Genomic DNA, 72,089 nt, shown 5'->3' with positions numbered 1-72,089 from the left:
AAAGAATCCACAAACCCAGGATAGACTCTACACTGGGACTGGCTGGACCATGGCCTTTGGGTGGCAAGAGAGGAATGTACTGCTGGGACACATAGGACATTTCTCACAGAGGGCCACCTCTCCAAGGTCAAGAAACATAACTAACCTACCTAAAAATGCAAATAGAAAGATAGAAAATATGAGGCAGCAGAGGAATATCTCCCAGGCCAAGGCACAAGATAAAATCCCAGAAGAAGAAATAAATGATGAAGAGATAGGCAATTTAACTGAGAAAGTGTTTAAAGTAATTATGGTGAAGATGTTCAGAGAACTCAAGAGGAGTATAGATGCACAGAGCAAAGTTGTTAGTAAAGAGTTGGAAAATATAAAGAATACCCAAACAGAGATGAAGAATAAAATCACTGAAATGAATAACACACTAGAAGAAACTAAGAATAGACTAAATGATGCAGAAGAATGGATCAATGAGCTAGAAGACAGATTAGTGGAAATCACTACTGGAGAACAGAAAAAACAGAAATGAATGAAAAGAAACGAGGACAGTTTAAGAGAATTATGGGACAACATGAAGTACACTAATGTTCACATTACAGGGTTCCCAGAAGAGAAGAGAGAGAGAGAACGAACCTGAGAAAATTTTTGGAGTGATAATAACCAAAAACTTCCCCAACTTGGAAAAGTAAATAGTCACCCAAGTCCAGGAAGCTCACAGAATTCCACATAGGATCAACCCAAAGAGGAACACACCAAGGCACATACTAATCAAACTGACAAAAATTAAGGATAAGGAAAAAATATTAAAATTAGCAAGAGAAAAGCAACAAATAAGATGCAACGGAACTCCCATAAGGCTCTCAGCTGATCTTTCAGCAGAAACTCTACAGGTCAGAAGGGAGTGGCATGATATGTTTAAAGTGATGAAAGAGAAAATTTTACAACAAAGAATATTCTATCCAGCAAGGCTCTTGTTCAGACTTGATGGAGAAATCAAAAGCTTCACGGATAAACAAAAGCTAAAAGAATTCAGAACCACCAAACCAGCTTTACAACACATGTTAAAGGAACTTTTCTAGTCATCAAACCATAAGAAAAAAGAACAAAAAGCAGAAAGAGAAAAAAAAAAGACCTACAAAAGATTGCTTTGGCAGTTTGGAGTTTTTATGGTTCCATATAAATTTTGAAATTGTTTGCTCTAGTTCTGTGAAAAATGTCATGAGTATTTTTACAGGGGGTGGATTGGATCTGTAGATTGCTTTAGGTAGTATGGCTATTTTGATAATGTTGATTCTGCCAATCTAAGAGCACAAGATATCTTTCCATTTCTTTGTATCATCTTCAATTTCTTTTATCAATGTTTTACAGTTTTCAGAGTATAGGTAACCACCTTAGTTAAGTTTATTTCTAGGTATTTTGTTGTTTCTGATGCAATGGAAATGTTTATGCCAGTTGTAAAATTCTGGTTTTTTAAGTGAAAAAAAAAGTGAATAAAGGGCTACAAGTGGCAAAATATCCTTCTTTCTTATGGGTGAGTTTTATTCCATTACATACATATGCTGCATCTTCTTTGTCCATTCATCTATTGATGTGCACTTAGGATGCTTCCATATCTTGGCAATTATAAATAATGTTGCTGTTAATAGTGAGGTGTATGTATCTTTTTGAATTAATTCTTATGTTGTTGTTGGCTTTATTCCTTTGATAACTATGTAAGTTTAAAAGCTAAAGCTCTAAACGTCCTTAGAAACAATGAACAGTCCATATACGTAAATTTTAAAAATAGTTCAGTATATTGTGTGTATGTATTTACATGCAATATATTGTATATGTGTAGTCAAATTATAATAATTGTACCTTATAAAACTGAAATATGAAAAAAATCAAATGGGACCTAATTAAACTTAAAAGCTTTTGCACAGCAAGGGTAACCCACTAAATGGGAGACAATACTTGCAAATGATATGACAAATAAGGGATTAATATCCAACACATATAAAGAGCTCATGTAACATAACATCAAAAAACCAAATAACCCAATTTTTAAAATGGGAAAAAGAACTGAATGGACATTTTTCAAAAGAGGAAATACAGATGGCCAACAGGGACAAGAAAAGATACTCATATCGCTAATCATCAAGGAAATGCAAATCAAAACTACAAGGAGATATCACCTCACACCTGTCAGAATGGCTTTCATCAAAAAGAACACAAATAACAAATGTTCACAAAGATATAGAGAAAAGAAAACCCTTGTACACTGTTGGTTGGAATGTAAATTGCTGCAGCCACTGTGGAAAATAGTATGGAGGTTTCCAAAAAAACTAAAAATAGAATTACCATATGACCCAGCAGTTCCACTCCTGGGTTTATATCCAAAAAAAAAAACCCAAAAACACTAATTTGAAAAGATACATACACCCAGTGTTCATAGCAGCATTATTTACAATTGCCAAGATATATAAGAAACCTACGTGTACATCAACAGGTAAATGGATAAAGAAGATTTATATATATATATATATATATATACATACATACACACACACACACACACACACACACACTACTCAGCTATGAAAAAGAATAAAATTGTGCCATTTGCACCAACATGGATGGACTTGGAGGGCATTACGCTAAGTGAAATAAGTGAGATAGAGAAAGACAAATACTGTATGATATCATTTATATGTGGAATCTGAAAAAAATAGCAAACTAGTGAATATAACAAAAAAAAGAAGCCAACTCAGATACTGAGAACAAACTAGTGGTTACCAGTGGGGGGCAATATGGCGATGGAGGATTGGGAGGTACGAAGTTTTGGGTGTAAGATAGGCTCACAGATGTATTGTACAACACAGGGAATATAGCCAAAACTTTGTAATCACAGCAAATGGAAAGTAACCTTTAAAATTGTATTAATTTTTTTTCTCATTTAAAAAATGCTCATCTACAATCATAATGAAAGAAATTTAAATTAAAGTAATATGTTTTTCACCTATCAGACTGACAAAGATTAAGAAGTTTGATAATATTCAGTGTGAGTCACAGTATGAAGATACAGTCTTATGCAGGGCTAGTAGGAGTATATATTGTGCAATCTCTTTGGGGGGCAATTCGTCAATATATATTAAAAATTTTTTGATTCAGTTAGGAATATATGTAATATATATATTTATAATACTCCTAGAAATTTCACCCACAGATGTATCACATCTTTGTATGGACATGTGTACAAGGATAGTCACTATAGTGTTGTTTATACTAGCAAAATATTAAGAGGGGAAATCCCTAAATATACATCGTTTGGGAACTGGTCAATTAAATTAACATATAAACTCTACCTCTAACTATACTTCATTAGAAAAATGAAGTAAATACCTGTGTACAGATATGGAAAGCTTTCCAAATACAGCTAAGTGAACAACACAAGGCAGAGAACAGTTCTAGTATGAGTCCATTTGTGTAATAAATGTGTTCTGTAGAAACCATTAACATTTTCTGGAATAAACACACGAGAAACTGTTACCAGTGGGTACCCCCTGGTGAGTGAATTTGGCAGGCTGTTTGCACTGTTTAAATGCTTTACTATTTGCACATACTGCTTTTAAATTAAAAAAAACTAGTTAATTTAAAAATAACTTCTACTTCCTGCAAAAATTTTTTACAAGGGGGGAGGATATAGCTCAGTGGTAGAGTACATGTTTAGTATGCATGAGATCCTGGGTTCAATCCCCAGTACCTCCATTTAAAAAAAGTTAAATAAATAACCTAATTACCACCCCCTCAAAAAAAAAACTAAATAAATAATGTTTAAAAAATTTTACAGTGAGTATAGTCATACCAAAGTGTTTCAGTGATTGTTTTTGCCACTTCCACTGGAAGATGGGTAGGACTAAAGTCTAAGTATGAATGTACCTCAGTTAAACCCAAACAAGAGATTTTCTTGCCTGGGTCAACCAGTATAATTTAGCAGGGACTGGAGGCAGAGCACTGCATCTATTATCCTTTATGGATACATTCTAAAAGGCAAAGAAGTCCTGTTTTTCTGGATTCTTACCCATAGTGGCAGAAATGCACAGAGCCGCTGGTGCCCTATGTGACTCCACAATGAAGGGGTCTCTGAAGACAATATCTCACCTCATCCAAGTGGCCCCCAAATACTTCAAAGATGCTGCCTATCATCTCAGTGGCTGTGTGAGTACAGATCAAGCTGTCCAGATTATCAAGCAAGGTTTTTTCATGAAGCCCCTAAGTTAGAACTGGATAAAGTGTCCCCCAAAAGCCTGGGACAGACAGGAACATTGATTGTGGGAAAGGAAGCAGGAGTAGCTAAGGTCTAGGGAGCATGGAGTCAGGGACGGGTCAGTGAGCCATCCCTTGGTAGGAAGAGGTGAAGGGAGTAATGACCTCTCTCAGGCTTACTGACACCAACCCTGAGAAGCAAGGCTGCAGGGTGAAAGCTGGAAGGCAGAGGCTCATCTGTTTCCCTACCCACCTCATTCACACTGACACAGAGACTCAGTATCAGAGTGGCAAGGCTGGGAAGAGAGAAGATGGTGGAGTAGAATGACGCTCGTAGCTCACCCTCTCCCACAAATGCACTAAGACTCATATCCACAGACTCGCTCAGCCAACCAGAGCACCTGTGTAACTCCAAAAGAACATCGCCCTCTTCAAAAGATAGAGACAACAAAAATCTGGTAGGAAAAAAGGAAAAAAGAAAGAAGAAAAGGCAAAGCAGAGTGGGACTGGTTCCATGGGAATGGAGCAGCAAAGGAGGATTGGCGCTCATTCGCTAGATCTCCCCTCTCCAACTGAGAGGCCAGCGGGTCCAAGGGGGAGCCTCTGAGGTGCGGATCTGTACAGAGTAGCCCTTGACTGACAGAACTAAGTTAAACAGGCACAGAGGGTTCCCGTGACAGCTGGGGGGCAGGGTGAGGCTGCCTGAACCGGGCGGAGGACAGGGGCTGCTGCACTGAGGCAGCCCTGGGGGACAGCAATGGGCTGCACGCCATGGCTGTGGGTGCACAGGGCAGAACAAACTGGGCCCTCAATAAAACAACACAGTTGATGTGCCCTGAGGGGAAGGGTGCATACCCCCATTTCTGAAAACCCGCAGAAAGTTTTCGGGGGAAGAGAGTCAGGGCTCAGGCACAGCCGCCATATCCTCTGGCAATGCTTAGCATCCAGGCAGGGGCGGGGGCAAAACCTACATCCGCGCACCTAAGGGCTTAGCAGCCTCAAAGGCCAGATTGAGACTTGTCTATAGCCTGAGGCACATAGGATCCTTCCATCCTGATCCCTCAGAGAACTTGTTCCGCCAAGACAAACAAGGAGCTGGGTTTTGGCCCAGACCAGGGACAGGGGTGCTTCTCGGTCTTCCATGAGCCCGCCTATGGAGTGCCCAGCAGCACAGAGCTGTGGAGCAACTGGCGCCGGGAGAGGGCGGGCGGCCCCCCTCTTTCAGGCAGGAACACAGCCACTGACCGCGGTGCTGGGAGGGGACTCAATCCGCCTTCCTACCTGGCGAGTCTGCAACATCTGGCTGTGGCATCGGGAGGGACAGTAACCCGCCCGCCCACAGCAAAGGAGAGCTGCACCTGACCCAGTGTTGGGAGGAGGCGCGATCCGCTTGCCAACAGGTACTCGGAGCCACACAGAAGAGGGCGCCAATGGAGGGCCTCTGGAAATAGCAAGCTGAGCTTCCAAAACAGGATGAAGACAGAAAGACTTCACATTAAAAGCACACAGACTCCAGGAGAACACCGACCCCCCCCTTTTTTAAATCTGTTTTAACATGTTCTATTTTCTATTACCATCTTAATTTTCACTTCTTAATTCATTTTTATTTCTCTTGGGTTTTGATGTCCTATATTGATTATACACAGGTATCAAATACATCTTTTCATCTTTTCTAATTTTTTAAAGGTTCTAAAAGGACGTCTCAACCTGATTACTATACTGCTTCAACTTGCTCTTCTATTATTCATTATACACTGTTTTCAACCCTTTTTTTCCTCCTTTCTTTTAAAATTCTTTCTCTCCCTCTCTCGTATTTTTTCCTAAGTCTTATTCCTAGATAGGCATTAGATACATAAACTCCTTAAGGACCAAAATAGATAACTGATACTCCATAAACCACAGTGCCAGAGAGGTATGAGCAAGATGAAGAAGCAGAGAAACCATTCCCAATTACAAGAACAAGAGAAATCCCCTGAAAATATGATCAATGAAATAGACATTGATGGCCTACTAGATCAAGATTTCAAAAAAGGAGTAATCAAAGTGCTGAATGAACTAAAAGAGATAGTGCTTAGAGATACACAATATGTCAAAAACAAAATTGAAGCTATAAAGAGGAGTGAAGTAGAGTGGGTAAACTCGTTGACTGAGATGAGGAATGATCTAAAAGCTGTGCAAAGCCGACTAGTTAATGCAGAGGAACGAATTAGTGACCTAGAAGACAGGACAATAGAAAGCACCCAATCAGAAGATCTACAAGAGAAACAAATAAAAAATAATGAAAATAGCATAAGGGACTTATGGGATAATATAAAGCATACCAATCTTTGCATCATAGGGATCCCAGAAGGGAAAGAAAGATCAAAGGGGATTGAAAAGGTTTTTGAAGAAATCATGACTGAAAAATTCCCAAACCTAAAGAAGGAATCAGATATCCAAGTACAGGAAGCTCAGAGGGTCCCAAACAGGAAGAACCCAAAGAGACCCACACCAAGACATATCATAATCAAGATGGCCAGAGTCAAGGATAAAGAAATGATTCTAAAGGCAGCAAGAGATAAGCAAACAGTGAGTTATAAGGAAACCCCCATAAGGCTCTCAGCTGATTTCTCTACACAAACACTATAGGCCAGAAGGGAGTGACAAGATATATTCAAAGTCCAGAATGAAAAAAAGATGCAGCCTAGGATACTTTATCCAGCAAGGCTATCCTTTAAGATAGAAGGAGAGATAAAGTATTCCACAGACAAGAAAAGAGCTGCAGGAGTTTAGCAACACTAAATCCATGCTAAAAGAAATATTGAAAGATCTACTGTAATAGAAAAGCAGCAGGATGCTACAGAAATGAGAAACTCATAATTGGAAAGGTGATAACTCATGAATTACAAATAAAATAAACAGGAAATTGTAAAAGAAGACATACAAATCATTGAGAGTGGGTGACAGAGGCAGGGAAATATAGAATATGTATTTTCTTTCTTAAATTTTTTTTCTCAATAGGATGGGTTTGAGATCATGTTACTGTCAGTTTAATAAAAACAGTTATAGTAATGGGCTAACAGATTTACAGAAAAGGGTAACCACAAGCCAAAAACTTACAAGGGAGTCACAAAAATTAAATAAAATCCATGATAATACAAAGGAAAATAACTAAACCACAAAAGGAAGAAGAAAGGAACAAAGAGGAAAGACCAAATGAACTGCAAATATAAGTTCAAAATGGCAATAAACACACATCTATCATTAATTACTGTAAATGTTAATGGACTAAATGCTCCACTCAAATTCATATAGTGGCAGACTGCATAATAAAGCAACAACCTTCAATATGCTGCATACAAGACACCCACTTTAGGGAGAAGGACACACATAGATTGAGAGTGAAAGGATGGAAAAGGATATTCCATGCAAATGGAAAAGCCAAAAAAGCAGGTGTTGCAGTACTGATTTCAGACAAAATAAACTTTAAAACAAAGGCCATAAAGATAAAGAAGGACATTTTATAATGATTAAAGGAGTGATAGAAGATGAGGATATTACACACATTAATATATATGCACCCAATATAGAAGCACCTAAGTACATAGAAAAATTACTAACAGAGATAAAGGGGGTATTGCTGGGAATACAATCATAGTTGGAGATTTTAACACCACATTAACATCACTAGACAGATCTTCCAGACAGAAAATAAATAAGGCAACAGAGAAATTAAAAAAAATACTCTAGAAAAATTAGGTATGGTGGATATTTTCAGAGCATTACACCCCCCCAAAATAGGATACGCATTCTTTTCAAGTGCACATAGAACATTTGCCAGGATGATTATGTACTTGTGCACAAAAGAAACCTCAACAATTTTAAGAAGATAGAAATTATCTCAAGCATCTTTACAGACCACAGTGCCGTGAAACTAGAAATCAACAACAGAGAAACAAAGGAGAAAAAAAGGAAAGCATCGAGATTAAATAATATGTTATTAAAAAAACAATGGGTCAATGAGGAAATCAAAGCTGAAATTAAAAAATACTTTGAGACATATGGCAATGAAAGCACAACCACTCAAAATCTATGGTACACAGCAAAGGCAGTGCTAAGAGGGACGTTTATAGCGATACAGGCCTTCCTCAAAAAAGAAGAACAATCTCAAATAAACAATTTAACCCACCAGCTGAATGAATTAGAAAAATAAGAACAAAAATGCCCAAAAGGCAGCAGAAGGAAGGAAATTATAATGATCAGGGAAGAAATAAATACAATAGAGATTACAAGACCATAGGAAAAAATCAACCAAACCAAAAGCTGGTTTTTTGAAAAAGCAAATAAAATCGACAAACCTCTGGCCAAACTCACAAAGAAGAAAAAAGAGAGAGCACAAATTAGCAAAATAAGGAAGGAAAATGGAGAAATTACAACAAATAAAATAGAAATACAGAATATCATATGAGAATATTATGAAAAACTATATGGAACCAAACTGGATAACCTACAGGAGATGGACAAGTTTCTGGAAACATACTGTCCACCAAGAATGAATCAAGAAGAAACTGACCACTTGTACAATCCGATCATTAGAAATGAAATAGAAATAGCAATTAAAAACCTCCCTACAAATAAAAGTCCAGAACCAGACGGCTTCACCAGGGAGTTCTACCAAACATACAAAGAAGAACTCATACCAGTCATTCTCAAACTCTTCCAGACGATTGAAAAGGAGGGAATACTCCCAAACTCATTCTATGAAGCCACCATCACCCTGATACCAAAACCAGGCAAAGACACGACCAAAAAAGAGAATTATAGGCCAATATCACTGATGAACATAGACGCCAATATCCTCACCATAATATTAGCTAATAGAATCAAACAGCACATAAAAAAGATTCTACATCATGACCAAGTGGGGTTCATCCCAGGGACACAAGAGTGCTTCAACATATGCAAATCAATCAATGTAATACATCACATCAACAAGAGAAATGACAAAAACCACATGATCATCTCAATCGATGCAGAAAAAGCATTTGATAAAATTCAACACCCATTTATGAGACTGACGCGCTGCCTACTGCACTAAGGAGGCAACTAACACCCATTTATGATAAGAACTCTCACCGAAGTGGGAATAGAGGGAACATATCTCAACATCATAAAAGCTATATATGACAAACCTACAGCCAGCATAGTACTCAATGATGAAAAACTCAAAAGCTTCCCACTAAAATCTGGGACAAGACAAGGATGCCCACTATCACCACTCCTATTCAACATAGTCCTGGAAGTCCTAGCCACAGCAATCAGGCAAGAGAGAAAAATAAAAGGGATCCAAATTGGAAAAGAAGAGGTAAAAGTGTCACTATATGCTGATGACATGTTACTATATAAAGAAAACCCTAAAAGGTCCACAAAAAAGCTACTAGAGCTGATTGAAGAATTCAGCAAGGTAGCAGGTTACAAGATTACCATTCAAAAGTCTGTTGCATTTCTTTACACTAATGATGAATCTACAGAAAAAGAAAGTAAGGAAACAATCTCCTTTAAAATAGCACCCAAAGTAATAAAATACCTGTGAATAAATCTAACGAAGGAGGTGAAAGAATTATACACAGAAAATTATAAACCATTGATGAAGAAATTAAAGAAGACTTTAAAAATTGGAAAGATATCCCATGCTCTTGGATTGGAAGAATCAATATTGTTTAAATGGTCACACTGCCCAAGGTAATCTACAGATTGAATGCAATCCCTATCAAATGACCCAGGACATATTTCACAGAAGTAGAACAAATCATAATAAAATTTATTTGGAACCATCAAAGACCTAGAATTGCTAAAGCATTACTGAAGTGAAAGAAAGAGGCTGGAGGAATAACTCTCCCAGACGTCAGACAATATTATAAAGCTACAGTCATCAAGACAGCATGGTATTGGTACAAAAACAGACATATAGACCAATGGAACAGAATACAGATCCCAGAAATGAACCCACAGACATTTGGTCAACTAATCTTCTACAAAGGAGGCGAGAATATACAGTGGAATAAAGACAATCTCTTCAGCAAATGGTGTTGGGAAAACTGGACAGCAGCATGTAAAACAATGAAGCTAGAACACACCCTTACACCATATACAAAAATCAACTTATGATGGATCAACGACTTAAACATAAGACAAGATACAATAAACCTCCTAGAGGAAAACATAGGCAAAACATTATCTGACATACATCTCAAAAATTTTCTCCTAGAAGAAATAAAAGCAAGAATAAACAAATGGGACCTAATGAAACTTACAAGCTTCTGCACAGCAAAGGAAACCAGAAGTAAAACAAAAAGACAACCTACGGAATGGGAGAAAATTTTTGCGAAGGAAACTGACAAAGGCTTGATCTCCACAATATATAAGCAGATCATACAACTCAATAAGAAAAAAAAAACCCAATCCAAAAATGGGCAGAAGATCTAAACAAGCAATTCTCCAAGGAAGACATACAAATGATCAAAAGGCACATGAAAAAATGCTCAATATCACTAATTATAAGGGAAATGCAAATCAAAACTATGAGTTATCACCTCACGCCAATTTGAATGGCCGTCATTCAAAAATCCACAAATGACAAATGCTGCAGAGGCTGTGGAGAAAAGGGAACCCTCCTACACTGCTGGTGGCAATGCAGTTTGGTGCAGCCACTATGGAAAACAGTATGGAGATTCCTCAAAAGATTAGGAATAGACTTACCGTATGACCCAGGAATCCCACTCCTGGGCTTGTATCCAGAAGGAACCCTACTTCAAAAAGACACCTGCACCCCAATGTTCATAGCAGCACTATTTACAATAGTCAAAACATGGGAACAGCCTAAATGTCCATCAACAGGTGACTGGATAAAGAAGAAGTGGTATATTTATACAATGGAATACTACTCAGCCATAAAAACCGACAACATAATGCCATTTGCATCAACATGGATGCTCCTGGAGAATGTCATTCTAAGTGAAGTAAGCCAGAAAGAGAAAGAAAAATACCATATGAGATCACTCATTTTTGGAATCTAAGAAACAAAAACAAAAACAAAACAAAAAAAAGCGTAAATACAAAACAGAAATAGACTCATAGACATAGAATACAAACTTGTGGTTGCCAAGGGGGCGGAAGGTGGGAAGGGATAGATGGGATTTCAAAACTGTAGAATAGATAAACAAGATTATACTGCATAGCACAGGGAAATAAACACAAAGTATTATGGTAGCTCACAGAGATAAAATGTGACAATGAATATATATATGTTCATGTATAAATGAAAAATTGTGCTCTACACTGGAATTTGACACAACATTGTAAAATGATTATAAATCAATAAAAAATGTTTAATAAAAAACAGAGTGGCAAGGACCATGGACGCCACTTCCTTATGTTAGAGATCAGAAAGGGAAGAAACTTGCCTTAGTGGCTGAGTTTGAGCTAGAGCCCAGAACTTCTGGCTGCAAATCCAGTGCTCTTTCCATAATATAAGGCTGCCCTAGCAACTCAAGGGAAGACAGAGAGACTGTCCCACTAGCTTTCAAGGGAGTCAGGCTGATATTACATGGTTCCACCAAAGAGGTGAGATGAGACTGCATCACTCTGGCCTCCCCAAACCCTCATCCTAGCAAGTTTTGCTCATAACCACTATCTTCATAATCTGTTTTTCAATAAATTCCTGGAATGTTCTGAGATCTCCTGCTCGACTTCTAAAACCACCTCTGATTGGCTACCACTGTGATAAGGCTTTTTCTTCTGTCTCTGTCTCCATCTCTGTCTCTCTCTCTTTGGCCTCAGCTTTCCAGAAGAGCCCCGCTAAATAGCCTCAGGAGTGCTGAGGTTGTGAAGCTGACTTTACCATCGACCCAGGCCCTGCTAAACCCTGAGGCTTGGGATCAAGATCTTGCCCTGAAATCTCACATTATCCTCTCTTAGCCTGTGTTCACATTAAGGAGCCCCCACCCCAAGGAAAGGCTCTACCCATACGTCCTCCCGAACACACCACGCAGTCAGAGATGAAATAAGACAGGACAGAAGATAAAGAGTTGTGGACAGGGCTGTGGCCCTCCGCCAAGTAAAAAGATGGAGGGAGCCTGCTTTGGTTTCCTTGTCCAAAGATGACTCATGTCTAGACTCTGAGAAATAAAGGGAAGTGGGATAGAACAGATCCTAGGGTCAAGAGAGAGTCTCCTATTAGGGAGATGGATGAGTCCTCTAACTTAAAAACTACTATTCAAGGTCCTTTCTGCTTCCCAGCAAAGGTTTTCACAGAACATTGGAAAGTCTGACTCCTTGTATGACAGAGGGAAGAGAGAGACCCACCAAGGAGAGGAATGGATGAATGGGCAGCTAAGCCCAGATTGGTATTTTTTTGTCACTAATATTTCTTGTTTTAAGACATTTTTTTAGAGCAGTTTAAGGTTCTCAGCAAAATTAAGGAGAAGGTACAGAGACTTCTCACATACCCTCTTAACCCACACATGTATAGCCCCTCCCTTTACCAACATTTCCTACCAGAGGAGTATACTTGTTATAAAGGATGAACCTGTATTGGCACATCACAATCACCCAAAGCCCATAGTTTACACTGTAGTTCATTGTTGGTTTTGTACATTTCATGGGACTGGACAAGTGTATGGTGACAAGTATTCATCATTATGATGTCATACAGAGTCTTCTCACTGCCTTAAAAATTCTCTGTGCTCCACCTAATCAACCCTCCCCCATCCCTCCTGGCAGCCACTGATCTTTTAACAGTCTCCATAATTTTGCCTTTTCCAGAGTGTCATATACTTGTAGTCACAGTATGTAGCCTTTCCAGATTGGTTCCTTTCACTTAGTATATGCATTTCAGGTTCCTCCCTGTCCTTTCATGGCTTTATAGCTCATTTCTAGATGTACCACAGTTTATTTATGCATTCACCTACAGAAGGTCATCTTGGTTGCTTCCAAGTTTTGGCAATTATGAATAAAGCTGCTGTAAACAACTGTGTGCAAGGTTTTGTGTGGACATAAGTTTTCAACTCCTTTGCATAAATACCAAAGAGCACAATTGCTAGATCATATGCTAAGAGTATGTTTAGTTTTGTAAGAAACTGTCAAATTGTCATCCAAAGCTGCTATACCATTTTGCATTCACACTGTCAATGAATGAGAGTTCCCGTGGCTCCACATCCATCGTAGCATTTGGTATTGTCGGTGTGGATTTTGGCTATTCTAATAGGTGTGCAGTATTGTTTTATTTTGCATTTCCCTGATGACATAGGATGTGGGACATCTTTTCATATGTTTACTTGCCATCTGTGTATATTCTTTGGTGAGGTATCTGTGAAGGTCTTTGGGTCATTTTTTAAAAATCATGTTGTTTGTTTTCTTACTGTTGAGTTTTAAGAGTTCTTTGTATATTTTGGATGAAGGTCCTTTGTCAGATGTATCTTTTGCAAAGATTTTCTCCCAGTCTGTGGCCTGTCTTCTCATTCTCTTGGCATTGTCTTTCACAGAGCAGAATGTTTTAATTTTAACAAAGTGAAGCTTATTGATTATTTCTTCTATGGATCTTGCCTTTGGTGTTGTATCTAAGAAGTCATACCCAAGGTCATCTAGGTTTTCTCCTATTTTATCTTCTAGGATTTTTATAGTTTTGCATTTTAGATTTAGGTCTGTAATCTATTTTGAGTTAATTTTTCTGAAAGGTAAGCATCAGATTCTTTTTTTTTTTTGTCTGTGGATACAGTTGTTCCCCAGCATTATTTGATGAAAAACTATCTTTACTCCATTGTATTGCCTTTGCTCCTTTGTCAAAGATCAGTTGACTGTATTTATGTGTGTCAATTTGCCCAGACTGGAATCTTATCCTTCTGCTGCACCACGATGTTGTAGACATAAAACACTCCTTCCAAGGCATATAGACGGGTGTCTTCCTTAGGATCTACAGAGAGCACGCCCCAAGCAGCGACGAGGTACCTTATCTTGGTGAACCCCCTGGTATCTTAAAGGGGAGAGAAGAGCTGTTCATTCCTAGGGTGGCAGGGATTTTTGAGACCCCACAATCCAGCCCTGTGGAATTTCCTTAAAGAAACTAAGGTGAGGGGGAGGGTATGTAGCTCAGTGGCAGAGTGCATGAATAGCATGCAGGGGGTCCTGGGTTCAATCCCCAGTACCTCAATTTAAAACATAAGTAAATAAGTAAATATAATTACCTCCCCTCTCCAAAAAGAAAAGACTTTTTAAAAAAAGAAACTGAGGTGAGTGTTTAGGGAGGAAGTCAGCATTCCTGAGTGTGTGGAATTAGACTATGGATGTAGGCATTATATATTTGGGACTGATATTTGTGTGGTATATGCAGGTAGAGCTGTATAGGCTATTAAAATCCTGAAAAACCTCTGCACTGACTGGTATCCCCCTTCACTCCCACCACCACCACCCTGATCCCTCCCATGGGACACCTCTTTCAGACCTCCCCATACAATTCAGCAACCAAAGGGTTAATGCCTGGCATAGCCAGGGCTTCTGGGGCTCTGCTCTAGTACTAAGGTCACTAAAGTTTGAGCCTGGTCAGAGTTCCTGCCAAGTGTTAAACATTTAATTATCATCTCTGATTATCTCCATTTACTCTGGGGGAAAAAATCAAGGTTCAGAGGGTGAAATGACTTGGCCAATATTCACACAGCTAGTCACACAGCTAGTTTGTATCCCCCCAAAATTCATATGTTGAAAACTTAATCCCCAGTACCTCAGAACATGAGAATATTTGGAGATGTGATTAAGTTACAATGAGGCCTTTAGGGTGGGCCCTAATCCAATCTGATTAGTGTCCTTCTAAGAAGAGGAAATTTGGACACAGAGACACCAGGGATGTGCATGCACATAGAAAGACCACATGAGAACATAAAAGGATTGTGACCATCTGCCATCCAAGGAGAAAGGTCTCAGAAGAAACCAAACCTGACAACATTTTCATCTTGGTAGCATCCAGAGCTATGAGAAAACAATTGCCTATTGTTTAAGCTAACCAGCCTGTGGGATTTCATTATGGCAACCTTAGCAAACCAATACTGGTAGGAAAATAGTAGAGCCAGGAATTTACCTCTCTCTCTCCCTGGCTATTTGCTTCTATGTGCTTTAAGGCCCATGTTCTGAGCAGCTCTTGTTTTCTCTGTTCATACAGTGAGGAGAGTAAGCTCTCTTCCTAAGATAACCCAATAAGATAAAGGATTTGGGACAGTGTCAAGAGATATGAATCCTCAGAAGTTATTCTTATCTGCTAAAAACAATGCAAGAGCACTACCTTGTGCCACAGTAAGTGTTCATGGAATGTGTGTGGAGCTAAATGAAGGTGCCCTTTGGTACAGGCCTGAGGGAAGAAATAACTGTTTCTTTAAGCCTAGAATGCCCACATCCCAGAGATTGGTGCTGAAAGAAATACACTGAAAGCCTTTCCACTGAGCAGTATGAACTAAGGGGTAACACTAGGGCTGCCCAGGTAACTTCCCACCAATTCACTCTCCATACCCACACACTCACACTTACTAACACATGTCCTTCATTCATCCCATCCCTGCACTTAACTCACCTCAAACTCTCACATACACTCTACTCACACACAGATATACTCAAAGCTCGTATGAGCTCCCATAGACACATGCTGCCCAGTCTTTCAGACATATTCCCCCAGTGTTACTCCCCACACTTGGATACAAATGTGTTCTCCCAGATAGCACAATCTCCATCCATTTATGTATATACCACATACAAACATAACCACTATAAGCTCCCATATTGTCACATGCCTTCTCTTTGTTCACATATACACACACTCTATCTCTCACACATATCTACTTATGGATATTTGTACATACATAGAAAATGGTCTGGAAGACTGCATGTCAAACAATTTGCTATGGTTTCCCATGGGAAATGGGTTTAGTGGGAGGTTGGATGTTCTATATTTACCTTAATTTTTCTCTATTGTTTGACTTTTTTTTCAATGAGCATGTGTTTCTTTTACAACTAAAAGTATATAAAATATTCAAAGTAACTTAATACAATTTAACTCCTAGTGTAGCATTTCAGGACTTCTAAGATCTGGCCCTCACTTAAATTTAAAAATCTGTATCCAAAAACCCCCCAAATCCATATCCCTCATCTTTCTAATCTTACTTGACCCATCACAACAGCCCCTGGAGACAGACAGAACAGGAATCATTGTCCCCAAAATCATTCTCAAACTCCCTGATCCTATGACCCCATTTCTCTATTCACTTCTCTTTCACCATGCTTCTCCACTACCCATGTTAAATACCACTTCTTTTATGAAACCTTCTCTGACTTTCCGAGATGGAACTGACCTTTCCATCTTTTGTGTTCCTTTGGCCTCTCTTAAAGCACTTGTATTCTGCCTTGAATTCTAGTTATATAGGAAGTAAGGCCCAGGAAAGGTAAAAGGCTTCCCGAGAACACATTGCTAGTAAGAGGCAAAGACCTAGGTGAGAGAGGTTCTTATCTCATTAAGAGCAGGGACTTCAACTGACCCATTTGTTTCTTAGTGCGCAGCACATAGAAGGGGCTCAGCATATGCTTATTGAGTAGTTGAAAAGGAAAGGAGAGAAGAGGAGAAAAAGAGGAAAAACAAACTTGTTTCTGGGCTTAGCTTGGTGTTTGGCATTTGTTACCTGCCCTGCCCTGCTTCTCTAACATGATGTGAAGCTCCAGGGAGACAACTGGCAGACAGAAGGACACTTTGCAAAAGATCATGAAGCAGACCACATCAAGGCATCCACATCATAATAAAATTTAGCAAGTAAAGGAGGAGTCAGTGAAGCAAAGTGGAGCAGATTCTGAAAGAAGCAGAAGGGTGTAGAAGGGCCTGAGAATGACAGAAAGACAGAAAGAAGCCTGAAGTGCAAAGATAGACCTTTCCAGAGGGCCCAGAAACAAGTGATGATAGGAAAGGGTGGGGTGAAGAGTAGGGAAGTGCAAAGGCTCAGCCAGATTCACAGTATATCTGAAGTTCTCCATGGCAGGCTTCCAGCCACCCTGCTGGCACTCAGGGGAGTGCAGAACTCACCCAATGTATCAGTTGCTAAAGGTGAGGGGAAAGAGAATAAGGAAGCGAGCAAAGGCCTGAAGTTCCCAGCACCTTAGGCCCTGGTCAGGCCAATGTAAGCAGCTCAGGCCTGCCTGGTAGCAGCTGGGGCCAAGGGCCCAGAGGACATTTAACCCAAATAATAAAAGGCTTGAGACAGTCTCAGAGGACATGGTCAACTCTCAGTTATCTATGTGCTAATAACCAGTGGATTATCCACAAGGTTTTTTTTGTTTTTTTTTAAATTTTTTAAATTAAAGGCTTTTTAATTAATTAATTTTATTTCAGGGTTTTTTTTTTGGGGGGTGGTAATTGGGTTTATTTATTTATTTATTTTTAATGGAGGTGCTGGGGATTGAACCCAGGACCTCATGCATGCTAAGCACACACTCTACCACTGAGATATATCCTGTCCCCCGATCTTTGTTTTTAATTTAAACCTGGTTTTGTTTGTTTGTTTGTATTTTGGGGGGGAGGTAATTAGGCTTATTTATTTATATATTCATTCTTGGAGGAGGTACTGGGTATTGAACTCAGGACCTTGTGCATGTTAAGCATGTACTCTACCACCCTTCCCCCTTCAAATCTGGTTTTAACCATTCTATATATCACCTTCTTCCTCATCCTATCACCTCTGTTAGGCAGCCAACATCCTCTGGGAGTTTAACTGTGACTCCTTCTGGGTCAGGGAGGCCTTGCCAGGCCTGAACCTGTACCCTGCTGAAGGCAAGGTTTCTCAGAGAAGAAGCCTTGGAGCACCTGATCCAAGGCCTGCATTGTCTACTCAAAGAGAATTCTGACAAGGAAAGATGAATGATCCAGAGAATGGCTGAGACTCCAGGCTCTCAGTGAAGTGACCCTAGGTATGGGACGGGACAAGAGCACGAAAAGAAAAGGGAAGGGGATGTTAATTTATTGAGTTCCTGTCAGATGCTATACATGCATTTTCTCTTTTCAAGTTCTCCTCCTAAGAGGCAATATGAATCAACCTCATTTTACAGGTGAGAAAACTGAGACTTAGAAGGGGAAGTAATTTGAGCTAAGATAATACAGCATTTAAATGGGAGGTGAATTCTAAACCCAAGTTTCTCTGAGTTCTAAGTTCATGTTCTTGTCAGTATATCTACTGTCTCTGAAAGGACTTTCAAATCAGAGAATCTCCCTTTAAGCAACTCATATACCAATATATATTATTTCTTTCTGCCCTTCTCTTGTTTCCCTTTATTTTCTCCTATCTTTTAATTTTTTCATCTACTTTGTTTTTCCTTCTTGCCCACCTTCCATTCTTCCATCTGTCTTATTTCCTCTCTTACTTTCCATATACATTCATTTATTATGGCTGAGCCTGCTGTTAAGAATTCTGGAAATCAAACAACTCATAATTCCTGTTCTCCACGTGTTCCTAGTGTAGTGCCCACACATACATGTCCATATGTTCAAAGAATCCCATGAGGTAAAAGTAAATATGCCTTGCTGCTTCTGCACTGCATAGAGTAGTGAAAAGACAATGTGGGATGGAAGTCTGGAAACTTGGGTCTCAGTTCCTACTTTGTCACTTACAGTATGATCTTACAAAAATCACATAAATTCCTTGAGCTTATCTAGAAATCCATATCCATAAAATGGAGGCAATAAAACTTAGTCTCAGTAGGTGGGGAGGGTATAGCTTAGTGGTAGAGCATGTGCTTAGCATGCACAAGATCCTGGGTTCAATCCCCAGTACCTCCATTAAATAAATAAATAAACCTAATTACCTCCCCAAATAAAGATTTTTTAAAAATTTTTTTTTAAAAATTAGTCTGCATGCTTCACAAGGGGGTTGTAATGGATGGCAATTCCTTCATAATCCATGAATTTCTATCAAGTTGTAAGCCCTGGTTATTTATATATGTGTAAATATATGAAAGGATTTCTTTCTTGCTCTTCCTTTCTTCCTAACTTCCATCATCCAAAGAGAATTTGGAACAGCCATTCATACAACATGTTATATGGCCTCACTCAACAAACAATATATATACATAGAAATATACACATTCACATACCGTACACTCAGTATTTATACACGTTATACACACCTATTTATATACTTACCACTCCTAATTACATGCTTTACCACTCACAGTGTGAATATTCATTTATTATTATTATCCTGCATTCCTACCCCACAACTCACCCCCTGCCAAGCAGGGAATCAGATCATTGGATCATTCTACCATAGTCTTGACCAAAGTGTTAAACTAAGGCTATAGGTTGCCCTGCATCTCTTCCTAGAATACCCTAGCACCAGGTTCTTCCCCCTCTCCTTCTTGTCCCTCTTTGGCCCAGGTACAAAGGAGAAAAGTAATACACCGGCCTCATCAAGCTTATACTTGAACATAGGACTGAAGTGTGGAAGGATTTCAATCCAAAATGGAACTAGAGGATATGAAATGAAGACTCTCATGCATGCTCCTGAGAAGAACGGAATTTAAGAACTGAGAGACTGATTTCCCATAAATGTCTGATTTACAGAAAACTGACACTAATCTCCCAACCAGTGAGTATCTGTCTAGAATCACTCCTCATCCTCAAGCCAATGAAAGTAACTGCTTCAACTCTGGCTGGACTTCACCCTCTTTGCACTCCCTGCCCATAAATACAGCCCACCCAAACCCTCAGTGGACTCACCTGTAGCTTGCTACAACATGTGTTTCCCAAATTGCAATTCCTCTGCTATTCCCAAATAAACTCAATTTCAGGTAATTCAAGCTTTCCTCAGTTTACCTCTTTATTTAGGCTGACAGAAGCATTTCCTAGGATCCCATCCATTTCCTCTTCTACCTCACTCACCCTCAGAAAAGACCTCAGAATCTTCCAAAGTCACATTTTCATGAAACTGGGCCTTGTAGAGACTTAGTCATGGAGAATGGGAGAATCTATGTCTAGTTCTGTGAGTGTATCCCACAGGTAGCCAGGGCAAAGCCCAAACTTCAGGAGGGTCTGAGTCTTAGAAAGAGCTGGCCGACCATTTACCCAATCAGTCTTTCCCAACTCTGTCTCACTTCTTTAATTACACAGCAAGTTTTAATCAGCCATTCTTGGTCAGATAAGATCAGTTAGCTAATTAGAGAGTTGCAGTTTTTAGGTGATTAGTCAACTAACCAGTGTTGATTACTCAGTTCATGGACAAATTAGTTAGGCCTAATGCATCAGGCTTTAGTAGGTCAGCAACAGTCTGTTAATTAAGCAGTACATTCCAACTCAATGAAGGATGGCACTTTCAATATCTACCCCAAAATATGCCTCTTTGGTATAAGAATTATTTTGAGAAACTGCAGATACAGGAGAAGCTCTGAAAACAGAGAATTTACCCTTTTGTAAGGGAAATTTACATTAGAAAGGGGGCTGTACCAGGAAGAAGGCTATTACCAGTGATAACTATTTTTTAATTGAAATATAGTTGACTTACAGTGTTATGTTAGTTTCTGGTACAGCAGAGTGATTCAGTTATATATATATATACATACACACATATATATATTCTTTCCATATTCTTTTTCATTATAGGTTATTATAAGATATTGAATATAGTTCCCTGTGCTATACAGTTGGACCTTTTTTTAAAATCTATTTTATATGTAGTAGCTTATATCTACTAATCCCAAACTCCTTCCTGCATGGCAGGGCAATCTCCTTTTTTTTTAGGACAATCTTTTTTTTTTTATCATACATTTCCTCCTCTCAACTTCTTGCAAATTACCTTTCTTTCCTTTGAAGCCCCAGACCCCTATCCCTTTTCTTAGCTCAGTATGGTATGTAAGTCTAAATTGTCTGGCTACCTTTGGGCGTCATATTCTTGTGGGACCCCTATATGTAAACAATTAAATTAGTTTTTCTCCTGTTAATCTGTTTATGTCAATTTAATTATGAGACCAGCCACAGAACCTAAAGTAGAAAAAAGGGAATTTTTTTCCTCCTCTACATCATCAGTCTGGTTTGAGTTAGTTAATTGGTCAGTTCCTAGTGAGGACTAAGTCCAAATTAGTCCAGGCAAGCCCATTGGAAAGATTAGTTTTGTTAGGGTTAATTATTCAATCCTCCTAGGCTTTCCCTAAGTTCCAAAGAACAAATTTAATCAGAGAAGTGAGAAAATGCAGAAAGAAAGGAAAACAATCAAGCAAGACAAAATAATAAAAGTTTAGCCATTAAACAAAGTCAAGGACCTTCAGTACCTCCTCAAGGACTATAGATAATATTCTGAACCATGTCCTTTGAGCTGTTTTGCAGAGACTGAAATCCCTACCAGGTGGAAGAAAACTGTACGTAGCCCACAAGCACATAGAACCCAGACTGATTGGAATCAGAAGTTTGATGATGTTGACTCCTAATTACCTCACCACCAACTAATCAGAAGAATGTCTATGAACTGATCATGTACCCTACAACCATCTTCCTCACCCTGTCTTTAAAAGCCTTTGCCTGAAAGCCATTGGGGAGTTTGAGTCTTTTAAGCATTATCTGCCTGGACTCCTTGCTTGGTGCTCTGCAACAAATGCTGCACTTTCCTTCACCACAACCCAGTGTCAGTAGATTGGCTTTACTGTGCATGACCAAGAGGACCCAAGTATGATTTGGGAACATTCACTATTTCAAAGCGTGATTGTGAAGGACAAATAAAATAAAGGATTAGAGAGTGGCTTGTCAATGACCATGTGCTATAAAACAAGAGAGAGGAATCTGTATTATCACTGAGATAGGATTGATTAGCTAAAAATGCCATAAATTTGTCTGCACTCTTTAACTGCAACCAAATGCCCAGTGGTGCCATGTTCCATTTGGAAGGTCCTCTCTTTTCCAACAATTCAGTGATACTCCAATTTTGACCTTAGATGTCTAACCAAACTCACTATCTACTCACCCACAAAACTTTCCCTATCCTCCTCTCATCCCTATTTTGGTGAATGCCATCACCAGCCACAAAATTGGTCATAGGAGATACTGCAAAATCATCTTCAGTATTAAATAATGTTAAGGAAAAATTGTTAACTTTAGGAAATGTATTTAAATGCATGATCATTATGGAAAAATTCATATTTAGAGATACATAATGAGATTCTTATGTGTGAAATGACAAGATATCAGGGATTTGCTTTAAAATGTTCCTGCCAAAAAAGGAAGAGAGCTAGTTGAAACCAGACTGTCAAAATGGATAATTGTTGAAGCTGGGTGATAGGTACGTGGGGATCCACTGCAGTTTTCACTTTGTGTGTGTGTGTGAAATTTTCAATAATGAAAAGTAAAAAATCATTCTCAATATCTCTCTTCCCTTCATTCCAACATCTAATTGTTTGTGGTAGGCTGAATAATGCTCCCTTCCCACAAAGATGTCTATGTCCTAGTCCCTGGAAACTGGCAAAGGCAATTTGCAGATCTGATTAAGTTAAGGATATCGGGCTGGGGAGATTATCATTCTGGATTACCCAGGTGGCCTTAATGTAATCAAAATGATCCTTATAAGAGGGATGCAGAGAGTAGAGTGAGGGAGAGAATGGAAGATTCTGAATGCTGGCTTTGAACATGGAGGGAAAGAGCCAGAAGCCAAGGAATGCAAGCAGCCTCTAGAAGCTGAAAAATGAGGGAAACAGATTCTCCCCTGAAGCCTCCAAAAGGAATGCATCCATGGCAAAACTTTGATTTTAGAATTCTGGTCTCTAGAACTGCAAAGGAATAAATTTGTGTTGTTATGAACTGAAGGGGAGCAGAACATGCCACCCCAAAATGTGCCACTTTGGCATGTGGATTATTTTGAGCCAAAAGCAATCAACCTTCAGCAGACTCAGGAAAAGTTTTTTACCTCCTCCTTAAGTTCTTAAAATAATTTAGATAGGCACCTGTATCGGGAAGGAGCTATTACCAGAGATAATTTTTTATATATGACTTACCTGAATGGCAAGGCAAATATCTGCTCTTCTTATCTTCCTGTGAGTTAACTTCCCCCTCTTTGAAGCCCCAGGTCCCTTGTGCTTTTTCCTTTCCTTTCCTTTTCCTACTCAGAGGCTACCTGAGTGCCTTTGAATATCATTTCTTTATGGGGCTCCCATATATAAGTAGGAAATTAAATTTGTTTTTCTCCTGTTTATCTTTTTTATCACAGGAGGATTCTCAGCCAACAACCTAGAAGAGCAGAGGGAAAATTAGATTTCCTCCCCTACAGAACCATTAAGTTTGCAGTAATTGCAAGCAGCAATAGGAAACTAATACATTGGTAGTTTTGTATATTTTGCTTCTTGAATTTTGATCTTTCTGTTGCTGCAAAACTGGCCTACACACCCCAAAAGCCAGATCGAGACTTGGAGGCAGAGTTTTAGGAGAAAAAGAACAGCTTTATTGCTTTGCCAGGCAAAGGGGAGTCACAGCAGGCTAATGCCTTAGAGACTGTGAATCCATCTTGGGGTTGGGGTCTTGAATTTTTATAGAAAAACTGGATGAAACAGAAAAGGCGATAACAATCAGGGTGCTTTACAGGGCGCTGCTACATTTCTCTTAACCTCAGTGAATCTTTCTGGCATCATGGGGGAACTGCAGATGATCTGTCATTCTTCTGAGATTATTGGCTCATTACCTTCTTCCTGGAGCACAGCCTCTGTTTTAAAACTATTTTAAAGAATGTAAGAGAAAAGTTTGGGAGTTGCTTAGCACAAAAGCAGTAAGAGAGAGAAAGCAAATTGCAGGATTTCTTAGTCAGAAAGAATCAGCAAATAGTTTTAGCTTCAGGGAAGCTAGTTCATTTCCTACTCTTTCATTTCTAATCTCTTCCCTTCTCTCCACCCCTACTGACGATGCACTAGCCAGGCAGTTTTCACCTCCGAATCCATTTTTCTTCCTCCTTTCTTTTAGTGTACCTTCCTTCACTGCTACCAGACTTCCTTTTGGGGAAATTTTTATTTGATCATTTAACAACTTTTGCTTAAAAGTTATTGATGGCTCTTCATTTAAAGGATATCAAATTCACACCAGCTTAGCCTAGAATTAGCTGACCAGTCTCATTTCCCACTATTCCTGTGGGAAATGAGGTTTCAGCCACAACTAGCCACTCCACATTCCCCCGGCACACATGCCCACCCAAGCCTCAGAATCTTGGCACCACAGCTTTTCTCTCAAACTTGACCCTCCTCACACTCTTGTCTACTGGGCCAACTTGTGTTTATCCTTCTAGGTCCAGCTCAAATGGCATTTATCCTCAGAAACCACTGTAATTAACCTTTCTTCTACCCCCAACAGAGTTATTGGTCTTTCCTAGTGCTTCCACAAGCTCCCATATTTCCCACAATCACATCATTTAATCACATTGCAGTGAAGTTCCCTATTTGTCTATCTTACTATACTGTGTGAGCTCCCTGAGGCCAAGGATTATGTATGATTCACCCCTGTGTCCCCAGGATCTGGCACTTCATAAGCTTCAAAACATGTTTGTTGAATACATTTTATTTAATAAATACAATATTTTTGCTCCAGTTTTACAGTCTTGGTCTGGGACTATAAAACCTACTAAAATAGAGGTACGGAGGACATCTTGTGTCTTAACAAGACCAGGAGAAGGAAGAGAGCTTGCTAGTTCAGCTGGAGTCTAGGTTGGGAGGAGTGCACATTAGACAGGTACAAAATTTAAGTCCTCAACCAAGGAAACAGGTCAAAACCCAGGAGTTCTAGCTCTTCAATTTCTTGCAAGCCAGAGGAAAAGGAACAAGATACTCAGTGGCTGTTCTAAAAGTGAAACACAATGCAGGAAGCAAGATGGTCAGTGGGCCTCTGTGAGGACAGGCCCTAGTGAAGGGAACAATGCCCACTCTTAGGCTCATAGCCACAGCAGCTGGTATGCTAGATGGCAAGAGGGCTAATACCTTCTCATGTACTGCTTACCCCTTTAACTTTTCCCCATAAACCTGTCCAGGGAGTGCTGCAGAGCTTATACCAAAAGGAAACTTGGATCACAAGTAAAAGTTAGCAAGTGAGGGTTTAGTGTCTGTGAGTCCTTGGAGGAATTATTTCCTCAGATATGAAGAGGATCAAGGACCTCAGACCTACATTCCTGTCCCTAAGAGCTGGCAATTCATAGAGGTGCAGAAACTGTGCAGCTCCTAAGCATTTCCCAGACTCCTCTACCTGCTCAGTCACCTTCACCTTCTAAGTGAAAGCTATGGCTGCATAGCAAACTATCTTTCCCTTATGAGCAGCAAAAAGACCATTGCAAAGGTCTTCTTAGTAGGATAGACCTAGATGGTGGATAGATAGAATTACATGGAACTAGAACTCAAGCCCTTCCCACCCACAACTAGCCTAATGGCAGCTCTCTTTGGGAATAGCTCCAGGACAGGCCTGAGTAAAGGGAGGTGAGGACTGGAAGGAGGACGGGGGGTTGTCCCCAGAGGTCAGTAGTCAACAAACTCTCCTCCACCTGGGAATAGTATGCACTGTAAATCCACTTAGGTCTCATGGTTTAGAATGTTGCTGCCAAATTCTTCCAGCAGAACACAGGTCAGATACAGATATCGAGAACCTGCCAATCCTACAGCGAAGGCAATGCCCTGGATGGCAGAGAAGGAAGGAAACCAAATAGGGGCATTAGCAAGAGTTAACTTTTGGTTCCTTCTCTCTCCATGCCTCTCATGGTGAGACAAGCAGCCACTGGTTTGTTTAGGACCCGCACATCCCCAGTGTTTTGACCTTGGGCAAATCACTTAGACTTGGAGCTTCTATTTCCTCAACTATAAAATAGGAGAGATGTTTCTCTGTCTGGGGTAGTTGTGAAGATCAAGAGGTATGTGACAAAATGCTTTGTAAATAGTTTCAGTAGTGTACACATATAAAAATTATGATTTGCTTATAAACCCATAGGTTTATTGTTATTATACAGAGAAGACAAGTGGAGCTGCTTGAAGACCTGGGTGTATCAGGTCTAGCAAGGGGCTTTTCCATGGGGCTGAAGGACCCAACAAGGAGAGGTTCTCCTTGCTCCAGGGCCAGGCTGGGTAAGCTGGGGAGGAAAGGAAGGAAGTTTTGGTCAAATTGTATTGCTGTGATTGAAGAGAGCTGGCTTAGGGACCCTCCACGCTGCAATAGACAGGGGCTGGTACCCGTGATATTCCCAGGCCCCTGTATCCTGTGGGGCTCCTTAGCCCTGCTTCTTTCACTACCAGGTCCCATAGAGGGGCAGGACTGGCTCCTCAGGAGACATTTGCTCAGGGAGCAGTTCTTCATTCCCTGCCCTCCTGGACTCAGTCACCTTCCCAAGGGCTCTTGCCTGGGCCTGCCACTGACTCCGCCTTTCTAGGAGACTTTGAACTGCATAGCACAGGAGTTAAGAGAGTAGACTCTAGAATCACACTGCCTGGTTTGATGTCTATCACTGACACTTGCTAATTCTGTCATCTTGGGTAAATGGTCTACCTGCTTTGAGCCTCATTTTTCCCATTTGTGAAATGGTTATAAGTATAATCCCTACCTCATAATATTGCTCTGAGAAATAAGGAATGGTTGATATAGTACTATCTAACTTCTTAAATGCCAAGCACTGTGCTCAGTACTTCTTATTTTTCTTGAGTTACAAATGAAAGAAATTGACGCATGGAGAAGTTGAGTCATTTACCCAAGGTCACACAACTAGCAAGTGGCAAAGCTGAATTCCAATCCAGATCATCTGGTTCCAGAGCTCAAGCTCTTGTCTGCTCTGCTGCTTTAGTGAATGTCCAGTGTTCAATAAATGATAGTCATGATCATTTCAGAAAGAACAGAATCCCAAAAGAGCTAAAATCAGAGACTAGAACAGTGACACATTTTTTATGCTGACAGAAACCTCATGTATCCTATGGGGCAGTCCTTGCATTGTACAGAGAAGGAAACTGAGCAACAGGAGGTAGAAGGGTTTACCCAGAGACATGCAACAATTGAGGGCAGAACGAGGGTCCATCCATGATCTGTTGACTCCTAAATCCAAGCACTTTGTACTCTCTCAGGCCTCTTCGTTGACCAACCCTCAAGCCCAGAAACCATTGATAGAGTATAAAGTGGGGTGCAGAGGTGTTTCAGAAGGTGCAGAAGGCCGGAGTCCCCCAATCCCTATCCCTATTACTCACTTCCCACTGATATGCCTATTGAGGAAACATTGTCAGTAGGCTGCTGATGTGCTCCTTACACTAGGTGGACATTATCTGACACACTCAGGACAGCCCCATAGAACATGCAAAGGCTGTCCTAAAGAGAGAAACAGAACTGTAACATGAGCCTGGGGGTGGGGTGAATGAGGAGGGAGAGGCAGCCTACCAGCAGACAGAGAGGAATCTCAAGGCTCCCAGAGACTTGGAGAATGAGTCACTCTACAAACAAATTCCCAGAACCAGCAAGATACCAGCCCTCCTCAACTGCATGGCCCACTGCTACACATAAAGACAATGTGTGGGCAGGCAGCTCTCTGACTGAGGAGGTACTAGATGCACAAACTTGGCCTCAGCCCTTAGAGGAGAAACACCAAAAATCTAAGAGTTTGATCACAGGTCCAATTTTGAGGGGCAATGGAGAGTGGCATGCACATTGAACCTAGGGTCATAAGCCCTGGCTTTGCTCATCCACCCCTGACTTCTGCATCATGGACATTCATGGACTTAAGACAAGCTATCTAACCTACCTGAGTCATGGATACCTTATCTGGAAAATAAGTTGATGATTATCTTCCTCCTAGCCCTAGAGGGAAGATTAAACCAGATAATGCCTATGAAAGCCTTTAAAAATCATAAAGTGATCTACAAATCCAAAGACACAATGCAGGTGATACATGCTAGTCTCAGGTTTGAAAAAATGTGAAGTCTGCTTTCTTAAGAAGTAATTTCAACTCTGCCTGCAAGCCTGAAGTTCCCAAAGGGAAGCAGGGTCATGAGAGGAAAGCAGTAAGAGAACTTGGGTGACCAACTGCTCTGGTCTGCCCAGGACTGAGAGGGGTTTCACAGGACTCAGGATTTTCAATGATAAAACTGAAGAAGGGTTAATAAAATGGCTGCATTTAGGCTAACAGATTGCTTATTCCTATGCTTGCCCTTAAAATGGTCAATTAAAACCTGATTGACTGGTTGCTACTCATAGCTCTAGGCCTGGGTGTTAAAATAAAGCTATTAATTTTACTGTTCCTGCTTTATTCCAATAATTGAAAGTAATAATCATACCTGGTTTCTAAGTTGCTCTCCAGGGAGAAGGTCATAGAATTGTAAACTTACAAAATAGCCCGAATTACCAAGAAGACCACACCTTGGGTGCTTATGAGATAAAGAGATTGAAAAATTGACAACTGCTAGCCTCTATAGAATTTGCCACCTGGAGGCATCATGATGCCACTCTAAGTCTTATGATGAGAAGATGATTCTGTTGACTGTTATCAATGATTTATTGTTTGAGCTATGGCTATATAATCATCCTACCCTATCCCCAAGGTGGGTTCAGAGTATTAAAGTCACTAGCCTGCTGTGAGTCCCCTTTGTCCCACAAAGTAATAAAGCTGTCTCTTTTCTCTTTTCAGTTTGGCTTGTCAGGGATGGGGGCCAGTCTTTCAGTAACAAAACTGGAAAACTCCTAGGGAAACCAGGACAAGTTGGTCACCCTAAAACAAATCCTGGCGAGAAAGTCAGGAAGAAGCAAGGAGATAAACATTTCAGTTCCTACTGTGTACTATCTAAGCATTTTTCCTTGTATTCAAATCCCAGCAACTTACCTTGGACAAGTATCTGGCCCTCAGGTGGAAAAAGAACTCTGAAGTCCATCCCTGTTTTAACATTCTGGGAATCCTTTTTCCTTTAAACTCAGGAGGTATTTGAGGCTTAGGGAGGTAAAGCCAACCTAGCAGACTGGAAGCAGATGAGTATGGCCATGCCTCCCCAATCCCTACCCCTGACCCATCCCACTCCCTCTACTCTCCTACACTACCCTTCTCTAAGGACTCTGGTAGAACTGTAGCCACATTTGTTGTACTCCTGCTGCAGTTCTTTCATCTGAATTTTCTCTATGCACATCTGCAAGGACATTTTATCAATTTGAGAAAACACACTTAGATCTCAGGAATCAAGGCAGGTTAGAGAGGGCCTCACAGGAGTGCAGGTCAGCTTCCTGAAGTAGTATATAGGGATGGAAATTGGGGTTGATGTATGGTAGTGAGGAGGCTTAGTTGGAGTCCTAGCTTAGTTCAACTGGGAGCAGTTTCAAAAGCCCTAAGCTTAGGGCAGGGATTGAAATACCAAGACTGGGTGTGTAAGGGCAGAGGCAGAGTAGAGTGGTGGTTGTCTCAGGAACATAGGTCTGACCCAGGAATAGGAGATGGAGATAACCTGAAGTGGCCCAGAATCCCTTCTCAGTTTCCTGGACAGGGGCTTCAGGGGAAGCTCTCTCTTTCCCAAAGTTTGCTGGTTCAGGATTAGCTGAACCTTCTCTAAAGTGAATTCCTCTCCCCAGACTCCCATGGAAATGGCCCCAGGCCTCTCTGGGCATGCTTTTTCTTCCTTTACTCCCTCTGGACTGGCAGATCCAAGGCCCTCCCTGTCTCAGCTCCTTTGTCTACCACCATCCCCACTCTCCAATCCAATTTCCAGGGGTCAGGAGTAAAGAGGGGGCATAATTGGGCAGTTTTCCCAGGAACATTACACACCTAGGAGCAGAGATGGCAATTTAGGCTTTCTAGGGGAGGACTAGGCTCAGGGACTGAGGGAAAGACAGTGGCAAAAGCCCAGGCTTTGGAGTTTGGAACCCTGGGATAGAAGCCAGTTCCTAAGCTAATCTTGATTGAATATCTACTATGAGCCAAGCACTATGCTGGACACTTTTCACACATTATCTTTTCTAATCCTTGTGACAATTCAGATCCCTTATAAGATTGTCACAAAAATTAAATAAGATTTTTACAAATCTTTAACACCATTTTACAAATACAGATACTGGACTAAAGAGGTTAAGCCATTTGTTGAAGGTCATACAACCAATAAATGAGTGGTAAAGCCAGAATTTCAATCCAGCTAGACATGTCAGATTCCAAAGCCAATGCTCCATATCTAAACCCACTATGTAGGAGTAACCACTCTTTAGGGGTAAGTAAAATATACAACACACTGTCCTCTAAGACTGACTGTTCCAGGAAAAAAAGGTACAAATTTCTGTGCACACAAAGAAGAACCAGAAGTAAACTCAAATGGGACGGATGTGGCCAAAATACAAACAAACAAACAAACAAACAAACAAACAAAAGAAAAAAGAAAATCTCAAAACAGCTTGGAACCAATCCTTTTACCAGAAACATCTGGGACTCTGAACATACAGATAGTAATCTAAGGAGATTCATAATCAGAAAGAACTTGAGGGCTCAGTCCTTATCCACTGGGGGCTCATTTATTTGTTAATTTATCTAAATACTCCCTGAGCACCTGCTCTGCTATAAATTTAATGCTAGTCCCTGGGGGAACAGAAAGGCTTAAGACAATTTTTTTTGTTTTGTTTTTAACATTTTTTATTGATTTATAATCATTTTACAATGTTGTGTCAAATTCCAGTGTAGAGCACAATTTCTCAGTTATACATGAACATACATATATTCATTGTCACATTTTTAATTTGTGAGCTACCATAAGATCTTGTGTATATTTCCCTGTGCTATACAGTATAATCTTGTTTATCTATTCTACAATTTTGAAATCCCTTCTATTCCTTCCCAGCCTCCGCCCCCTTGGCAACCACAAGTTTGTATTCTATGTCTATGAGTCTATTTCTGTTTTGTACTTATGCTTTATTTGTTTGTTTTTGTTTTTGTTTTAGATTCCACATATGAGCAATCTCATATGGTATTTTTCTTTCTCTTTCTGGCTTACTTCACTTAGAATGACATTCTCCAGGAGCATCCATGTTGCTGCAAATGGCATTATGTTGTCGGTTTTTATGGCTGAGTAGTATTCCATTGTATAAATATATCACCACTTCTTTATCCAGTCATCTGTTGATGGACATTTAGGCTGTTTCCATGTCTTGGCTATTGTAAATAGTGCTGCTATGAACATTGGGGTGCAGGCGTCATCCTGAAGTAGGGTTCCTTCTGGATATATGCCCAGGAGCAGGATTCCTGCATTAAGACAGTTTTTAAATATCATCTAAAGTCTAGCCAGAGGAGAAGTGGCCAGATGATGGAGTAGGAAGACCCTGAGCTCACCTCCACCCACGGGCTCACCAAAATTACAACCATTTAGAGAGCAACTATTGATGAGAATAACTGGATGACTAGCAGAAAAGATCTCCTACAAATAAAGATATAAAAAGGACACAACTAGATGGGTAGGAGGGACAGAGACACGGTAGAGTCAAGACCCACACTCCAGGGTGGGTGATCCACAAATGGCAGGATAATTACAATTGTAGAGGTCCTCCCCAAGGAGTGAGGGGTCTAAGCTCCACATCAAGCTCCCCAGACTGGGGGTCCTGCACTCGGAAGTTGAGCCCACAGAACACTTAGCTTTGAAGACCAGTGGGACTTAGTTTTGGGAGAGCCAGGGGAGGTGGGAAGTAGAGACTCCACTCTTTAAGGGTGCACACAAAATCTCACGTGCTCCAGGACCCAGGGCAGAATTATTAATTTGAAAGGCATCTGGGTCAGACTCATCTGCTGATCTTGCCTCCCAGGGAGGCAAGGGGCAACTACAGCTTACCCTGGGAACATAGACACTAGTGGCAGCCATTTTTGGGAGCTCACTCCACCACACAGACACTGGTGCTGGAAAGCCCATTTTGGAATCTTCCCTGTAGCTTATTAGCACAGGGACCCAGCCCTGCCCACCAGCCTTTTTGCATCAGTACCGGGACACCTCAGGCCAAGCAACTAGCCAGGCAGAGACACAGACTCACCCACCAACAGGCCTGCTTCCTTAAGACTCACTGAGCCCACAGCTACCCCAAGACCTGCCCTGGTCCACCAGAGGGCTAAGGACTTGGCCCTGCAAACCAGTGCACTGGCACTAGACCTGGGACCCTCAGGGGCCTGCGGCCAGAGATCCTGAGACCTGGCTCCACCCACCACTGGGCAAGCACCAGCCCCAGGATCCGCCTCACCTACCAGGAGACCAAAACCAGTTCTAGGACCCCAGTATCCTGGAGACAGAGACCCCAGGACCCAGTTATGGCCACCAGTGGGCTGGCAATAGCCTCAGGACCCACCCTCACCCACTAATGCTAGAGCACCAGCCCCAGGATCCCCAGGACCAACAAAGCGCTGCAGCCTGCCGTACTAGGACCCAACTTACCCACTAGCAGGCCAGCACCAGCCTCAATGTTAGAGCAGGCAGATAGCTAGATATCAGCAGACAAAGGGGGACACAGGCTAAATGGCAAGAATTTGGCAAAAAAGGAGGGGTATGGGCCAAATGTAGGAAACTATACATCATGTAAACAACAGGGGTCCTTGAGCAGACACAGGAAAACAGGAACCTCTGGACTGATAAGAAATCATACTTTTTTGGGGTGAAAAATGGCCTGGAAGCCAACAAAGAAATGTGGGAAAAGGCAGTACTCTCCAGTGTCTGAATGTAACCTTTTGCTCATTATGCCCTCATTACAATAAAATTAGCCTTGCAGATAAGAAGTACTCATCATGCACCGATGCCATGACCCTTCTGATCCAGACTAAATAAAGACAAAAATCTCTCCTCCCTTCAGGAAGGTGAAGCTTGGATGAAAATCAGGGAATATGACTCCAAACCCTTCTGTCCCCATTGAATATTCCACCCATTCATTTTTACACTCTATGTAACCAACTTGCCAAAGAAACTCAGCACAGCCACTCACCTGAGCCTGTCTGCTCTCCCTTTGACAGTGTACTATCCATCCTTAATAAATCCTCACTTTACTTCCTTAACCTTCATGTCTTGTTTCTGAATTCTTTCTGAGATGAGACAAGAACCTAATCGCCAACAACACCATGACCCCTTGGGCTCCAGCCCTGCCCACCAGCAGGCCAACATCAGCTATGGGACACACTGGGCCTCTCAGTGAATAACCCCAGGATCTAGTCCCACCAACCATCAGGCCAGGACCAGCTTTGGGACTAAGACACCTAGCAAGCTGTATCAGGAACTGGCCCTACCCACCAGCAGGTTGACACCTACTCTGGACTCACCGGGCCCTGCAGCCAGAGACTCAGGAGCCTGGCTCCACGTGACAGTGAGCTGATACTAGCCCCAGGACCCCTAGGGCCCCAACCCCACTCACCAGCAGGGCAACACTAGTCCTGGGACCCCTCACCCTGAGATCCGGCTCCTAGACACATTGGACCCCTCAGTCAGCTGGCTCAGGATCCAGCACCACTCACCAGTGGGCCAACAGCAGTCTGGGGACACCCCAGACCTCTCAGCCAAGCATGTCAGAAACTAACCCTGCTTGGCCTGAGGTGTCCCAGTAGGCCGACTCTAGATCCAGGACCCCTGGCACTGGAAGCACCCACTCCAGAACCTGGCTCTTCCCACCAGTGGGCCGGTACTAGCCCAGGGACCCCTCCCCAGAGCCTCACAGCCAGCAGCCTCATAACTAGACTCCACCCACCAGTGGCTGGCAATCTCCATACAAGGCAGGGCCTGGCAATCAGCCAGACCTACCAGGTCACCTACAGTAGTAAGCCCACCACAACAGAAGGACTCAGACCAAGTAGGGAGCAACCCTAGAGAATACAGCTCTGGTGACCAGAGGGGAGTGCTCTGCTGGAACACACAGGACATCTCCTACAAAAGGCTACTTCTTCAAGGTCAGGAAATGTAACCAACCTACCATATACATAGAAATAAAAACAGCAAATTAGAAAGCCACTGAAACATTGGCCACCTTACCAATCCCTCTGATGATCTGGCTTCTTCCCTTCCCAATTCAAGGCTGTCCTTCTGGGGCTGGGCACTTGGGTGAAGACACTGAACTTTACAAGGAGCAAGGGATCTGCTCCTGGCTAAAACTTTCAATTCTTTCGTCTGTACCAGGGCTAAGATAGTGTTCAGGAAATAAGAAGTCTTCTGAATGATAATTTAGATTCCAGAAAGCTGTGAATTCTAGTGCCAGGCTCAGTCCTCAACTTGCTGAGTAATACTTTGCTAGGCCATTGGCCTTTCTGGTCATCACTGCCTCCTCTTCTCTAAACTTAGGGAGTTAAATTGGCTGATCTTCTGAAGGTCCTTCCAGTGTCAACAGTCCAAGCTTCTAGGAGTTTGCTTCAGAAGTTTTAAGTATAAGAGTGAATCCGTGTGAGCATACTTCCTCATCATCCCTTCTGAAGTGTCTCTGGCTACCCAGAGACCAGAAGATAGAAGTGGGAGGGGGATACACCAAAGCAGATAATTCTATGGTAGCCCTGGACTTCAGAGAGAAACAAATAAAACTGATGCGAGTGGGAAGTTTCTATTAGACAAACAGCAGCACTAATAAATCCTGGCCTTTGATCAAAAGATATTCATGGGAAAGAAGTGAGCAGCTCAGATTCTACTGTGGGTACTTGGAGCAGATGCAAGTTTGTTTTCAAGTTGCTAAGGCTAGAGTGAGGAGAGCTGTTCAGGACACCAAAATGCAGGCAGGAAGGAGAGTAGAAAATACAGATGGGTGGCATATTTTCCAGCAATTGGCAAAGAAAGCCCCAGATTTTTCTAAAGAAAATTCTTCATCTCAGAGAGACAGCTTCCTTCCAAAAGGCCTGGAAAGGGCTTGTGACGCCAGGCCACTACGCAGAGATTTCCAGAGGCAAAAGATTTTTTTTTTCTTTTGTCAGTAGAGGTTGAGGTAGAGTATTGAGGATTTCCAGGAAAACATGGTGCACTGAGGAAATGTAAGCTCCAGGATGGCGCAGTGGATTTACTGTCTCTTTTCTGTCCCAAGTTACCTCGCTTACCTCTCCTACCCCACCTCCTCCTACTCAAGGGTAATACCTCCAAAGGAGCCAAGACAATCTTGCAGATGCATCTTGCTGGGGCTCCCCAATGCTGTATTACCATCCCCTTACCCTTGGAGATAATTTTGCTGATACAGAGTATACTTTGAGGAGGCTCACTCCAGCCCACTGCGCGCTTTGGGCACAATATGTGTCCATACTCTCACCAGCAAGTTACTGGCTGCATCCTGGGTCAAGGACATAAAGAGAAAAAGACCCCAGAGTAGGGTGGAAAGGAGTTTGGATCATCCCACTGGATTTTTGGAAGACATGAAACCATCTCATCTCCTTTGAGTAGATTTGCCCAAATGCCTGTGGCTAGAACATCCTACTGCACTGAGTCTCAGTTGCCCATCCAAGGAAATAAGGATAAATCCTTTGTAAAAAAATTAATAAACAGAAACCCCAATTAAATCAGAGTCAAGACACCAGAAGAGGGAGTTCTTGCAAGCTATGACATAGCAGAGCCCAACAGGAAGAAGAAAGATTCCCTCTTCTTGCCTGGCAAGAGCTTGACCAATGAAAGCCAGTCACAACTGAGCCAATGAAAAGCCTTGGGCTGTTTGTTTACTAGAGCCCTCTCAACTTCTTTTCTCCCTGTATAAAATTGTTCTCCTCTTCGTTTTTGCTGGGGTCTTGCATGTGGATCACCATGGTTGCAGACCCCAAATTGCAATTCCTTGCTGATCCCGAATAGACCCCATTTTTTGGCTGGAGACATAACTGGCAGTCTATTTGTTTGGGATAAACTTTTTTTGTCACAGGCCTGTTGCCAGGATTGAACAATATGTGTAAAGTGCTCAGTATAATACCTGGCATGTAGTACATACTGGTGATGCCTTTTTTGACTAGAGTGACATCCTGGTTTGCCCAGGACTTTCCTGGTTTTAGCACTGAAAGTCTCACATTGTGGGAAACTCCGAGTTCTGACAGATTGAAACAGTTGGTCACCTTATTTTCGATCTTTTCAACACTCCAAATGAAGGCACAATGCAACCATCTAACATCCTCATTTGTTTGACTCACAAACCAATCTATTTCTGTGTTTCTCTAATCAAAATTCTAAAAATTTGTGGAAAAAACCATAAGCTTAACAAATTACAATATGCTTCTAATGTCTATTCCTCCTAATAACTTTGTGTCCTAGGGCAATGCTTCTCAACTTAGGTGATTTTACACACAGGGGATATTTGGCAATGTCTGTAAGCACTTTTTGTTGTCACAATCTGAGGGGAACAGTGTGATACTGATATCCAGTGGGTGGGGGCCAGGGATGCTGCTAAACATCCCACAATGCACAAGACAACTCTAACAATGAATTATTTGAGTCAAAATGTTAATAGTGCTGAGAAACCCTGGTCTAATGGATATTATTAGCTCAATAGTGCTACAGATGGAGACTCTGAGGCTGAATGAGGTACGTAGCTTAAAATCAAATTGCCAGAAAGTGGCCCAGATAGGATTCAAACCGAGACTGGTTGACTCTGGATCCAATTCTTTTCTTACAATATTGCAATGCTCCTGAGAAATATTTTCTTTCTTACCTCATTGGGAGCTTTTTGATATTGAAATTATCTTTTAATATTAAACTTGATCAGGGTAATATGGTGATCTTTTTTAAAAGATAAAAGGCACTGCAGGACTTATAATAGAAAGCAGAGAGAGATTCCCTTACCCCATTCTGTTGTTGCTCTTGAATCCCATTTTTCAGAGGCAATCACTTTCAACTCTTTTAGCCATTTTCCTGGTATTTTCCTCTACAGCTTTAAGTAATATATTTTTATTTTGTTACATTTTATTTTATTTTTTAATTATTTTATTGAGTTATAGTCATTTTACAATGTTGTGTCAATTTCCAGGGTAGAACACAATTTTTCAGTTATACATGAACATACATATATTCATTGTCACATTCTTTTTCACTGTGAGCTACCACAAGATCTTGTATATATTTCCCTATGCTATACAGTACAATATTTTTTTATCTATTTCTATATATATTTGTCGGTATCTACAAATTTCAAACTCCCAGTCTGTCCCTTCCCACCCTTCTCCCCCTTGGCAACCACAAGTTTGTATCCTATGTCTGAGTCTGTTTCTGTTTTATGTTTATGTTCATTTAATCTCTTTTTCTTTTCTTTCTTTTTTTTTTTAGATTTCACATATGAGTGATCTCATATGGTATTTTTCTTTCTCTTTCTGGCTTACTTTACTTAGAATGACATTCTCCAGGATCATCCATGTTGCTGCAAATGGCGTTAAGTTGTCAGGTTTTATGGCTGAATAGTATTCCATTGTATAAATATACCACTTCTTCTTTATCCAGTCATCTGTTGATGGAAATTTAGGCTGTCTCCATGTCTTGGCTATCGTAAATAGTGCTTCTATGAACATTGGAGTGCAGGTGTCTTTTTGAAGTAGGGTTCCTTCTGGATACAAGCCCAGGAGTGGGATTCCTGGGTCATATGGTAAGTCTACTCCTAGTCTTTTGAGGAATCTCCATACTGTTTTCCATAGCAGCTGCACCAAACTGCATTCACACCAGCAGTCAAGGAGGGTTCCCTTTTCTCCACAGCCTCTCTCCAGAATTTGTCATTTGTGGACTTTTGAATGATGGCCATTCTGACTGGTGTGAGGTGATATCTCATTGTAGTTTTGATTTATCGCATCCCTGACATTGATAAGACACAGCCCTTGTTAGAAATGGGATGATGAAGTCTCCAAAACTCAAGTTATTAACTTCTCAATTTTTGCCTTGTATCCTGCAGCTTATCCCACCCCCATCACACATACACATACATACCCCCCACAAGGCACAGGATATAATGGCAATGATGGTTTGGTCATTGATTGGGGTCTTTGAGAGGCCTGGAGGTGAGTGACAGCTGGGGGCCAGGTTGATGGTACAGAGGGAAAAGTGGAAAGTTCATCCCTACCAAGGTAGTAGTCAGTTATAATGAGGCAGCAGGCCCATCCTTCTAGGCTCTTGGCATTCTCAAAAATGTCTCCAGCCCCTAATTCCAAAACCAGTTCCCAAGAGGGGCCACATCTTGCACTATAGAGCTCATAGAGATGGCCTGTTGATGTAATCTAGCCCTAAGCTCTCATTTTACAGATAGAAAAATGAAGTCCAGAGAAGGATCTGGCTCACTGTCTTGAGTAGGAAGAGGAACAGGAATACTAGGGTATCCTGCCACCTAGTGCAGAGCTCATGTCACTGCGTTCTCTGGAATCAGGCTTGCAGGCCAAGCGGACCCTACAACATGAGTGCTGAGTGCAGGCCAATGCACTTCCTTACACCTATTTACCCTTAATTCTCAACCAGAAGACTCTCTTAATACACTGGAATTTGAAGATCCTGAGGCAGATGTTAGCTATGGAGGTGGGGGAGTATTAGAAAGGAAGGGGGCTATAGACCCTTCTCCTCTCCCTTTAGACATTTCTTTTACATGGTGATCCTGAGCTGCTGACTCCCATCTCAACCTCATCTCCTGGCCTCATTGCCTAATACCCATTCTCCTAATGCCCTTGACCTTGGTCAGTTTTTCCTTTCAAAAGCTCCTAAACCTCAAAGCAAAGAATTAACCTTAAATATAACATTTTCTACACTCCAGCTAGCCATTTCATATACTTTAATAACCTGCCAGGCCTTAATAAGCATCTGAATTTGGGACCTCACTCCACCTTGAGCCCTTATTCCCTAAGCCAGGCAGTCTAATTAAGTATTCCAGACAAGTATTTCCTGCTCACAGAGAATACCTAGTTTACTCTATACCGGTTCTTGAAAGATGATCTCTAAATCAACAATATCATCACTATCTGGGAACTTGCTAGAAATAAAAAATATCAGACCCCACTCCAGACCTACAGAGCGAATGACTCTGGGGGTGAAGCCTGATGAACTTGATCTTAACGAGCAGCCCCGGTGATTATGTTACATTCTAAACATTGAGACTTCTTCCTTGTACTCTTAGATTAGCATTACAAAGAAGCAGAATGGTGTTGTTTTAGGGATATTAGGAAGTAGGGACACTGAGAAGAGTTATGCTTTGTGCAACCCCAGAGGCCACCCTTCATGTAGATGTGAATGGTGCCATGTATTGGGCAGCGCAGATCTGCTAGTATGGGTGCTATTCCTCTTCCTGACACCAAAAGAATTTAACAAATAAAAGCCAAGAACAGAACACCACGCTTTCTATTATCCTCACAGTGATGTTCTAGACCTGGGTCATACAGGCCAGTTCTACATTCAGTGATTTCACATTGGTAGAATGAAAGTAGCTATGATGAAAGTATTTAAGTCCTGGAAATCAGCAAACAGTATAAATCAGGATTAAAAAAGGTTTTTAAGATCTTGTTTACTTTTCCTAATGGGGCCACCAGGTATAGTTGTGTGAATTATGTACTACAACACTGCCTCTCCGGTAAATCTGTACAAGAATATTATTGTATCATAGTTTTTAGTTGCAAAACATTGGTGACAAAGTGAATGCCCAGTAATAGGGAATGGTTGAAGAAATTATAGTACATTCTTGCCATGGAATATTATGCAATCATTAAAAAGAAATAATTACATCTGTACCAGATGACTTGAAGGGGTTTTAATGAGGTATTGTTGAAGGCACCTCGTAGAAAAGTTTTTACAAGATGGTCCCATTTTGGAAAACAAACAATGTGTGCATCTATGTGTAGGAATGTGCATAGGTTATATGCAGGGAAAGACATAACAACATGGATTGTGGGAATGAAGGGAACACGGCATCCTACAAAAAGACTGTTCAAAATATCACCAATATTTTTATGGTCAGATTTACACAGCTAATGGCAATTTATATACTCTGTAAATGTAAACTTTTTGGAAGAATATAATTAAAACAATTATAAAATTGGGAGGTAGTGAGATGATAATAGGTGCGGCAGTAGTATAAAGGATCCACCTGGTGTCACATTTCCCCAAGTGGAGCTATCACCTAACCTTGGTCAGTAGAGGATCAGGACTGAACACTTCTTAGCTGCTTGATGCCCAACCCTCAAGCTCTGGTTTTCCAATCTAATATAGAGTTAACTGCTGCAACATAAGGGCACAGATGGGTCATTTGACAGATGTAAAATGAGACACAGAATGGTGATCAACCAGAAACCAGCTGTGCTGTTTTGGCTCTAATAGCAACATCCCAGACAGGAGGAAGCTGTGTGCTTCCTAATGGTCTCTGAGCTTGTGTGAGGACTAGGCTGCCGAGCACCAATCTTTCAGGACTTAGCCCCCCAAAATCCTATATTTATCCCCTTCTATTAGTAGTAGTAAGGGCAAAGATTTTAACACTTTTCACTTGAGCAATATCTCCCTTATCTTTAGCACTTTTTCTATAATATCCAGTAAATATCATCCTCTTCTAATTTTTAATCACCTCCTCCTATTCCTTCCATCTCCATTATCAATGTTTCATTCTAAATTCTAGATCAAACCCATTCTTCAGAGAACTTCCCTGAACTCTTTGTTGCTCTCTTATTCCTGTACCTATTTCTTTATTTTTTCCATATCTCTTATCATTACCTGAAATTATATCACACAGTATTTGTTTTCTTGTAGGTTGTCTCTCTCCTTCCAAAATGTAGGCTCCATGAGGGCCAAGACTTTGTTCTGTTCGTGCTACATCCCTACTACCTGTAACAGTGCCTGTTACATATGAGTACTCTATATTTCTTCAATGAATTACTGAATGCATGAATACCACTCAGTCTCCATCTTCCTTCTATGCCTTTAGGATATAGAGATTCTTCCACCAGGGCTACAGAAAGCCATAAAGAAACCTGTGTCTGGAGCTTTGGAGCAACATTCACTCTCCACTCTCCTTATAATAACTGTACAGCCATGGTTCAGACCCTTAGGGCAGGTTATTTGTTTTGTTTTGTTTTGTTTCATATCATTGCAGTAAGATTCATTTAAAAGTTATTTAAGAAATTTCCAAATATAGACAAAAGTAGTTTTAATGGTTATCAACATACAACCAATCTTGTTGCACCTATACCCTCTAGTCTTACCGCTTTCATTAATTTTCCATAGCTTAAATAGGATATAATTTTCACACAATATACTGCATATATCTAAATTGTAGTTTGATGAGTTTTGGTATATGTAACCTTCATGAAACCATGGTCGCAATCAATGTAATGAACATATTAATCATCCCAAAAGTTAGAACAGTTTTTTTTTAAACTACAAGTTGCAACACAATAGTCATTTATGGAATGACTATTGACTAGTCACTTCCAAGATGACTGATGAGAGACAAATCTGGATAGCACTGGAGCCTCATTTCCTTCCTATTATCAGTAGCTTAGCTGAGAGTTGGCTGTGCTGTACTGATCCAGTCACAGAAAGACAAGGCCTTTGGCTGATATCAGCATTCCTGGCAGACCAGGCTCTTCCAAGAGGGCCCTCAGTATGCTGACCTTGGTCCTGGGTGTGCAAACTCCCTAGCATTGTTCCTGCTCTGGAAGATCACTGATACATTTCTTGTTACTTAGAGAAACTAGGTGTCACTTTAGCCCTTTTTCCCAGTCTGGAGGCAGAGCTTGTGTTCTTCTGGAGTGCTCACAGTGGCACATTCAGCATGATCTGCAAACAAACCCCTCTTTCCTGAGACTTTGGCTTTGGTGTATGCAGAACATCCGTGACTGGCCTATGCTATGGAACAAGGAGAGTTCAGGAGACTGTGCAGGCTCTTCTACTTCTTGGCTTTCTTGTAAGTTTTACCCCAATAAACCCCATATTGATCTGTACCCTGTGGCATGTCGAAAGCTGGCTCCCCAAATATTATCAACAGAGCCTGTTGATAAGAGAAAACTGAATCTATTGCTTACAGGGGTGAAGGAGAACTTCACTTTTGCAAAGCTTCAGTGAAAGTGTCTCAGAGGGAGAGAAGGCAAGGTTAGAACTAGAGAATTGGAAGTTTGGTTTGATGTAGCTCTTTCAATGCAAGGACTTGATTACAATTCGATAAGGCTCATAATATAACAGTCCAGGATTGGTAGAAACAGCAAGACAAGGATTTTTGAAATGAGGGATTTGAAGACTCTTATGGCATTTCAAACTCTGTTGATGTTTTCTATTGGAGAGTTAGTTGCTGGGATTTTGAGGGTGTTCCTGTAATGAACCATCTGCTGGGGCAAGGGAGTACTGGTAAAGTAAAGTTACGCTAATGAATATGGTAAAATAGCAAAATCATGTTAGTGTAGACAGTAAGGTGTGGTTTCAGTTCTCAATGTCCAGGCTACATGGGAATAGAAGATTTTGGTTCTCAGGTATTAGTGGTGTACATCCGTGACCCCCTTATATGACATTGATGACCAACGTTTTTCAAAAAAATGAAACTAAATAAACTAGAGTTGAATTGCATGTAGTAAGGGTGAGAATTATTTCATGGAAATTTTGTTTCAGTTACACATATGTACAAGTGAAATGAGTCATGAAGTGAAATGTATTTCTTACAGTAGGTCTGGATCCAGAAACGTTTGAAAACTACTGCCTTAGATAAATGCTGATAGATCCCTGAAAGGGATGATCCCCTCTGTCAGCCAGTTTGCAGTGCTCCAATCTAAACTTTCATGCTAGTAGTAGAGGAGCATCTGGCTTTATTAAGGAGAAATACACAATCTAAGAATTGGAAGAGAGGCCTTGTCCAGGTAGATTAAGGGTTGAGTGGAAACTTTGAATCTATAAGGCTGTCCACCATTTTGGCAAGAGCTGAAAGAAGCCACATTGCAACTGCAGTACAAAAGATGGAGGCTAGACAAAAATAATAACTTCCCGCTGTGAGCATTGTTAGGGTCTAAAACTAATCCTTAAGCGGGTATAGGTTCCCATTTGACTGAGATATAATCTATTTAGTCAGGGGACTGGATAAGATGAACTCTGGGGCCCCCTCCATTGGGAGAATATTATGATTCTAGAGAGGATCGTACAATAGAAGGAGGCAGTTAGCCTGAGATGTGTTCTCTGGCTATCACCTCCCAGCACCTGATTCTAAGTATTGTTGGATAGAACGATAAATGTGGCACAGCAGCCAATGAAAAGCTTCCATATTTGAGTGGGTTACCTAATTCTCTGAGGAAACTCTGCCAGTTTATGGCTTTAGAAGGCTGGAGGTTTTGGAAGGGACATTAACCCTGTACTCCCACCCCCATCCCCAACAGGCCTGAAATTCCTCAGAAGGTTCCATTCCTATGGATAAAGCACTATCTTCTCCATTTAAAATATAAATTCTCCTTTGGCTCAGAATTTTAGCTTTTCATTTTTGTTTTTTCCACTTATCAAAAAAAGGCTTGGGTTAAAAACACAGTTTGAGAAAAACTGCAAAACTCCTTAGTAGGAGTTGATGTGGTTTCCTCCGGAATCCATGCAGCAAACAAGGGTTAAGGTTAATTGGAGCCCTGAATTTCCCTACTTTTGAAGCTCTCATGATTTGAAGCAGACCTGTTTACTTAGGTAAATCACAGCCCGTGTCTGAGGGTTATGGAAAGCCTGTGCTTCAGAGCTACACAGACCTGGGAGAGAATTGCATTTCTCTTCTTTCTTAATAATGTCATCTTAGGCTATGCAGCTGAGCTTTAGTTTTCTCATCTGTAAAGTGATAAGAACAAAACCAACTTCACAGAATTGTGAGGACCATGTGAAAGATAAAATGCACGGGTCAATTAAGGGGATGATTTTATTCAGGCTATAGCCAGGGGGAGAAGGCTTAAAGCAAAGAAATTAAATTTAGGATTTTATAAAGGCAGGTAAACAAAGGAGTCATCACAAGTTTATGGGAGTCATGAGGAAGTACGGAGAAGGTCTTAGAATTGCCAGGGCGGGGTGGTTATAGCTCAGTGGTAGAGTGTTTACTTAGCATGCACAAGGTCCTGGGTTCAACCCCCAGTACCTTCATTTAAATAAATAAATAAATAAATAAATAAACCTAATTACACCCCCCCCAAAAAAACAAAACAAAAGAATATGCCAGGGCAATGTGGTTCTTAACAATTAGTTGGGATTTGTTTGTTTGTTTAAGAACAAGAAAGAGTGGGGAAATTTCTCAACTGAGGCTGTTTCCTTGGAGCTCAGGACTCAGATAAAATTTAATGTTATCAAGCACTTAGCACAGGGCCTGGCCCATGGTAGGCATTCAGCAAGTGTTTCTTTCCCTCTCTTCCTCCAATAGAAGGATGCACAAAGTGGTGTGGTGGCTCAGAGAAGGGCCTAAGATTTACTCTGCTTGAGAGAACTGGATTTGACAAAGGATGTTCACTCTTAAAGGATGAATAGTGGCTTGCCAAAAAAGAGGGAAGAAAAAAGAACATTCTAGGAACGCTAACATAACAGAAAAAGGCATAGATGCTTATAGGAGATTTGAATATTCATAGACTAACAATAACTTCAGCGTGGTTCAGACAGTAACTGGACGTGAGGTAGGTTAGAACCAAAATGTAAAAAACCCTTGAAAAGCCATTTAGTGCCTAACATTTCAGGAAAACAGTCCGGGAATTTATGATTCTAACAAGATTAGGTTCCAGTTTGTGAGACCCCCCCCTTCCCTACTGTGTAAGGGATGGAGTAGGGGAGACAAGTTAGGTAAGTAATACATGATCCAGAGAGGACCAAAGCTTGAACTAGAGCAGTGGCCATGAGGATGTCAAGGAGAGAACTGTTTTCAAAAATAGTAAGTAGACTTCACTAGACAGATTATATAGTTGTGGGCAGCATGGAGGTGAGGGAGGAAGTGCAATAGCGGAGGATGATACTGTTAATAGCAATATAGGCTAATATTTCAAGTGCTTACAATGTGCTGAGTGCAGTTTTAAGGGCTTTACACTTTAATCCACATAACAGTCCTGTGAAGTAAATGCTTTTTCTCCATTTTTAAATGAAAAAAATGAAGCATATAGAAGTTAAATAACTTGCTCGAGTTTTTACAGGTAGTAAATGGTGAAGCCAGAATTCAAGCCCAAGCTGTCTGAGAACAGAGATTGTGACTGGATAGTGTTACCATTTATAAGGATTGAAGGATATTGGAGGGGGCTGATTTATAGGGAAAATATTTTAGTTTTGGACAGATTGATATTGAGTGCAATTGGGAGATGTTTAAATGGGCCTGGAGCTCCAGAGACAGATTAGGATTAGAGCTGAAGGGTTGAAGGGTGTCAATTTAGAGGCAGGTGCTCAGTAGGGGCCTTGGGACTGCCTTAGGTGAGTGGGATGCAGAAAAGTGGGGATGGGTAGAAGAGAAATGGTGACATATATAAGGAGAAGCAGTAGCTTGAAGACAAATTAGATATACTTCAAGATCTTATGAGTAATGCCTTAGACTTAGAGAGTGCTCATTTAATTGAAGCCCACTGGTACAGCTGGAGGTATCCTGCAGCATCACATGCCTAGGGATTTTTAGGATTCTTGAGCATGTGCCAGGATGGATTCCATACTGCCTGTGGCAAGCTGAACCACCCCTCTCCAAAGACATCCACATCCTAATCTCTGGTACCTGTGAGTGCCACTTTATAGGGTAAAATATATAAATAAAATAAAAGAATGCTACTTTATACAATAAAATAAATTTTAAAATACATTTAATTGCAGATATAATTAAATTAAAGATCTTGAAATGGGAAGATTATCCTGGATTATCCAGATGGTTCCTAAATGCAATAACTTGTAGTAGAAGGAGGCAGAGGGAATCTTACACACAGAGAGAAAAAGTGAAGTGAAGATGAAGCAGAGAGACATTTGAAGATGCTGGCCTTGAAGATTGGAGTGATGTGGCTACAAGCCAGGGGATGCCAATAGCCTATAGAAGCTGGAGAAAGACAAGGAATGGATTTCCCCCTAGAGCACTCAGAGAGACTATGGTCCTGTCAGCACCTTTATTTCAGCAAAATAATACTGATTTTAGACTCCTGACTTACAGAACTGTGAAATAATTTCTATTATTTTAAGCCACCAAGTTTGTGGAAATTATAGCAGTTATAGCAGCTGCAGGAAACTAATACAGTGCCTCCTCAAAGCTATCACCATTTAACAACCTTGATCCAGCAATTCATAATTCTTTATAGGTCTCAAGACTCATCTGCCACATATTAGACATGGTGGTCTTGTTATGTGCCTTGGTCAAGTTTTCTTGGAACGCATGATAGGGAGACCTTCAGCATCATGAGTGAAGGAAAGAGGAAGGATGGGGTCTTTACCTGAAAAGTACTATCCAAAATGAAGCTGGAGACACAACATTGTAAAATGACTATTACTCAATAAAAAAAGTTAAAAAAATAAAAATAATAAAAAATTAAATAAAATTAATGGAAGCAGCACAAAATTAACCTGGAAACCACCAAAATGTTCATGAATGATTCCTACAGATGTGGCAGCTCCTCTGACTGGATTGGCCCTTAAGGGGTCATATAAGCCATCTCCCTGTCTTTGCCTACACACAGCCAAGATCCAAAATGTGGAAAGTGTATCTGGTTTCTGCAAGACACCTGGCCTACAGTTTTTTATGGCTACTCAGGACAGAGTAACTATCATCCAAAAACCATGGGCAAACTAGATCTTAGGAGAAGCTGGCTGGAGAAAAGCACATGTGGAGAATTCATTGGAATTTGTTGCTGTAAAATGAAAAAGAGCTATTTGCAGTGATGCTGTTAGATCATTAGCAATAGTTCCCTCTGAAGTGTTAGATTGGAAAATAACTTCTGTGAGAGGGTTTGGGACAAGGTCTTGAACACATTTTAGCCAACCTGTAAAATCAGAACTGCTTCATAACATTGCTTTTTTCCCCAGAACTCCAGAATCCCAAAGAATTGTGCAGAAAAACTAAGTATACCTTTGCTTTGTTGAAGCCAACATAGCAGTAGAATGCTGGCAGTGTAAAATCCTACAATTTTAAGCAATGGAAAAGAACCTAGAGATCACCCAGTCTAAGCTTCTCACCATACAGCTATGAAAATCCAGCAGATTTTTTAACCCAACTTTAAATATTTAGATATTAGACATTTTCTCTGTTGTCATGCTTCAGTGTCCATAGTGTTTTACTTGGTCGGGTGCTGATTCACGGCAATGAAAACATTTAGTGCATTTGCAGTATACTGGATGACCGCAATTTCCTCCCCTGCCTGCCGAAGGGCGCAAATTAAAATCCCTCCGGGTCTAGAACAGAAGCCGGTTAGCAACCAGGAAATTATAGGAACCTTGAGGCTGAACACTTGCAGCTGGTAGGGCTGCTTTGAGTAAGGAACACTTCCGGTCGGCGAGGCCGTACCCGCAATTTGTGGTGCGATGGACCTCCAGCTCTCGCGATTCGATTTGCTACGCTAACGCTGGGAGGCGGGCTTGCGTCCAGGTCACGCTCTCCCATTGGCTGCTAGTGCGGCGGCGGTTTGGTGTGAGGGTAGCACGTTGAGCTGAAGGCTTTTCGGAGTGCGGCGGCACTAGGCCTGGCATTGATCCCAGTGTCTGGTGGGAATCCGGGATTGGGACTGGTCTGAGTCCCCAGGGGATGGATCGCGTGTTAAGTGGGTGGTGCGGAAAGTGCGTCAAAAAGAAAGGGTTGCCGCCACTCTGGGCCCAACGCATCGTGGTCGCCTGGCTCAGTAAGGCCGAGTGGGATCAGGTGACGGTGTATCTGTTCTGTGACGACCACAAATTGCAGCGGTACGCGCTGAACCGCATCACCGTGTGGAGGAGCAGGTAAGGCAGCAGGCTTAGCCCTTCTGCCTGCGTGCTGGTGGCATTTCATCTCTTTCTTTGTAGGATTTTCTTAAGGCCTTATTATCCAGTCTTCCTCTAAATGCCTAATGGTCCCCCTACGAGCGGTTTGGGCATTTCCCCTCTCCCAAGCGCCTGGGGAAGATCACAGCCAAGCTCTTGCACTGATCCCATTTGTGGAAAGAAAGGGAGTGTGTGCCTCAACAATCTCTTGTCAGATCTGCGAGCTTTAACTCTTACCTTCTCCCATTTGGGCAGGGTGCTGGAGGGACCAGTGTGGCTGAGCCAGGGCTTAAGGAGTAGCGCTCTAGGGTGGATTTCTGGTTAGGAAAGGTGGGGGGGGAGCTTGCCTGCAAAACCATGTTTGACTGGGGCGCCTCAGTCCATTTGGTAAGATTGAGTTGAGAGCAGATAAGGGGTAAATGTCTCCAAGAATAAGGGTCTTTTCTAGCTGAATGAGTTGAAGGTTTCAGGGTGAAAGAAAGGGGTGTGTCCACACTTAATTAGTGATTGGTTGCAGTAGCAGTTAGATGTCCTGTGCATACTCTAACCAGCCTCTCATGCCCTACATATTACTGGATTTCAGGGACCTTACCCTCCCTCTTTCCACCTTCTTGATTTGTGTCTGTTCACACATTCTTGAGCCAGTATCTAATCGGAATAGCCTACAGCTATAGCTAGGTTCTGAGGAGGGTGGGCCAGTGTAAGGGACCTTTATGATGGTGCTGGACTGTGGCCCTTTAGGTTAGGCAACGAACTCCCCCTGGCAGTGGCTTCTACTGCTGACCTGGTACGCTGTAAGCTCATGGATGTAACTGGTGGCTTGGGCACTGATGAACTTAGACTGCTCTATGGCATGGCATTGGTCAGGTAAGACCTACATGGGTAGGGGTGGGGGTGGTCTTGGGGGTGGGCGGCGTGGGGGTAACACATGATAAGCAGAATTTGGCTTTGGGTTCTACCTGAAGCAAAAAGCCTTGTGTCCCTGTGTATGGGTCACCCTGTGATTGCTTAACTTTACAGCTTTTGGTACACCCTGTTAACACACATTCCTCTTTTTTCCTGAGAGCCTTCTCTCTTCCATTTTTCTTTACCTTTCTTTCAAATATAGGGTGGGAGTGGTTCAGACCAAGTGATTTCTGTGGATTCTTCCAGATTTGGCAGTTTGATTTTTTTCCCCTTTAACTCTTTCACCCAGAGGAACTTTTCTGAATGGTTTGATATCCTTGGCCATGATTTAATGTGAATTTTCTAATTCCACCCCCATCTATACCTAACACTACCCTTTTCCCCTTCTCTCCATGAACACTGAAAATTTTCCAAGTTGTGGAAATGGAGACATAGGCCAGGAGTTCCTGACTTACAAAGTGACTCAGAGTGGTTCTAGCTGTCTCATGCACTTCGAGAAAAAGGTTGCCTCTGAGTTTTCTCATCTGTCAAAGTCTTTGCTTAGCTCATACTGTTCCACTTGTCTGCCTTGAGGTCCTCCCTAGCTCTTCTTACCTTCTCCATTGTTTAGTTGTGCTCCCTGTATCATGTGATGTAGTCCTTTGTTCTAGCATTTATAACATATTATGTCATAATATAATATGTTATATTATGTCATAATATAATATGTTATATTATGTCATAATATAATATGTTATATTATGTCATGATTATTTACCCTAGATTTAACTCTTCAAGGCCAGAGCAGTGTCTTTATTCATCTGTATGGTTTCAGTACAGGGCAGACTCTCAGTAAATGTTGGACTGGATGGAACCATTCTTGCTCTGGCTGACACCAACCATGAGAACAGGACAGAACAGTCATTGGAAAGGTTGTGGAAATGCAAGGTGTCAGTAACTCAGCAAGGTGTATTGAAGCCCCATTGGTTTGAATAAAAGAGTTACTTGGGCTGTGCCACTTATTTCCCCCCCCCCAACTCAGGTTTGTGAATCTTATCTCGGAGAGGAAGACAAAGTTTGTCAAGCTCCCCCTCAAGTTCCTGGCTCAGGAGGTGCGTATGATAAAGTGGCCTTGCTTAATTCTCCCCATGAGGGCTCACTAAATGGGGCATGGGGTGATGTGGGTACACACTTAGACTAGCTTGTCCCATCACTACCAGCCAAGCCCAGCAAGAACCCCAGAGCCTCAGCCTCCAACTTGAAAGAAGCAGACTTGCTCCCTTGCTCATGGCTGCTATCTTCCATGGGCTTGGCTTGCCCAGCTTGTTGGGAGTGGCCCAGCTGAAGCTGAGGCACCCCAGTGCACCACTGGATGGGGACAGGAAAGAGGTGGCTGTTAAAGTGCCTGTCCTCTGGTTGCTGATAGCCTGAGGGAGGAAACAAACTCAACCAAGCAGCATGAACATGCCAGACATCCCTGCCCTGAGTGAGTATGTGAGGTGTGTAGAGACCCAGAGGGCAGGCAGGTTCTCAGCCATCAAGAGAAGCTTCCTGGAGGAAGTGGGGGAGGGAAGGAGAGAGGGAGGGAGAGGGAACCCTGGGAGAGGGACTGGTATTAACAGGGCAGAGGGAAGCTGGAGAAAGTGATTGTTAATGTTCATTCACAGGAATCTTTGTTGGTGGAGGGTAGTTGGTGGTTGGGGGAGGTGAGTGTCTTCTAATTTTCAGGATCACCTCCACAGAGCATAAAAAGAATCAGGAGACCTGGTTTCTAATCTTGGCTCTGCCACGAAGACCAGAACCACCTCTCAATTTCTCTATCTGTAAAATGGGGAGAAGCCAGGCTAATTCATCTCTATGGTCCCTTTCAGCTTTAATATTTTCTAATTTCTGCACTCACACCCTCCCCTGCAATCAGGTGAATATTCCAGATTGGATTGTTGAACTTCGCCATGAGTTGACCCACAAGAAAATGCCCCATATAAATGACTGCCGCAGGGGTGAGTCCCCAGGGAGTATACCTGTCACAGTTAAGCCCAGAGGCCTGAGCTTGGTGGCACTGTGGGGAGAGAGAGAGAGGGAGGAGGGTCTTCACCTGAGGTCAGAGCCAGGACTAGAGTGAGGTAAGTGAGGCACTTGCCTTGGACACAAACTTTAAGGGAGTGTCAAAAGCTCAGCAATCAAGAGAAATAACACTTTAATAGGAAAAAAACTCATGATAAAGAAAATACCAGAATTTAAAAATAAAGATAAGATTAATATTACTGATTTCTTCTTTTGCCTCAGGCTCCAATATAGCTTGGCAGGGCACTCTTCTGATCTTGTTTTGATATCTCAATTACTGAGTGTTTTGGCATCCCCTTAAACTTTGTACCTGAAGCAGGGAGTGGGATGTGGGTTGAGAGATGTGAGCCATCAGGTGTCTTGAACCCAGGGGTTCTTTGGACACCCCATCCCAACTATGAACCCCTGATTCTGCCTAACTCTTTGCATTGAGGAAACTGAGATCTAGAAAAGGGAAGAGACTTGGCTAAGGCCATGTAACTAGCTACTGGGTCCCTGTTCTCCCACTTGCTAGCCCCATGCCATTTTTGGCATCCCATCTTCAAGTCTGGTATTAGTGGTTTTTTCGTAGGAAAGGTGCTGGTGAGCAGGAAAAAGCAAAGAGCAGGGGAATAACCCAGAGCAGGAGGGGCTGCTTCTGAATATTTTCGATTTGTGCCTTCTTGGAGCCAAGCCTCTTCCCTGGGGCCTTTCTTCCCATAATGCTTGCAAGAGGCTGGGGGCCTGTGAGGAGCTGCTTGCCTGGGGCTGCTCCTATGGCACCACCTTCCTTCCTCTCCTCCTGTAGGCTGCTACTTTGTCCTGGATTGGCTCCAGAAGACCTACTGGTGCCGCCAACTGGAGAACAGCCTGAGAGAGACCTGGGATTTGGAGGAGGACAAGGAAGAAACAGATGAAGAAGACCAAGAGGAAGATAAGAACATTGTTGTTGATGACATCCCAGAACAGAAACCAGAGCCTAAGGATGAGGAGAAAGGTGCAGAGCCAGATGTCAAGGCTGATGGAGACAGCGAAGGCAACAAAGAGGTTGATTCACAATTGCAAAAGGCTCAGAGACATAAAGAGTTGTATGGTAGGTGTCATACGGGGTGCAGAAAGGGGCCCAAGAGCTTGGAAGGCTCAGGCTTAAGGTTGACACTGGTTATTTTCCTGGCTCAGCATTTCCTCTGAGGCTGTGGTGAGTCTTAGCTTAACAAAATTACAGTCACAGATTATCTTCCTTGAGCCCTATGAAGCAGGAGAGGCAAGAATTCTAGTTCCCAATTTACAACTCACAAAACGAGGTGAGGGGGCTCAAAATTCCATCAGGAGCAGGAGGCTGGGCTGGCTGCCCCATCTGTTACCCTATTCTGTTTTCAGAAAGAGCCCGAGAACTGCTGGTATCATATGAAGAGGAGCAGTTTAAGGTAACAGAGTGTACCCTTAACTTGGCCTGTTCTCACTTGCCCCAGCTATTCCTTCCCTCTTGCCAACTACCTGAGAGAAGTCCTAAGAAAGAATTTGGGAGAAAAGTGGCAAAGCTTGAGGGAACTTCCCAAGAAAGAGAGGGGGGGAAACAGGAAGGAGACAAGAGGAGCAGAGTCCAGTTGGCTGATCCTCTATGCCAATGGAAAGCAGCAGATGATGGAAGCTTGTGGATAATCTGCCCCACTAGGTGGTAGGGAACAACTGGGCATAACTGGTTGCATGGCCCTGCAGTACTGCAGCTGATCAGCAGATGGCGCCCAGGAACTTTCCTAGATCAGGTGAGTTTGGGGGTGCTGTTTTAGTAGGAAAGGAGGTAGCTTAGAAGCCGTTCATCTCAACCCTTCCTTTTCACAGATGAAGAAATTGAAGCCATGGATGAATGAAGGGGCTGGCCCAAGGTCACATATGCCATTAGTGATAGAACCAGGATTAGAACCTGGGTCTCCTGATTCTCTTTCTTCCATAAACCATTGCTTCCCTTGGCCCAAGGGTCTCTGCCCAGCAACAACCAAATGCCCCCATTGGATATCTCAGTATTGAGGTATCTGGTTATTGGGAGCCACGGGGAATTTGAGGGGTGAAGAGGGAGAAAGAAGAGAAAATCTATAGTTTAAGGGTCAGGATACTTTTAGTAGCGGGGCCAATAGGGGAGTTCTGGGCCCACCCCTGCTACTCCGCCCTATCCCCTAAAGGGAGGTGCTGAGAGTCCCTGTGAGAAGGGATCCTGGAGGGGTGGGAAAGGGTTGCCTGGCAAAACCAGCCTTCTGATGGGATCTTCTTTGCTGGCAGGTGCTGGAGAAATTTAGGCATTTACCTCAGGCTGTTAAGGCGTGGAATAACATGTCCCCACCTGTAGAATGCATCCTGGCAGAGCTCAAGGGCATTACATGGGAGAACAGGTGTGTAACTAGGTAATCAGGTGCTGCCTACTCTCTAGAGTAGAGCATAGCAGCCTCACTGAAATTGGTTTTCATATCCCAGTTTGCAAATCTCTGTTGTTTGAAAACCCAAGGATGATCTTGATCCCCCACTGGTGACCCTGCATTCTTCATGATCCTCTTCCCCAAGCCCTGCCAGGTACCAGGTGGGGGTTTCCTGCTCTGAGTCACTGAAAATGGCCAGAGGCAGGAATGGCTGTTGTCATCCATCCCCTGGCCAGCTTTGTTCCTCTTTGTCCAGTGGCATATAGAGCTCTTGGCAACTAGGAAAAGCCCTTAATCCTTTGCTTTTTTGCTGCCTAGCCCTTGTCCAAGTTTGACACAAAAGATAATATGGTGGGTGCTGCTGGTCTCTTCTTTTGAACTGCTTTTAGAGAGTGTCAGCATGCCTTGGATAGTTGTGGTTGGGACAGAGGAGGGGCCTTCCAAGGGCCTGGATCCTCAAAAGACTGAGTCCCCTCTCACCCACTCAGTATGGCCATGAGCCTGCTTTTTCCTTCTAAATAGTGCTCAGTTCAATCCAAAGCAGACAATGCCCATTCCTCTCCTCCCTGGCTCTCTGGAGCGTGCTACCTCAATTCAGCTGGAAAGGGCTTTGGAAAGAGGTTGGAAGGAATGTAGGATGGAGCAGAGAGTGTAGGAAGGTGGTGTGGGTGGTAGAGTGGGCCTGGGTGGGAGCCTGCAGTGTAGGTTAGGATTGTCCCTGGTGTCTTCTTTATTCCCAGGGTATCACTAGTTCCAAAGGTGTTTTATCAATGTCTGCACAGCCTAGGTTTCTTGGCTGTGCCACCCTTCAGCAAAGGGGTGAGTGGTGGCCCCTCCAGTAACTGGGAAGACTATCCCTGTGCTATACAGCAGTGTCTGCCCGGTCGTGCTGAGCAGGCAACTGGTTAACTGCTTTAAGTGCTCTTCCTAGATACTGACCTAAAGAGATAAGAGATGGATGGAAGGACAACTCTTTCTTCCCCAAGCCTGGTAGAGGGAGGGATCTGAGCATGACAACCCTCCAGACATTGAGACACCTTAGGAGCTCTTGTTACTCCTCTAGGCCCAGTCAGTGAGGACAGCCTCTCTTAGGGAACTGCTGGCTCTGGAGAATACAGCTGGCTGTTGCTGGTTTTGTTTGAGCTAGATAGGGATGAGCGAGTACCCCTATAGCTTACGCTTTCAACCTCTATATCTTAGTTCTGGGTTCTTGGGGTCCCTAGGAATAAGGATACTATTTGGTCCAGGAATTGAGTCCCCATAGTTTGTGCTTTTAAGATCTGATGGGCAACCAGGCAGAGGGGGAGGGGTAGGAAACTGGAGGACTGTCAAGAGAAAGACTGAGCAGGAACTAGAGTCTAAAAGCCCTTGACCCTATGACCTCCAGCATTTAACTCATTCGTGGGCCTGGGACTTTTCTCCATCTGTGCTTTCAGGCTTGTTCAGCCACTACTGCCTTTCTTATGGGCCTTAGATGAGCATGTGCTTGGTAAATGCTTGTTTAAAACCCACTGATCCCAGTCTCTGGCTCAGCCCCTTCCCTGAGAGGCTAAGGCTTTAACTGTCAACTGCCTTTTCCCCCATGCTGGTTTGGCCACTTGAGCCAGAGGCATTGCTGCCTTGGGAGTGGGTAGGAGTGTAGGAGAGGGTCTTCTGCCTGCTTCAGTGTACTTAATTTAGTGTCCTCTTGTTCCAGGGAGGCTGTGCTGGATGCTTTTCTGGATGACGGCTTTCTCATCCCCACATTTGAGCAGTTGGCAGCTTTGCAGATAGACTATGAAGGTAGGGTCCTGGAGGCCCACTACAGCCTTAGGGTACTGTGTATCCTGGGCAAGAACATCAAGGGTGGGCTGGGTGGTCCTGGACTGGGGGTCAAGGGCTGTTTCCTGCCATTGTATAGCCACTGGAAGCCCCTCATGGCTGAGCAGAAGGTGTAGCCCCACTAATAAGCAGTTGCTGGGCTATTCTTAAGTGGCTTGGAATTGGGTTGGGTGGGATGGCATGGGATAGGGTGGGGTGGAGTGGGGTGGGGTCTTAATGCCATTATTGTGCTGTGTTAATTGTGATTTAGCCACTCATTAGAGAGCTAGAACAGCAGAACTGGAAGGGCCTTGTGAGGTCATCTAGTCCAACATCCTCATGTTACAGATGGGCAGACTGAGGTCCAGAGAGGGGAAGGTACTGACCCAGAGTCACACAGTGAGTTATTGACAAAGTTGAAGTTAGAACCAGAGTTCTTTTTCTTTTATACTTTGTGTTAAGCCAGTTGTTGTTTGCCGGATACTAACTGGTTTCTCTCCCCCGCTTTTCTGCTCTCCTCTTTTCTCCTGTCTGCGGTGGCAACTCTGTTATTGTTGGTGGGGCCCCTTCTTCTCCCTCTCCTCCCTTTCTTCTCCTCCTCTTTCTCCCTCTTTCCCTCTTCTCTCCTCCCTCCCTCCATCTCTCTCCCTCCCTGCCTTCCCTCTCCTTATCAATGGATGTTTCTCACAAACCAGAAAATGTGGACTTGAGTGATGTCCTGGTGCCAAAGCCATTCTCTCAATTCTGGCAGCCCCTGCTCAGGGGCCTGCACTCCCAGACCTTCACGCAGGCCTTGCTGGAGAGGATGCTCTCTGAGCTGCCAGCCTTGGGGGACAGCGGGATCCGGCCCACCTACATCCTCAGATGGACCGTTGAACTGATTGTGGCTAACACCAAGACTGGTGAGGGAGACTAACCCTAGTCCCAGGGCCTAATGCCACCCAGGCAGGAGCATCTGCCACTGTCAGCTCTCAGCTGAATAGCACGAAGTGGACACATCCCTTGCTAAAGGTTTAGGTTTGCCCAAGAGGGCCCTGCAGGAGCAGTGGACAAATCTCCTTCACCTTTTTCTTCTCAGAGCCAAGTAAACTGGGCTGGGGAAAAGGGCCCTGAATGCTTTGAGCAAGTGGGAGGTATAAAGTGGGGAGTCTGGGGGGATGGGGAGGGACAAAGCCAAGCTTTTCAAGGTACAAGATTGGGTGGTGTGCTTTCTGATTCCTTCTCCTCAGGCCCTCTCTTCTCTCTCAGGACGGAATGCCCGCCGATTTTCTGCAAGCCAGTGGGAAGCAAGAAAGAACTGGAGGCTATTCAACTGCTCTGCCTCCCTTGACTGGCCCCAGGTGGTTGAGTCCTGCTTGGGCTCACCTTGCTGGGCCAGCTCCCAACTCCTTCAGCTGTAAGTCTCTTGAATTCCATCTGTAAGAGGGTGACACCCTGCAGGCCTCAGGGCCGCACAGGCCTAGAATGGCAAGAGATGGATGAGCCCTTGCAAGGATACCTAGTCCTGTCCCCCTCCTGCTAACAGATGAGAGAACTGAGTCCCAGAGAGGGAAGGAGTAGGGTATTTTGGCCCAAGATCACACAGCTTAAAACGTGGCTGAACTGAGTCCAGTATGAAAATGGATGAGCCAAACCCCTTAGAGTGCTTAGCACAGTGGCCTGTACAGAGTAAGTGCACAATAAATGGTAGCTGCTGTTTATTATTGAACCCATTCTTCTGACTCTAAGCCCAGTGCTATCTCTGTTATCTTCCCCAAATATACTTCTCATAGGTGCTTAACAACCTTCAGTGACTCCCTATGACTTTTTAATGAAGTTTTGGCTTCTTAGTGTGACATTCAAAGATCTTTCTGGTTCTACCCCAACCTATCCTGATAGCCATACCTCCTGTGAATCCCCTCTACCCAGTCCACCCTGGGTGCTGTGGTTAAACTGAATATTGCACTGGTTCCTGTAAATACCTGTGATTGTCTCCCTTTCCTTTTTTTCTGTCATTTCCTGACCCCAAGCCACTTCCCTCATACTCATGGAAGGCTTTAGCACCCAGTTCTCTTCCTGCTTTCTGGAACAATACCTGTTTCATCTGAGTGACCCATCTGACACTGCAGCTCCTCAACTCCAGTGACCTTCATTCTCCACTACACTCAGCAGCCCATTTCCATCACTCAGAGCTATTCCACCTCTGAAAGCTCACATCCCAGCATCCCACTTGGTGATGACCACCTATTGTCCCTCTGGTTCTCACCCTGGCATCCCATGACATCTGCTCTTTGCCTTGCCTGCTTCCAGACCTCCATCTCTCCATTTCTTACCTGCCTCAACCTTGCTTCCCTTCAGTCCTGTCTGTGGTTGATCACTTCAGCCACTCATCCTCAGCACCCTCAGCTCTGCCCATCCTTTGGCGTGTCTGACTTGCAACCCCCCACACTGGGATTGATCCTCCCCACTCTGCTTCTCCCACTCCTCAGCCCGGGTAGCTGAGCTCTGCTGGAGAAAACAACATAGCCCTGCGGATTGCTGCCACTGCAGAGGTATGATTTTTAATCTTGGGCCAGGCCTCAGTTCTGCTTGTCTGAACTTTTACTTGTTTTCTGCCCACTTTCTCTCCTGTTTCCTGACTCTAAACCCTTACCACTCACCTCAAGCCCCTCCCCCTCTCCCATTTCACCCTAGCTTCCTCAAGCACATGGAGGCCTCCAGCAGGGCCTCCTCGACCCGAGGTCCAGCCCTCGTGAACTGATCTGCGGCTCCACTCAACATTCTCGCCAGTCTCAGGATGAGGTGGTCTTGCCCAACCTCAAAGCCTACTCCTCCACCTGTGCTCTGGAGCTGCCTCTGCCAGCATCACTGGGGCCTCACCCCAGCCTCTCCCTTGCTCTACTGGCTCTTGCTCTTCAACCTATGAATGTGCCTGAATTTTTCTCATCTTAAGACAAAACAATAATAACACCACAAGCAAAATCTCCTTTGATCCTGCATCCCTTTGTGGGGTTATCACTAGCTTATCACTCCTTTCCCTCCCATCAAAACATCTCAAGGGAGTAGTCTACACTCAGCAATCTAGATTTCCTCACTACCTTCTTACTCCTTACAACCTGATGCAATTTGGCATTCACTCCCAGATTTCCTTTGACCTAATTACCAAATCCAGTGGGCCCTTTTCCATTTCCATGTCTGCTGCATTGACGCTGTTTACCACTGCCTTGAAATGCCTGTGCTTTTTTTTTTTAACTAGTTCCTGTAAAGTACCAAGGCCCAAATCTCTTTATCTAGCTCAGGCTTTTTCTCCAGGATTCAGCATCCCATATTTGACTGCATGCAGATTTCTCCCCTTGGATGGCCTCCAGGCACCTTACTGTGACAGAAGAGAATTGGTCATCTTACTTCCCGCTCCAGCCCCAAAGTGATCTTCCCCCTGCTCCCTGTCTCACTTGCTAGTGGCCCTGTCTACACTGTCACATTGATTCTTTCAAGTACTTCTCCAATCTGAGACTTTGTGTTGCTGTGTCTATTCCCCTAGTGTCTCCTTCCCTCTAACAGACTAAGCTTTTCAAGGGCAAGGACTCTGCATTAGCCATCCATGCCCCAGCACACCCTACAAGTCCAGCCCCCAAATAGGCCTCCGTAAATGTTGTTGAACTCAACCAAACTCTGCTGTCTCATGGCCAGCTGTGCTGTCTTTGGTGGGAGCTGACTCCATGCCTGAGGAATAAATGAAGTGGGAATCTGGATTCTAAGAACTTCTTAGTCCCCTGATCCTTCCCATGGAGTCAGAAAGTCCTTCTTGAACCCTGATGACATTTGGAGTGCAGTAGTAGCTTATAAGTAACTTATAAGAGAAAAAAATAGCCTCATTGACAAAATCAGCCAGTGCAAGACCTCCAGGAGATGAGACTGAACCAAACAGCCAAATCTCCGATGTGTGTGCTCTAGACTGGAAGTGATATGGATGGGTGGAAAACTGGGAGGAGAACCAAAAAGTCCTGAAGTCATTTGAGCAATTCCAGCAAGAGAAGGAATAAAGGAAATTTCAAAGTCCACAAGAAACATGGCATGTGTATATGATGTGGGGAGGGAATGAAAAGAGCAGCATGGAGAGGTTTGGATAGGTGGCCTTCAAGGTACTTTCCAATCCTAAGTGCCTGCAGAGTGGAAGCTGCTGGTCTTGGAGAAGTCTGGACCACAGAGATCTCCCAACCCAAGCATACCAGAGGGATGCGACACATGCCAGCAGTAACAGCGGCTCACTTGGGTACGATTTTTGTGCACAGATCCTGCCTTTCCCAGATCATCAGTGAATCTAGTCCTAATCACCCCATTATACAGATTTGGAAATGGGATTTCCCCAGGTATTTTGCTGCAAGTCAATAGCAAGACTGCAAGTCAGAACTGGGGCCAGAATTCAGATATCCTGTCCTTACTCCTGTGCTTTCTACAGTGTTGCATTAGATTGCACTATTACGAAAAGCATGTGTTACTAGGCACATACAGAACTTGACTTTTATTTTCCCCAGAGGAAAAAATAAAAGATACCACTGGCAATTAAGTGTTGGGCATGGTGCTGTGTTTGTAGAAGCTTTTTCATTTCACTTGACACAGCAATCTTTAGAGGTGGACGTATTATACTCTTATTTGACAGATAAGAAAGACATTGAGGCTCTGAATAGTGTGAAGTGACTTATCCAAAAGTCATAAAATTTGTTGATGGTGGGACAGGAATTTGGGCCCAGGTCTTGTGAGTCCAGCTTCTTACCACTAGCCTGACCCGTGACCTTCTCAGTCCCAAGCTGGGACCAGACAAACCTGAGAAAGTAGGTGGCTTTTAAGATTCTTATCACTCCTGCACCTCAGTTGTCAGACTAGACAGCTCGTGATAGCCAATGGGTAAGAATAAACAGTGGTAACGTGGCATCTTGCCAATATCGAGTGCCTGGGAATATTTATTATTAATCATACTAATGGACCACGATGAGAGGGAAGAGTTTCTCTCTGGCTTTTCCTCTTATTAATAAGGCTGGAAGCTTTTTGAGAGCTTCTCCCAGCCAGCCAATATCAATTGAATTTGAGCCAGTGCCCTCTTGGAACATGAAATTAGCCCTGCAGAGAGGGTCTCCCAGTCTCTGAGTGGCGTCTCTAGCTCCTAGCCCTGTCCCCAGCAGCCAGTGACCAGCGACCACCCATTTGTGGCCAGACTGCCTCTGGGGCCCAGAGAGAAAACAGTATGGCCCTTCCATGGAGAGCCCGCAGCTCAAACTCAATACACCTAGAAAGGAACTATCCATCTGTCCTCCCTACAGGCCTCCAGCAGTGACTAGGTGCCTGCTAGGTGCCCAGTCCTACATGAGGCTCTGCACGGAGTGCTCACCCTCTTCCTCCCCAGGATCTCTCCTTCCCCACGGCTCTGTATCTGTTGGTGGTTTTGTTGTTAGTGCCATCCTTTGTGTGCATGATGTTGTCATCTATAACTTCTCTCCCTGACCCCTACCATCTGGTCACCAAGCCCTGCTCTGTCTGTCTGTCTGTCCTTCACAGCTTCTCCCCCTCTCATCTCCACTGCCAGTGCCCTAGGTCAGCCCTCATTGACTCTCCCTGGTCACCCATGCTCCAGGCTGCACCATCCAGGCCATCCTCCACGTGGGCCCCACAGTGATCTTTAGAAATGCAACCTTCACCTGAGCTCAGAAACGTCAGGTGACCCCCATCCACCCAACACACACACTTAACCTTTGCAGGCTTCTCTTCCTCCCACAGCTCCTGAGCACAGCCCTTCCCCTCGAGCCAGGCTCCTCTCACCGCATGCACACAGCATGGTGTGCTCACTCTGGGTTCTGTACGAAGCCCTCCCTTGATCTCTCCTGCCCTCCTTGTGCTCTCTGCCTCCCCCAGCTCCTGTGGTGCCCAGGTCTGCAGTGCTCATCTGGCCTCTGTCCCACATCCTGCTTTGTCTTGTCAACTGCTGCTTTTTTTTTTCTTTTCCTCCATTCCAGGCTGGGCTGTAGTTGCTCCCAGAAAGGGATCCCACTTTGTGTTCCATACAGAAGGAGCACAGCACACTTCCAGGCATATCTTTGGAGCTCAGAACAGATTGCTCAGCTAAAGAGGGGGATCCACTATTCTCATGTCCAGCTCTGCAGGCCTAATGGCTAGTTTGTGTATTTATATAACATTGCAGTACAGATTTCATAGCTATCATTTATTGCATGCTCACTATGTGCCAGGCACTGTGCCAGGCATTCTATGTGAGCTATCTTATTTACTCCTCTCAACAACCCTATAAGTTAGGTGCCATTATTGTCCTCATTTTATTGAGAATGGAAGTGAGCCACAGAAGTCAATCACAGAGTTTTTTCAGAGTCCATGGTCCTGTTGTATCTGTGTTCTCTCTGCTCCGCTGCACTGCCTTTCAGAGGCAGGTCTGGCAGCTCAGAGACCAAATTCAAACTGGAGTGTTGAGGTATGAAGTGACTTGAAATTTTGAATCTTTGTTACCACATCCCTCCCTTTGCTCAGCATCTTCAAAGCCATGGAGCAGGTCCTGCCAGACGAGGAGCAGAAGAAGCTGCTGCACATCTGTTCCATTTATACCCAGAGTGGAGAAAACAACGAGGTGCAGGAGGGCTCAGAGGCTTCTCCCATTGGGAAGTCTCCATACACACTGGACAGCCTATATTGGAGCCTCAAACCAGCTGGCTCTAGCTCCAGGCCTGAAGGAGAAGCCCAGCAGCAGGAAGAGCAGGGAGGCCTTAATGATATCAAGCAAAATGAGGAGGAGGAGAAAGAGGTTTTGGAAGACCAGGAGGAGGAGGAGGAAGTAGAGGAAAATGAGGACCAGAAGTGGGAGGAAGAGGAGGAAGATGAAGAGGAGGATGATGATGATGATGATGAAGATGATGATGAGGATGATGATGAAGATGATGAAAATGATGAGGAGGAAGACAGGATGGAGGTGGAGCCTTTCTTTGCTGAGCAAGAATCCCCCACTGCCGAGAATGCTAGGCTCCTGGCCCATAAAAGAGGAGCTTTGCAGGGCTCCGCATGGCAAGTTAGCTCAGGTAAGGAGCCTGGTCACGACTTTGTCCCCACGCCTGTCTTCCTTCTCTGGCTGGCTCCTGAGGCTTCCCTTCGCCCTAGAGATAAGATGGAAAGTAGCAGTGCGAGGCAAGCCTGGGAAGCAGCCTGATGTGTGAATGACAGTAGGCTTCCCTCCCCGTTACGATGAAGTGTGTAAGCGCCAGGGACCTTAGCAACATCATGCAGCCAACTGCCTCGTGCAGACAACACCTTCAGAGGGGTTGGTGTGGGTGTGGGCACTGGGTAGCAAAACACAAAAAGTGAGGGGTAGGGGGTAGATAAACATGATTTCTGCCTGTGTCTTTTGCATGCAGTGATAAGGAGCAGGGAGCTAAAGAAGAGTGCTTTGTCTGTGTATGTGTGAATGAGTATGTACACATGGAGACTGGGTGGTGATTGGACCAGATTTGGTTGTGTGTATGCGAAAGAAGAACCAGGAGCATTAAGTCAGAGGAAATGGAAGTGAGATCAGAAAGGTGAGAATAAGGAGTAGTGCAGTTTTTTAGAGTATATAAGTTAGTGAGACAAAGCTGGGAGGGGGCGGGGGTTGATGATGGGTGGGGGAACATGAATCTCCTCCTCCTGAGGGTGGTCTTTTGAATGCCCTTATTTCAGCTGGGGAGCAGGAACCTTAAGGCAGGGAGATTCCAAAGGAATGAGCAATCTGATGTGTATATGTGGGCACGTATGTATGTGTACATGCTGGAGGCAGAGGTAGATGTGGGGATCAGCCTGTGTGATGGAGCTAACTCAGGAGGGGAATCGGTGTGGGGTAGCATAGGCATGATGGGGAACAGTAGGGAGAGAGAGGAGCAGCAGTGAAGGAACTTAGTGGGAAAGGTGGAGTCTTTGCCCTCATGTGGACGTGTGTGGAAGAGCTGGGGCATAAAGATCCTGAGTGCTAGGGCTGGGGGAACATGCTTATGTCTGTGTGTATGTGAATGCGTGTGTGCCTGCATATGCTAGACAAACCAAGGCACAGGGACAGAAAGCTGTCTCAGGGCAAGGAGGGCTGTGTTGGGGGATCTTTGTAAATATCGAAAGGGCAGGGCATTGACTCAGGCAGAATTGTGTGTGTGTGAGTGAGTGAGTAGGAGTTGTGAAAAGGGAAATTGTGAAGTGGGCTGTATGTGGGTCTGTGTATCCATGCACTCATGGTTGTGTTTGTTTTTGGAAGAGGAGGTGGAATTGCCAAGACCCTTGGGGACCAGTAGGTATCTGTATGAGGGAGAGAAGTGGAAGCAGTGAGAGTTGGGGGTATATGGAAAGGCATGAGAATAGGCAGTGAGGCAGCCATCCAGAGATGGCGCATGTGTGTCCATGCTATCAGCAAGGGGACGTGCCTCAGGCTAGAGAGGCAGGGGCAGTGATGTCGGTAGGGTTGGGAGTGTTAGTGATGGGGAGGGAGGATGGTCAGGTCAGTGACAAAAGTCGGGGGGATGATCCTTGTGTACAAAGGTATCTTTGTACGCATAGGGTAATGGAAGATGTTAAGACAGGCACAACTTCCGTCATGTAATAGAGCCAGGGGTTGGTGGGGATGGGCAGGCAGAGGTACAGCCCTTCCTGGATAAGGTTCTATGAATAGCATAAAAAAACTAATCCGGAGTTGATAGTTTCCAGAATGCCAGGGACATCACGACAGGGAGGATCTTTTGGGTACAAGGGAGATGCAGGAGGCCAGAAACTGGATCTACTTGAAGGAGCTCACCAGTGAAGGCTTCACTTAAAAACATGGGATGCATTGGTGTAAGGATGGGGAAGGGATTTCATATAATACTGTGTGGAGGGTATTTAACTGATAGGGCAGAAGGTAGAGAATGCCTGGCATGGTCCATTCTGAAGGGGTGTATTTTGGGGGTTGAGGGGAGGGAAGGAGGAAGTGGTTTGTGAATGCAGAAAGGCTTGGGCATATTGAAATCTTTCCCTCTCTCCCTTGCTTTGCTTCCTCTGTATGTGTATAGACATGTGGAGATGCAGGAACATTAAGATTTCTGGTTTGTGGGCCTGTGTATAAGTGTGAGAGGCAGGGAGTGAAACTGGGAACTTTTGTTGAGTGGAAGGTTTGGTCTGTGTGCTTATGTATGTATACTTAGAGGCAGCGATGGGGGTGGGCTATGCAGTGAGATTGCCCTTCCCTAGAGAAAGGATGTTCTTTATGTGTGCATCTGGGGGAAACAAAACCTTGCAGGGGGCAGGGGGAGCATAATACCTCTGAGAGAGTGTTCACCCTGAAGTGGTATGTGAGTGTGTGTGTATCTCTCTCAAGACAAGGCCACGAAGAAGTGTGGCATTTAAACATGGTGGGGGGTGTAGATGTGTAGGATATCTAGGTCATTCAGATACTCAGAGGTATCTTTGGGTTTGGGAAGGAGGGACAGCTGGAATTCTGGGGATCCAGACTTTCTAGGATATATATATGCGTATGTGGAAATGGGGGTTGAGGGTGAAAGTTGAGGCAGTGATACAGCCAGGACTGAAGTTGTCTGTGTCTGTGTCGGGACATGTTTGGGGAAGTGGGAGAAGAGTGGAGAGGAACAAAAATATCTATAGTTGTGTGCATGTTATGTGGGGGGTGGAGATGGCTTGTGTTGGGGATGGTGTACTTGGAAACATAGAAGGGAAGAAGGGACATAAAGAGTGTGTGTGGGAGTACGGAAGGGGTGGGGGAAACTGAGGTAGAGAGGAGCTAGGCTGAAGATGCCCAGGTAGGCAGGTAGGTGGACAGACATGGTAGGTGGGCCTGTGCACCCATCTGAGAACTAGCTAATCAACCCTCTCTTGCCTCCTCTTTTTGCTCCACAGAAGATATACGATGGGACACCTTCCCCTTAGGCCGAATGCCAGGTCAGACCGAGGACCCAGCAGAGCTTATGCTGGAAAATTATGACACCATGTATCTTTTGGACCAGCCTGTGTTAGAGCAGCGGCTGGAACCACCAACATGCAAGGCTGGGTGAGTGCACATGGCAGCAGGATTCCCCACCCCTTTCTCTGCCTCCTGTAGGAGAGAGAGAGGGAGAAGGGAGGGAGGGAGAGAAGGACCTAGAGTGGGGTGGATTGGGGAGGTTGATGTCTCCAGTCAGGGCCCAAAGGAATGAAGTATAAGCTCCATTCCCTATAGCTGGGCCCTTGCCAGGACTTCCAGCCCCTAGTAGGGGGGGGCAGTGAGGCAGCCATACAGAACTAGCTTCGCATCCCTCTCAGACTGCATCCAGTTGGTTTGTGTGCATGCATGCAGGTGTGCATGTGAGAGAGGGTGAGTTTGTGTGTATGTACGTGTGTATGTGCATTTTTGGGAAGGGAGCAGTACATAGCTTTCAACAGATTCTCTAAAGGGTCAAGAACAGGTGCTCTAATCCAACTTCTTCACGTTCCTAAGGAGAAAACTGAGGCCCAGAAAGGGGAAGAGATTTGTCCAGAGGTTCACAGAGTAATCAGTAGGCCTCCCCACACTGTCCTGTCATCTTGGTAGCAAGGCCTACGCAGGGCTCCACGCTCTCCCTCGAAACTTGCCTCTGGATCACAGGCGTGAGAGCCCTTGGGTCATCAGGGAGCCAGGAATCAAGCAGCCCTTGCTGAGGGGCTCTGCTGGTAACACAAAGGAGCCCGTCCAGAGGTCCTGTACATTCCGGAATGCGGGGCCATTGTGACCGGGAGAATCCTGTGAGTACCAGAGAGAGACCTCTGTGGGCCCCTGAAACAGTCTGTCCCTGTGCCACCTGCCCACTTCATGGGAGATGAGCCCCTCTTCTTCTAGACATTCAGAGAGAGGGCTGTAGAACCCAGGCGCCCCAGCAGCAGGCCAGGCCCAAGGCAGTGCCATGGACTCTCTGTCCTAGGCTGGGGACAGCAGGCCTCTTAGAGAGGAGAGGAAGCAGCTGGGGAAGCTGGGTGGTCTGTAGTTGGGAGTGGAGCCCACATGTTTGAGAGAGAGAGACCTCCTCCCTCCTTGGGTAAGGCTATCTTGATGAGTATTAAGGTTTCAAGGATGGAGTGTGGGTAGGTAGCACTGTTAAATCCAGAAGGAGGCCAGCCCCACACCCCCTGTAGTAGGAAGACTTCTCTGCTGGAGCGGGCATGCCCACCCCTGTTTCTTGTCTCAGCTCCACCCCTGACTTAGCAGTGTGGCCTTGAGCAAGTCCCTTTTCATCTCTGAGCCTCAGTTCCCTTGTCTGTAAGACAGTAGGTGATAGGAAGGGATGGGGCTAGATCATCTCTAAGGAGTTTTTTCAGTGGCAGTAGTATAACCATGGATCTTTGTGAGGGGAAGGATGATGGCTTTGCTCTCAGCTGTCACCCTCATCTACCTGGAAGGACCTTTGACTTGCAGGAAGCAGGGGAAGCAAGAGTATTCTGAGCAAGGCCAAGGAAGGGGAGGGCAGTCTTCTCCCTTGAGCAATTTTGCAGTCTTAGGATGGGAGAGGGGCCCAGCCCTGCAGCCTAAGCCTGGCCTTGGGCCCCTTAACCACCTCTTGTGGTGGGAGGGATCCAGCTTAGGGTCCTTTGGGCCCCCAAGATTTAAGGCCTTGGAAGAAAGTCTGTTAGGCAGCCACTTTCAATACCTTCCTGGGAGTGGGGTAGTATAACTATACCTCTCCTACGTCAACCCACATAGCTGTGCTCCGATCTGATTTATGTACTATAAAGCTTTATTTGAAAAGTTCCAATCCTCCTATCCCACCTCCTTCAATTGAGGGGAGGGCAGAGCCACTCCTGGGGCCCATCTTGAAGCGGATTCTCAGATTAGAGGGTGGGTTGTCCCCATGGACACACACATCTAGCATCCTTAGCCCCTGTAGAGCCTAAAGCTGCCTCCTTCCCCAACTGACCAGCCCCTCCCCTCTTTCCACAGCACCCTGGGCCTGAGCTGTGGCATTGGCAGTGGCAACTGCAGCAACAGCAGTGACAGCAGCAACTTGGACGGCCTTCTCTGGAGCCATGGTCAGCTGCACGGGCTCAAAACTGGCCTGCAGCTCTTCTGATGCCTGGCCTGGTGTAATTGTTCATCTAGCCCCGCTGGGGCATCCAGCCCACCCTCTCAGTGCACCTAATGCTCCAGGAAATAACCTGGGAGACAGCCTGCATCCACCATATCAGCTCAGTTTTCCATCACAGAGGAACTTTGATTTTGTTTTGCTTTGTTTTGAAAAACAATAAACAGTCAATTGTTGTTCTGGTGTTTGTGAGATGAGGGGCTGTGTGCTTCTCCCCTTATTCTAGGGGCTAAGAGAAGGTGGGATCATAACAGAGCTTTGAGCAGGAGCTGGGTTCTGAGGCCCCTTGGGGCCTACTGCCGCTCATACCTTTTTTCTGACCCAAACCATTTTCACTCCGCTCATTGAAATGCAGTGTGGGGCCAGCTTACCAGGAAGCATCGGGCCCCAAAAGAGGCATTGGTGGCCATAGAGCCCAGCCATCATAAGGGAAATCTGCTCAGAACCTCCCTGACAGCTGGAAGACCCAGTTCTTCCTGATGCCACACAGCAGGCTTCTGGCTCATTTCCCTGCCTGCCCTCACTGGGCACCAAACAGCAGTTGAAAGCCAAAGTAAAACCTTTGTCACTTGTATTTCTGCCTAGAAAAAGATAAAATGGACTTCCCTGTGGTGGGCATTGGAGCAGAGAAATGTCTTAGGGACTGACTCAGAGGTCCTCCATGGTCACCCAGTTCCTTCAGACATTCAGAGTGCCTACCCTGTCAGCCCTGAGTTGCCAAGATGAATTAACTTGGATGAATAAACTTAAGGTCTCACCCCTCAGAGCCCTCTGCCTGCTGAGAAGGGACAAAGTCCACCAAATATGATAATTTGATCCCTTTGCTAAGTGCTTTAAGAAAGCCCTGGTGTGCCACAAGTTCTTTGTTTTTCTCAAGGTGGTGGTTGACCAAGCTCAAGTCTGGCTACAGTATTCCTCATCGCCAATCAGGAGAGTGACACCTATGTAAGAGTATGCATCTCTGTGGGGCCAGTTTGGGCCCAGACATAGGGAAATAAGGGACAGAACCAGGCAGCATTCCAGCCAAAAAGCTGGCTGAACAAGCCAAAGAATGATAAAAGGAAGGAGGGGGCATATACTATAAAAATGCCAAGAAGGAATTTAGTTGAAATGCCCTGCCAGAGCCTAGTCAAGGGTTTAAATGAGTTAGGACTCCTAGGGAGTCCCCAATACCTCTTAAAGGATATCCTGAACATCTTTGTATGTGTATATAATCATTTTTCTAGAGCTAGTCCACAGATATAATTAGATTATCAAAGGGGTCCATGAGCCCAACATCCCCAAAGCATTAAGATTTCCTGTCCTCTCTGGACCCCAGCATTAAAAATGGTCAGGGCAGTCTCCAGCACTGCTTAATGCAGTCAGTTTCTATCCAACTCTTCCCTCTCCTGCCAAATGCTAAGTCTCATAGCATCTTGGAATGTCAGCGCTAAAGGAGCCTTCAAGGAGTGTCTAGGCCACATCTAGTCAAGGATTTGCAAATGTGCATTCTGGGACACAGACTCAGCATCTGCTCCGTGGGGAGATGAGTGTTGCAAGTACTTGGTTCCCCTCCAGCACTTCTCTACAGTAGCCTGGATTTTATCTATTGTGCATGTATTGGTGTCATATATAAGACTTCTTTTTTCAAAATGGGCTTTGCTGCTAAAAAAACATTTGGAAATCAGTTCTAGTCTAGCCCCCTCATTTTATACATGAGATACGAAGGCAGAGAAAAAGGGAAGGGATTTGCCCAAAGGCAAACAACAAGTTAACAGGTTGGTATAGATCTGTGTTTCTTGTTATATCAGCATCACCTGGGTACTTGTTGGAAAAGCAAATTATTGAACCACACTCCTGACCTAGATCAGTAAGGTTGAGGGTGGGCAGCAATCTGGTTCAACAAGCCCTTCAGATGATTCTGATGCACACTATAGAGTATGAGGCGCTCTGGTATGGAGGAAAAAGCTACCCAAAGACCTAGGTTCAAGGCAAGCTCCACCACTTAATGGGAACAACCTTGGGCAAATCATGCCACAGTTTCTTCATCTGTAGAAGGATATCTGCCTCATGGGTTTATTGTAAGGATCAAAAAAAAATAATAGATGTGAAAGTGCTCTCGAAAGCTTTTCATACTTTGTGTGAGTGTTGTGGATTCATGGCAGGATTGGCATGCTTTGAATCCAGCACTCAGATCTCCATGTAACCTAGGACAAAGTGCTTTCCCCTATCCCTCAAAGACTGACCTAGGCTATCAACGCTCATTTCTAGTCCAGACCCAGGCAGAGTAAGAACCAAGGGTCATTGTTGGCTGGAGTCCTCCTGAAACCTGGAATTTGTGAAGTCAGGTCCCTGGGAAAGGCTACTTCAGATGACAAGACCTGGGGGTGAGAAATGAGGGAGGGGGTTGGGGGAGCATGGGTCAGGAAGCAACCTTAGCCCAGTGCCTTTAGACCTTTTCCTTCTGACTAGAGACTGGAGACTGATTAGATAGTCTTTGAACTGCATACATTTAACTGGGGAACAGGGTTAGGGGATCAAGGGAAAGGCGTACTGATGATATTGTTATTCAACAACAGTAACTGAGAGTCAACTCTTCTGATAGGAGATAATTCCTCAGTGATGAAGAGCATGTTTCCTGTCCCTAAGTAACTTTGTTTTGTAAGGGCATCTGCATGTCAACATAATTATAACAGTGACAAGTGCTAAAAGAGAGATATTGTTCAAGATGCCTGTAAGCCCCTGCCCCTGGAGAGAAGGACTAACAATGTCTGGATAAGAAGGAGGGACTGCTTAAAAGAGGAGGGGAAGTTAGCAGTGAGTCTTCAAAGACAAGAGTTTACTAGTCAAAACAAAGAGTAGATGGAAGGTAAAATTGTGGAGGGGATAAAGAAGAGCATGGCATGGTGAAGCACTAGTGAAGGGTTCAGGATAACTGGAATATGGGTTCAGTGAAGAACACGGAAGGTCCTGAGGCCAAAGAGGTCAGCTAGAGAGGGATATGGTCAGACAAGTTGATTTTTCACCTATGATTAAGCCTAGGCTTTGGACACTGAATTGTCCCTTCTCAGAATTCTAACTATTCTTATCATGTCCCCTATCTTCACACTATCGCTGCCCTCCAGGAAAGTCTTAGTTTACCATTCTCTAAGCATGCTTCATCCCCTCACTAAAAAGCAAGTTACAGAAGACAGGAACTGTTTCCTTCTCTTCAGTCTCTCCCTAGCCCAATATAGGCCAAGCCCCTAACTGGCACTCAGTAAGGATTTGATAAATGTATGCCTGAGAAATGTGAGAGGAAAGACAGAAGAGGAAAATGATGGGGAGAGATGAGCACTCTTAGTCCCAAAAAGTACAAAAGATAAAAGAAAAAAGAGAGATTCTCAGATTCACAAATACTAGCACCTTCTAAAGGTTCCTAGGCTGGGCTCCCCTGCAGCCATTGTGTCAACCTCTGCCTTTAGAATGAGACTGGCCTGGAGTACGTGTGGGGAGGGCAGAGAGGAGTAGGAGGCTCCAGAGAGGCCTAAGGGAAGAGCAGACACCACTGTGATAAAGGGCTCCCTGTCCTGGCAGCAATAAAGCCTGGGATTTCAGTCCTGGCTTTGCCACTAACTCCCTGTTCATCCTCAGTCAGTCAAATATCTTCAGTTCTTGGTGCCTCAGTTTCCATACCTGTAACCTGATGGAGTTCATGAAGCTGAGCACTCCCGAAATGATTTCTCCATGAACTGTAAGGTGCCAGGAGGCTTCTAGCTCTGATATTCTAGCTAAGGCCCAGCAGATGAAGTCTCTGTGGTCCTGAGGCTATTCTGGGGAAACAGTGGGTTGTTTACCGACATAAGCCTGGGCCCTGAGCCCTATACCTGGTTCTGACCCACCAGTGGAGGCCTGGCCCAGCCCAGCCCTGTGGGAAACACCAACTGACTAGCAACTAGTATACAAAAATTAGAGGGCATATATTTACTTTGATAAAATCTAGGTGAACTTGTAATAGAAAACAAATCTGACTCCATATTAGATCTGTTTCTTTGGCTTTAACCCTGTGCTCTGTTTTCTAGGCTTAGTTTTGCTAGCTCTGCACCTTTTGTAAAAGAATGTTGCCTTTAGCCTGAAATATATAGGAGAGACTACTCTCAAGGCTCTGACCTTTTGCACTTATCTAAATACAAGTTACAGAATAGAAAATAGCATTTGTTTTGTTGGAGCGTTTACAGGGACACCATGACCTGACCCACATGGACGGCTGCAAGAACAAAGAATTTCTGCAACAAGAAGTTTGAAACAATCAACCACACCCCCTGCCCCTTTTAGTATAAAAGGAGCCTGAATTCTGACTTAAGTAAGATGGTTCTCCAGGACATTAGTCTGCCATCTTCTTGGTCTACTGGCTTTCTGAATAAAGTCGCTATTCCTTGCCCCAATATCTCATCTCTTGATTTATTGTCCAGTTGTGTGGCACGCAGAACAAGTTTGGATTTGGTAACAAACTCACTCAGAGAGATCTCTCCCCTTATAGCTCACCTCAAGATTCAAGTCCCAAGGAGAGAAATCTAATTTTTCAGGAGCCAAGCGTGTGTATATGTAGGTGCAGTTATGGCTTTTGTTGTTGATGTTCTTAAAGAAACAGAGCCATTAGTGGTTAGTAAACAAAAAGTTTATGCAGAAATGAAATGTGGTTACAGTTCATTGTCAGTGATACAGCATTTCCCATCATGATTATAGGTGAAACAAATTAAAACCTTGTGAAGTTGTCATAGCACATTCATGCTAGTGAGAACATACTGCAAAGCACTGTACATGCATTACAGGGGCAGACAAAACTGGGGACAGGGTATATTTCCACTCACCTCCAGTTGGCTTTGTGTATTTTGTC

The 72,089-nt window shown here is 43.6% G+C and overlaps 1 protein-coding gene across 8 annotated transcripts; it reads left to right on the top strand.

Moving 5' to 3' along the window:
• Positions 1-41,891: 41,891 nt before the first annotated feature.
• Positions 41,892-67,410, top strand: LAS1L (LAS1 like ribosome biogenesis factor). 8 transcript variants are annotated; one of them, XM_031675246.2, is made up of 15 exons: positions 47,669-48,006; positions 48,769-48,894; positions 49,955-50,024; positions 50,831-50,912; positions 51,764-52,048; positions 52,336-52,382; positions 53,233-53,342; positions 55,063-55,148; positions 55,515-55,565; positions 55,862-56,068; positions 56,415-56,562; positions 61,677-62,218; positions 65,043-65,193; positions 65,767-65,903; positions 67,093-67,410. In XM_031675246.2, the coding sequence occupies exons 1-14, from the start codon at positions 47,816-47,818 to the stop codon at positions 65,888-65,890; spliced, it is 2,220 nt and encodes a 739-aa protein (XP_031531106.1). In that variant the 5' UTR covers positions 47,669-47,815; the 3' UTR covers positions 65,891-65,903; positions 67,093-67,410. The 8 variants fall into 8 exon arrangements, with proteins under 8 accessions (XP_072811824.1, XP_072811823.1, XP_031531106.1 ...); XM_031675243.2 differs by having other exon boundaries at positions 65,713-65,903; XM_072955722.1 differs by lacking the exons at positions 47,669-48,006; positions 48,769-48,894 and adding an exon at positions 41,912-42,037 and having other exon boundaries at positions 65,713-65,903.
• The last annotated feature ends 4,679 nt before the right edge of the window (positions 67,411-72,089 follow it).

Source organism: Vicugna pacos, chromosome X (genome assembly GCF_048564905.1).
Source record: "Vicugna pacos chromosome X, VicPac4, whole genome shotgun sequence".
NCBI lineage: Eukaryota > Metazoa > Chordata > Mammalia > Artiodactyla > Camelidae > Vicugna > Vicugna pacos.
This window is presented reverse-complemented; position numbering and strand designations above follow the sequence as displayed.

Bases quoted from the DNA above. Each gene is read 5' to 3' on its own strand.
- LAS1L (XM_031675243.2), top strand. From the start codon at position 47,816: ATGGATCGCGTGTTAAGTGGGTGGTGCGGAAAGTGCGTCAAAAAGAAA. The intron at 52,383-53,232 runs GTAACAGAGTGT...CTTTGCTGGCAG, and splicing joins ATGAAGAGGAGCAGTTTAAG to GTGCTGGAGAAATTTAGGCA. The intron at 62,219-65,042 runs GTAAGGAGCCTG...TTTGCTCCACAG, and splicing joins CGCATGGCAAGTTAGCTCAG to AAGATATACGATGGGACACC.